The sequence below is a fragment of the Amaranthus tricolor genome, chromosome 6, assembly GCF_026212465.1.
Source record: "Amaranthus tricolor cultivar Red isolate AtriRed21 chromosome 6, ASM2621246v1, whole genome shotgun sequence".
NCBI lineage: Eukaryota > Viridiplantae > Streptophyta > Magnoliopsida > Caryophyllales > Amaranthaceae > Amaranthus > Amaranthus tricolor.
Genome location: NC_080052.1, coordinates 20,227,567 through 20,299,655, shown reverse-complemented (window position 1 = coordinate 20,299,655; position 72,089 = coordinate 20,227,567). Strand labels below are relative to the sequence as shown.

The following is a 72,089-nucleotide window of genomic DNA, read 5'->3' as shown; positions in this document are numbered from 1 at the left end:
GATCTTCTCAAGCCATTTTCATCAAAGCTTGCACCACCAAATATTTTGCCAAAAAAAAAGGTATTTAATGATTATTATTATTATTGTTATTGTTAGAGTATATAACATATCTTGGGGCCTCAACCATCAGCTTAAGCTTTTGGTTGAATTGGTTCCTTGACATGGTATCAGAGCCAATTTGACAAAAGGTCACGAGTTCGAATCTCAACCACCCCTCATTTAAAGTGGAATATTTAGTGCCAGCTATGAGGAGGGCCTGTGTTGCATCCACACTTCTAGCCCAAAGAGCTCTTGTGTGAGGGGGCGTGTTAGAGTATATAACATATCTTGGGGCCTCAACCATCAGCTTAAGCTTTTGGTTGAATTGGTTCCTTGACAATTATTATTATTATTATTATTATTATTATTATTATTGTCAATCCTTCCTTTTTATTTTACAATCTTAAAGATTAAAGTTTAATAATGCACTTAACAATTTTGTGGAGCTATTTCAAAAGAATTAATTTCATTTCTAGAACTATCAAAGCACGACAAATTCAAAAATCAAAACATCTAAGGTACGGTCTACCTTATCTTATTAGTAAGAGAGAAACTTTCGTTTTTAAATTCTTCAAGAAAATTGATTTCATGCAAAAAATAACTACTAGGGAGAAAAACGTATTCAAAGTGTGATAAACTATTACGTATACAGTTATACTTGTTAAAATTCAATTTGATTCGATTTGACTCTAAATTCGAATGGAAAATAGTGAGTTATTAATATTGTTTTTAATATTTTATAGGCCCTAGGCAAAATGAAAAAAATATGTCTTTTTTATCGAAGATCGCATCTGGTCTTCAATGTTGGATGCTTGGCAAAATAATATCGATACTTTATTTTAGTTATTAATATATATATATATATATATATATATATATATATATATATATATATAAGTATGTGTTATATATACTTCTTAATATATTGACAAAAGAACTAACAATAAATTGTCTATTTCATTAACTATAACTTTTCAGATAATATTAGGATAAACAAAATACCATGTAAATGTCAAGTTTGTCAATGGTTTATATTTATGACAACATATGATCTCCCTAAAATCAATACTCATCTTATTCTAATCTTATTCTTACTTTATAATGATATTCATTTTGTAGTGAATGTTTTGCATATTTCTTGCTTTAATAAATAGTTATCCTAAAGTAAATAATAGCACATAAAAGTACTCTTCTATTCAACTTCAATAATAGCATTGTCGTTCACAATATTTAGGATTTTTTTTTCTTCTTTTCCTGAAGTAAAAATACAGATTTTCTTTCTTTCTTTTTTTTTTTTTTTTTGTCTAACATTGTATTTATTATTCTATCATGTAGAAGAGCTTGGGTTCAACATCATCAAAGAAGCAAACACAAAGCAATACTGATGAAGAAATTGCAGGAGCCTTATTGGTTTGTATTTATAATTTTCGTTATGTTATTTATTGCTTGAATAAATTAAGAGGAAACAACTATTATGTGTACAAACCTACTATTATTTTAATTCAAATATGTCTGTCCTTGAATATTATTTTTTAAAGCTTGCTATTATCAAAAATATATTGATTTATTGGGACGATAATGTAGCGTATATTGAGAAATTATATAGATTTAGGATGCAAATACCGGGTATATCATTAATGACCTATTTATTATAAGGGGTGGAATAAAAAATACATTAAAATTTAGGTCCTGTTTGTTTTATTATTTCGAAATTTTAAGGCTTAAAAACAAGTAGTTAAATTAAAGCAAAAGTGATATAAATTAATGTTAATTAATAATTAAGACTCCTAAATTTAAGAAGTGTTGAACATCTTATAAATGTTCAGAACCACCGGTGTTTCTTATTTATACATTAGGTGTATATGAGCATTTAACAATGCAAATGAGAATACATTATCTTATTTCAAAGTGAGTTAAAACGGCACTACAACTTTGCTTAGGTTTTATAGCAAGTAAGTCTTAAATGATATAGTTTCATCATGAGATTTACATATACAATCAGTTAGGTTTTTTGATTAGTGATCACGTTAAGTTACAATCCGTGTTATATGACACCGTCTTGAGATGAGACGGCCTTAAAATAAGAAGTCTAAATGCTAAAAGTTTATATTATTGAGTTATCTAACCCAAGTATGAGGCATGTCTCATGGTGAGACCGTCTCATTTAAGAATTTGTGTTAAAATAATAATTGATCATTTAAAGATTATAAATGACTAGTTTAAAGTTATAATTAATCACTTCAAAAACTATAAGTGATTACTTTAAGGTTACAATTGATCATTTTAAAATTATAAGTGACCTTTATAACGTTATATGTAATCACTTTACAATTATAAGTGGAAATAATTTTAAGTTTACTCAAATTGTTGTATGAGATGGTCTTACTGACACACGCGTAGTTAAATAAGGTCATCTTATACATATTATGAGAATATAGACTCTTTATCTGAAGTAGCTCTTAAGATTATAAATTATTACTTTAAGATTGTAAGTATATATCAGACCGAGTCAACATGAATGATATCACCACAAATATGTCTCATTTGAGAATTTGCATTTGAGAATTTGTCTTATTTTAAAGGGACCAATTAATTTTTCTCTCTAAATAGATATTTGGAATTCAATCTTTTGTTGTTGATGTGAAAACAATATTACTACCTCCTGTTATTTACTTTTTCACGCTATTCAATGTACTTATTTAATGCTTAATATCTCTTATTTTTCATAAGAGAGTATTATAAAAAGTGGATATTAATAATTTTTGCATTAAGATGAATCAAACAAGATTTCACTTGACTATGTTTTAATTTATGATTAAGAATAAAATACAAATTAAGAGTAATAAGTAAATAGTATCAAAAAGTAAACGATGATGGAAATACTTAAGAGACAAGATCCCACATCGATAAAATATAGTGAGTTGTTGACTTGCATATATATTGGGTGGGCTAATCTTTCTACTACCATATGGTTTGGAAAACAATAAACCTTAGTGTATGTGCAAGTCAACGCTTTTGACCCGTGGGTTTGTGAGCCCGAGCCCATGGATGTCTCGTGTCCACATGAGTAGGCCATGGTGAGATTATGTGACGAATTGTCATGGTTTAATAAATGAAACATTTTCAGTGGAACGGAGGGAGTAATATTTAATAGAGGGATAGGGTTTCTTTTCATTCATGTGGCCCCTTTTTATTCATGTTGTTGATCAATATATGTATATATTTGGGATCGAAGGTCTAACAAAAATCATTAAAATAGTAAAACTTGTGAAAATTTATTTGCAGAGTAGATAATTTTAAGTGTACATGTGTTTTTGCATTTTTATTTTTATATATTTACAAAAATGTCATCATGTGCCCCAATAAATTGACGAATAAAATATGCATTTTGAAGGTTGAATAAGGATCTAGCAAAATTTGAAAATTTTTTAGAAGGCTACAATTTTAAAATTATGATATTTTTCTAACAACTTTGTATTTTTATCCATTGAATATATATTATGTAATTTAATATTAAGGTTCTAATTTTTCAGAACCATACAATCGAACATGTTGAGCATATTTAAAACCTCACTCTGTATCGTCAATTTTTAGTTTTATCATTTTGATTAGTTTTTTTAGTTTTATTATTTTGATTTTCACGTCATCTTTTTTACTTCTATATTAATATTTCTTTCTAACTTCTATTTATATTTTATGTTGTACAAGAGCTTGGCTTCCCCAGCAGCTGAGAAGCAAACAGATCAAAACAATGTAAAGGAAGAAATTTTATCAAGAAAAGTTGATAAAAACATGTTGGACTTTAATTTCTCCAAGAACTTGGTTGCTGAATCATCAAAGAACAAAAAACAAAACAATACTGAAGAAAAAATAATCAACCAATCAATATCAAGAAAAGTTGATGAAAACATGCCAGACTTAAATCTTCCTGTTGGTGAATCACCCATGAAACAAGCACTTATTGATCTAAACAAAGCTGCAGAAGATGTTGATCCAAACAGTATCCCTGATTTAAATATCCCAGTTGCTGATGACTTGCATAATCTGTGTATTGTTCAAGAGTCTAACAAGAATGAAGGAAAGAGTATTATTATAATAGATGATAGTGAGAATGATGATGATGATGATTGTAATGAGTATATTGACGATGAGAAAGATGAAGATTATGTTCCTGAAATTGAGAGAGGAACAAGAGCTTCTTATCTGAAGAAGAAAAAGAAGAAGAATGGTGGTTTAGAAGGTTCTAGAAAGGAGAAAATGGTGGTGGAAGGTTCTAGAAGGGAGAAAAAGGTGTTGGAAGGTTCTGGAAAGGAGAAAATGGTGTTGGAAGGTTCTGGAAAGGAGAAAATGATATTGGAAGGTGAAAAGGAGCAGGGTGTGAAAAAGGGTAGAAATAAACGTGGAAAGAAGAAAGCGGATGTGCAAGATAAGGCTCAGATGATAATTGAACTCTCTGATGAAGATTCATCGCAAAATCATCAGTAAGTTTATTTCTACTACAATTATTTACCAAAACTACAGCCTACTGGTTTAAATAAATTTAACATACTCTTACTGTGTTATGTGCTACCAAATTTGCCCTAATTATAAATTAGTGTTGGAATGGTAGTTATTCCATATTGGTAAATTAAAGATAGTGTACGTATCTTATAAGACATTGGAGCTCTTCTCTCGTTATGCTAAATGGTTTTGAGATGAAATCTCATTGGCTTGGGAAATGTGAGCATCTCATGCTTTTCCGATAATATATTGACATCCACAAAAAGATTAGGCATAAGTACAATCAAGAAAGTGAGTAATCACATGTCTCATTTTATTTAAATTTGATATTCACATCGAATGTCCTATTTGAAAACAGAAGTTATTGTAGTTTTTGATAAATACTTTGTTGAAAATATGTAAAAAAACAATATAAAAATGCTACTTTTGATTATAGAACATGAATACAAGATGTAACATTCTAAAAATATTTATTTACCACTAAACGTTACTTAAACTACTACTTACTATTACTAAATAGTGATACTTTTGTGAAAGTTGCATTATATTCTCATTAAACAACTAAAATTTACTCAAACCGCTATAGTGAATACGCCTTTAAATATTGTACGTGCTTTAAATCGCTTTTAATGATAAAAATGCATACTCGTTATTGATTACAGATGCATTTTAAAATTCAAAATTTCTCATAATTTGTTATGATATTTTTTTTATTGAAAATATTTTGTATTAATATATTATAAAAGGAGAGAGTATGTCTACATACAATTAAAATATTCGAAGGGAAGAGTAGTTGTGTCTAGGGATGGTCATGGGTCCAGGACCCTATTGGACTTGTCCCGGACCTGTCCCTTTTTTAAGGGTCTGGGTCGTATTTTTTGAGACTCATCGGATCCGAGTCGTATCTGGATCTAGAAAATATTTGACGGGTTCGGGTCGGTTTGGGTCCCAAGGAGACCCGGACCCGAACCCAGACCCGACCTCGAGACCCAAACCTAGACCCGCCCCTTAGACCTGGACTCGGAGCCTATACAATCAAATATATTTTTTTTACTTTTTAGTAATTTGTATTTGAATTTCATGGACTCGAACAAGTATTTGTAATACGATAATAAGTTGCTTACAAAATACAAAAAGACTCGCAAAAGATTCAATTTTGACAATCAAAGAGACTTTGTTTAAGACCCATTAAGGACTCTAGACCCGTCAGATCCGGAAGGTCTGGGTCTGGATTTGAAAATTTTGGACCCTTAGGGTTCAGATCCGGGTCTAGATCTATAAAAAAATAAAAGGGTCCGGGTCCAGGTCTGGCCAGACCCACTCCAGACCTGCCCGATGTCCATCCCTAGTTATGTCTAAACAATATGATTTCTGTTTATATTCTACTTGAAGCAAGCCCAAGACCGAAGGTTTTGAAGGAAGGAAGAATGCAGCTGGAAAACTCGATATCGCCAATCCTTCTGAGGCAAGTTCACAATAATATAAATCATCTTTGTTCAGATTAATAATGGAATATAATAAAATGACTTATACCACTCATTATTCATGTGCATTTTTTATATGTAAAGTTGCGAATAGTGTTTGTTATCAAGAGTCAATTGAAAACAACATGTTTCAGTGTTGCTCTCACCGATCATAATAAGGTTGCATACATCTAACTTTCGAACCCCACCCTAAGAGCGACTTAATAACATTAGGGCAATGAAATTTTGTTGTTCAACAAGTTGATAGTTTGTTTTAATTCATAATTAAAGAATTAATCAATATACTCATTATCAAGGATATTAAGTAATAATAGATGGATTATGTTCGACAAAATCAAGGATATTTTATAATAACACTTTTAAAAAAATGAGGTTTTTTTATATCGATTTAGAGTTTTAAACTAATTAACTATTGATATTATTTCCATTTTGTTCTCAAAAAAGATGTCAAACATACTTTAGTTCACAAATTAAGCTTTGAAAAAATGATTAGTTATAATTAGATCTAAATATTATATCATATTTAAGTTCATTTGTATGATCGTACAATTCAACGATTTAGTCCTACTGATATAATTTAATTATTTTCAACTAAAATCTCATTTAATAATGTTGAATCTAACGATCCTACCTAAAGTTTCAGAAATGAGCATTGGGACCATGGTATGGACTTGGTACCATACTCCACCAAGTACATGAAGTCATGGAATGGAAACAAGAGTTAAGAGCTAAGGAGAAAAAAATGCGGTATCTTGAAGAACTTCAAGTGTTGTTTTTTTTACTTAGATGAGCTAAGAACTTCTTATGAATAAGTTTTTTTAAGTGAAAGAGTTTGTTTGTGCCATACATCCAAATTTTGAGACACATGATACTCATTTTGTTAAAATTAATACTCCAAGCTAGGGAAATATAGATTGCATGGATGTGCAACTTTAGGAGATGCGCTAATTGGAGATAGACTTGAAAATGATGCATAAACTTAGTAATATTTTACATCTTTCCTAAATAATGTATTGAAAACTAGTTTGTATTATTCATAGGAGTATGCATCTATATAATATGACTTTATAAATTTGTTGGAACAAGATCTTCCAAAGTGATGTGAATGAATATGTTGTAATATATAGAAGACTTTTAGGAAAGTGCGCTTTTAGTGTAGGTGAAAGAATGCTTGATGAAAATAAATCTAATCTTACTCCACATACTGTTGAAGTATATGTTTGAAAAAAAGATGTGGATCAAAGAGATTGAAGATCACAAGATGCTAAAAATGACGATGATCAAATTGATAATGATCTATGTATCTTATTTTTTTTGCTATTTGCCCTTTTTCTTAGCAAGCGGAACCAGCGGGTATACGAGCATTTTTTAATATTTAGAGTATATAGACCTAGATTTGTATATACTACATACTTGGTATAGCAGTGAGACTAAAATAAATATATTATAAGTCCAATTAAATGCCTCAAAGAATTTGATGAATCATTACTTATGATTCATAAGTTTTGTTTGATGAATCATTACTTTGATTCATAAGTTTTGCTTGGTGAAACATTTTTTTGATTCGTAACTTTAATTGGTGAAACATTACTTTGATTCATAAGCTTTGCTTAGTAAAACACTTTTGTTTCAAAGGAGGTATTGTTTGATGCATAGCTCTATAAATAGAGGTTGCATGCCAAGGGACAATTCATCTCATCTCCATATCATTTCTTATTTCTCTCTTAAGAATACTCTTATTCTTGTTCTTCTTTTCATGAGATAATATTGAGAGAATAATTAACTCACAATATCATCAAAGTTCTTAATTCACCACAACACTTGTATTTACTATTGCAATTTCCTTGTGCTAGGATTTTGTTGTGTAGATTGATCTCATTGTGAATTTCATTTTATCATCCCAAGCACCTTTGTGGGAGAAATATCACAATAGGAAAGTGCATGAACGCCTTCTACTCATATCAACTTTCCGAGCGACTTCTTTGATTGTCGCAACCATATCTTCATCGTCTCCTTGGTGTTTCAACAAGAGTTCAAAGCCATATACAAAGGATTACAAATAGTGTAGATTTATCTTATAACACATATTTGTAATACATCATTATTGTAATAAGCATTACCAATATAAATCCAAACAAATATTCAACAGAAGAAATATAATTACAATACAAAGTTAAAAGTTAAGTTTACAATTAATGATGATAATGCAACATATCATATAATATTCTCCAAATATTGAAATATTCTCAAAAGATGATACTTGACGATGCAAGAGGAGCAAATTAAAACCCTAAAATTCCATAGTGCTAGACTATCAAAATAATCAAATTATGGATAGGTCTGGTCCTAACATTTATGGGGCCCTTGGCAAAACATAGACTTGGCCCTTTTCAATAGTGACAATGCAAGGAGTGTTGGGTTGGTTGTGGTCTTCAGAATTTTTCCTTTTATGATAATGATCGTAAAATTATATTTTCTTATTACGTCTTTTTTTTTTTCTGGTGATTTAAAATAATCGTAATTAAATAAGATTTTTAAAATTTTGTCCCCTTATCAAACATTTTGGCTGTCTAACTCTCTTAAGGTTAAGAGATTTTAAAGTAATAATATAAAATAATATACCCAAGAGTTTATGTCCTTAAACAGAACCATATTATCCGAGAAAAGATTTTATGAACTTGATGAAATTGAGCACAAACATGACAAAAATTCAACAAAGTTAACAAGTTCTTTAAAGTATAGAAAAAGAGGTAAAAAAAAAATAACGTATATAACTCATCAATACACATATACAAGTCCTATAAAATTGGAACCCACGTTATCTATTAGAGAAAATTAAAAAACATTGTACAATTTTCATTAGGAAAAATTACCGTGAATAATATAATTTTTTGTTAATTTCCCTACAATAATACCAACTATTGATTAATCATGAATAATACCAACTTAAATATGTGTTTTCTTAGAAAATCCCTAACATGTTAAAAATTAAACTATAGGTGATTATAAGACAACAAAAATTGGTATATTAGTTAATAAATTAAAGTTCGTATTATTCTAGGAAAATATCCCTCTAAGTTGGTATTATTCATGGTTAATCAACAGTTGATATTATTGTAGGAAAATTAACAAAATGTTATATTATTCACGGTAATTTTTCTTTTTCATTATAAGAACCAAGCTATTCTTCATTACTTTAGTTTTGATACCAATTCACATAATCGTAAACCAAAATACCTCCATGCCTTCCATCTTCTTTGGTGACCAACTTTCTTAAGTGTGAATTATCTTTTTGTCTATGCCTTATAAAAGCTTTGCATTTTCAAATTTTCATTGTCTATGCTGAAAATTGGAACTTGCCAAAAAAATTGAAGATTTTCTTAATTTATTTATCTCATTTCTAACTAATTACCCCAAAAAATAGCACAATAACAATACTCACCTCAAAGATAATACCTAAAAAAATTAAACACTTTTGATGTAGATAAAAAGCCAAAGTCAGTTTGCAAGAAGCCCTAACTCCCTTTCTCATTTTCTCCTTTAAGGCTTAGCATTAACTTTTCTGGGTCTTATTATTGCTTTCTACGGGACCCTTATTTCCCTATATTTCTACTCTAAATTCTTGGGCCCTGCATTGTTGCCCCTATGGACTACCCGGGGGGGCAGGGGCGCTGATTGACTATGGACTAAGAGTCTAAGCTCTTGAATCATTGTATATTCTCATATATTTTAAAAAAAAACTTTAAAAATTGTATATTTAAAGCCTAAACAGGCGGACGAGTTAACCCTGGGGAATTATATTTGTGTCGTTACCTATCCATTATCTTAGTGAGCGGGTATTACCCATTCAATTTTAATTTTTTTAAAAATCGTCCAAACCCGCTCATTTTTCAAGCAAGTGCATTGATGGGTATCCCTCCCATGATCGAACAACTGAACTCAAAAGACATTAAACAATGCACGAGGGGTTCATAAGATTGTGAAGTTAAAACCTTACAAGTACTACTGAACTATTAAAGTAATTAGACTATGGACTTAAGTCAGGGCTATTGGAGTTTTGTATCTTCCCATACATATTTTTACATTTATAATTTAAAAATTATATATTTAAAAATAAGTAGGCAGACGAATTTACTTGCATGTATTTTTTATGTGTCGTTACCCGCCAATTTATATTATATGTCTAAAATTTAAATTTTTTATAAATTATTGTTGTCTAAGCCCATCCGTTTTCAAATGGGATGGGTCGAGTCTAGCGAGTAACCCAACCATAAACAACACTTCCATAAAAGAAAATATGTGTCTTTTCTATGTAATTTTTTTCCGACTGATATCTAATTCATTTTAAACTTAATATATAAAAAATTAAATATGATCAATTAAATAACATAAAATAAAATATTCTGATAACTACTCTTAATAAACAATAGTAATACTTTAATATAGAGCTGTTCATGGGCGGGTTACCCGTCAGCTCCAGTCCGCCCGGCTCGAAAAACAGGAGGGCATAGAAAGCGTTTTTTTAAAAAAATTTTAGTTTAGACGGGTAGTACCCGCCCGCCAAGATAAATGGGCGGGTAGCAACACTAAAAAATACCCGCGGGTATACCCGCCCGCCTGCTTAGTTTAATATATATTAAATTTTTAATAATCAATTATATTAAGTTACCCAAAAGAAAAAAATAAAAAAGGAAGTAAGGAACCGCCTCTTTTAATGTTTTAAGTTACCCTAAAATTTCAAAACCTGCTTTTCAGTTCTTGCCTTCTTCATTTCTCCCTCAGGGGCACACGGCTTCACAGTTCTTCATTCCTCCCTCACGGCTTCACAGTTCCATTCTCCAATCTCCATTAAAGCTTCCCGGCTATTGGCGCCTGCTCCGGTAGTCCTCTAGAACTGCGGCTGTCTCATGTAGTATTTCCGTAATTCTACAACTTTATATTTTGTATTATATTTTTGATATTTATGTAATAAATACCCGCCTACCCGCGGGTCCCGCCCGCTTTAAAAATGGGCGGGTAGCGACAAAAAATTATGCCCTCAAATGCGGGCGCGGTTTTGTATATTTGTGTCCGCGGATAGATTTTATAGCAAATACCCGGTCCGCTACCCGCCCAAGCCCGCCCATGAACAGCTCTATTTTAATAGCAAGTTAGACAGATACCAACAACAATTATTATTCGAAATTACTAAACTTTTGACAGCTGCTAGTACTTCACAACTACTTCCACCAAATAGACCAACCTACACAATTTTTTTAGAGGAAATCTTTGTAAATAACAGTGATTTGTGAAGTTAACAAATCACTCTTATGTGGTAGGATTTAATAGGGTGAAAGTTTTTTGATTTAAATTTACTTCTTTTATTTTGTTTATTTTGTTTATTATTTTTTTGTTTTTTTTATAATGATTTACAAAATCACGATTATTAATTAGGAATTATTAATTTTTTTAAATCTAAATCTATCAAAAACATTAATCTTAGATCTGAAGCTTTAAAACCTGTTACAATTTATTTTCTTCACCGATAAAGACTTGGCATCTGTTTTAGTTACTCCTATTAAATTAAAGGGTGTTTGGCATATGGATTTTGAAGAAGAGAATGAGACTTTATCAAAATCTAAATTCTTATTTATCAAAGAAAATGAAATTAGAGAAGGACGATTATTTTAGTTGAAATTTTCATTTTCATTCCTTTCTTGAGAGTCCCTCACATACCAAATAAAAAAAACTTTATTATCTTATAAGTCTCACCACTCTCACAACACACCCTAACAGAAATTCCAGTTTTCATCCGGAAAATTGGTACTTCCACTCAAAATAAAGCCATAATTAATTAATCATCACATCAGATAAGTATGCCGATGACGGAGACCAACATCATTAGCAGGTGCAATATCAGAGCTATATGGATCCTCAACAATGTCGATTTCGTCGTCTTCTCTAGGTTTCTCCATTATCTTTTTTGCAGCTCTTTAATCTCTTCAAGTTTTTCTCTTGTTAAACTTTAATCCTCAATTTCCTTCGCTTATAAATCCAAATTCAAGCCCTAATTACCTTTAAAATTTAATTGAACAGGAGGTTTCCTACTGTGGAGCGCCGATGGCGTGCTGCCTGTAATTCTGGATATAAGAAGGTTGCAGTTGAAAATGGTGGTGATAAGGCAACTGTATCGAGTTTGCTTCCTACTGATTCTGAAATCTCCGAGGCGTTTTCTAACAGGAAGAAGAGGTTAATGTTCAATTATTTAGCTATTGATTATTTTTTGAGTAATTATTGTGAAGATAACTAAATCTATTTGAATAACATTTATTATGAGGTATTTTTAATGAATGTTTTAACTTTGTGTTTAGCAATTTGAATTTCATCTGAAAATGAAGGTGCTGATGAACCAGAGAAATCTTAATCTATTTATTATTGTGTTTTAACTTTGAATGTTTTAATCTATTTATTATGAGGTATTTTTAATGAATGTTTTAATCTATTTGAATGTTTAACATTTATTTGAATTATTTAGCAATTTGAATGTTTAGCAATTTGAATTATTTAACTTTGTGTTTAGAAATTTGAATGTTTTAATCTATTTATTATGAGGTATTATTGTGTTTAACATTTATTGTGTTTTAACTTTGTGTTTAACATTTATTATTGTGAAGATAACTAAATCTATTTGATAATTATTTCAAGCTTGAGTGGTTTTTGAACCAGAGAAATCTTAATCTTCAAATATTAATTGCCAATTGTATATTTGAGTGATATTTGTGAAGTTAAGCATTTGAATTGCATCTATCATCCTTTATATTGATAAATGATATTGGATACAACATTCTATCACCCTAATCCCTTTAAGGAGGCGCTTGTTTAGTTTGAAAAGGTGCGAAGTTCTTTAAGGTGCTAAAGGTCTCTAGAGCCTAGAAAAGCACCGAACGCTAGCTTTTGGGTGTGAGGGTCACAAAATCTTAGAAGAATTAATTTTAAATTTCTAAAAAGCCTTGAAAAAATAAGAAGGTAAAAAAAGAAGAGAATAGAAATAAAAAAACATAAGTGATAGGTTTTCGCATCAAGTGAGCTTTTTTGAGGCTAAGACCAAAAAACACTCTAAGATGCTCCAAGGCGCTTGCCTTTAAGAAGAGAAATATCCACTTAGTTACTTTTAGAACTAGAGTACACGCAATCCAAATTGACTTCTTTTTGACAAACTAGATATAGATAAAGGTAGTTGCCTAAATTGTAAGGTTATCCGAAGAGAGTGCATAGCCACCTAGCACAAACTCCTTATTCTAAATATTCTAAATATATATATATATATGTATATATATATATATATATATATATATATATATATATATGTATATGTATATATATATATATATATGTATATGTATATATATATATATATATATATATATATATATATATATATATATAGTATGCGAAAGGAGAGGCATGTAAATCAAGTATCAATGGAGGGAGTATTTTAATAAGCTAATTATTGGAGAATAAGAAAATGTTGTAGGGACACAACAATCACTGCCTTAGATGGAAACAGAGAATCTATGGCAATGAAACAAAAATTAGAAGTGGAGATGATTTTGAAGAAAATAAATTTAATGAAAATAGTAAGGCTAGATGGTATACCTATTAAAATATGGAGAGGCTAGGGACGATTGAGTAACTTGACTAATTCATCTATTTGGTAAGATTTGGAGGACAAACAAGATGCCCAATGACATAAGTAGTACTCAAGTGTCTGTTTACAAGAACAAAAGAGATGTCCTGATTGCTCCAAATATGAGGAATAAAACTTATGAGTCATACTATCAAGTTATGGGAAATAGTGATATAGATATGTATGAGGAGATATAGCTCCATATTATAGAACCAATTTGGATTTATGCTAGAGAGCTCTACAACGGAAACAATTCATCTTATGAGACAAATGATAGAGTACTATAGGGCATAGGCCTAAAAAAGAGACATGTTAATGATTTTTATTGACTTGAGAAAAGAATACAAGCTACCAAGAGAAGTACTTTGGTGAATGATGACAAAGAAAGATATTCCCAAGAAAGACATTAATATAGTGCAAGATATATATCGAGAAGTAAAAACAAATGTTAGGATATGTGGATGAGGAACAAAGGATTTTCCAATCACAATTGGCCTTCATCAAGGCTCAAACTTAAGCCCATTTCTTTTTTGTAGTGGTACTAGAGGAGATAACTCGATCGATCGATGTAAGGAGACGTGCCTTGGTGCATGCTGTTTGCTGATGACATTGTTTTGGTAAATGAGACTGAAGAGGTTAATGCTAAGTTAGAACAATGGAGATAAGAGTTGGAAGTCACGCGGTGTCATATGAAGTCGGAGTAAGACAAAGTACATGGAGTGTAACTTTATCACAACCGAGATAACGAGAGGCATTATAAATCTAAAAGAAAAAAAAATCGCTCGAACACAGAATGCTTCAAATACCTTAGGTTCATATTTTAGAGTAGTGTGGATGGCAAAAGTAGAGTGGCTACTGGGATATTATGTGATCGAGGTGTTTTGTTAAACCTAAAGGGCAAGTTTTATTGCATGACCATTAGACAAGCACTACTATATGGATCAAAATATTTTAATTTTGAATGGTCATAGCAGGAAGGTGGTTTTAGCAGAAATGCAAATGCTTTGATGGATGAGTGAGCATACATTGAGAGTTGAGAGTTGAGAGATAAAATTTGAAACAAAGACACTAGAAAGGTTAAGGAGTTGCAAATATTGAGGAAAATACGAAAGAGAATTGTTTAAGATGATTTGGCGATATATAAAGATGAGGTATTAGAAAAACTGTAAGGAAAATAAAAAATTGGAGCTCAGGAGACTTAAAAAGAGGGGGAGAAAGACCGAAGATGACTTGGAAGTTGGAAGACAAAAGTGGAAAATAATATAAAGGATTTAAACTTACGAGTTGAGATGGTAGAAAATCAAATTGAATAGAGATAAAGAATCTATGTGGACGACCATTGGAATAGATATATTAGCTCATGTAGCTGACCCTAATCTTTTGGGATAAGGCTTTAGCCTTGTTGGTGATGTAAATTCAAATTTTGGAATTCTCCTACAAATTCTGAAATTGATTGTGTAGATAAATGATCAAAGTAATTTCATATGTAGTCATGATATTCACTTTTCAAAGAGCCGAGTCAAAAGGGAATATGATCTTACTCTAGTATCATTATCCTTTCTATAAACACCACTTTAGCACATACTCCCTCCGTGCCTAATATTTTGCAACAATTGCTTATTTTGGCACTATTCATCAATTAGTCTTAATTTGTATATTATTACTAATCTATAAGTTAACATATATATACAAGTGGGATCTTGTTTGATTCGTCTCAATGTAAAAATTATTATTATTATCAACTTTTTATAATTTGTTATCATCTATAGATAAAGATATTAACAATTTAATCAGTGCATTGGATAGTGTAAGAAAGTAAAATGTAGCAAAATCTTAGGGATAGAGGGGGTAACTATTATAATGAGAATATGAAGAATACCCAAAGTTATTTTCTTCTTTTTCATCGGCCTTTTGTGTTTCTTAAAGAAGCAGAGGTTCCTCGAACTTCATATTCAATTAATTGAAGTTTTGAGTTTTATTTTCAAACAAACAAGAATATTTTAATTACCCAATCTAATAAGGAGGGGCATTGGGTGCACAAGGCACGAAGCGCATCGAGGTGCCCAAGGTGCACGCCTCTTATAGCGGGTTTTGTCTCACCTAGTCGTGGCGTTTTCAGTCGAGCCTAGGCCACAAGGCGCAAAGCAAGGCTCACTTTCTAAAACCAAGCCCCTTAATTCCATTTCCCCAAAGTGCAAAAATATGGTTCGGTTACGGTCGTGGTACGGATATCGCGTTCAATACATATGATTTTGCGGTCAATGCCTTGTATTTTGGTCGCAGTAAACTAAAAAACCTTTACAATATGGTGGCAATACGATGATGCGGCCTTGTTTTTGCACTATGTTCCCCTTACTCTAAGCAACCAACTTATTGTCAAATGACCCTTTAAATTCTCACCCTCTAAAATAAATGCCTTTTTTCCTATGAGCTTAATGGTAGAATTATGAAATTGGAGAACTTGTATTTTTCTCAACTACTTTGCTGTCTTCGGAAATTGATGGATATCAATTCTATACGAGTTGAAAGTTGAAACCTCTTTTTTCCCATCTAAGGTTTATGATAGTTGTATGACAAGTAAGCCGGCTAAAAATTCTTAGTATATTTTCTTCTACAAAAACAATGGAAGTTTCTTTAGACATATAAGTTCATCTCAAAAACACTTGAATATTCTACTCCTGCTTATCTACTCTCTGTTTCTTTTTTTGATAGGGTGTTTCTATGTTTGTCAGTGCAATTAATATTGTGTTTGGATGTGTCCTTGGTATTTTTTTTTTTTGTTTTGCTTGTCCAGGGGAGAAGTAAATGGTCTAGAGATTGTTCTTAAGTCCTTTCTCTACTTTTGTTTGTCTGCATTACTTTGACTGGAATGTAATCAGTTCTTAGATTTTAATGAATTTGAAAATGGCCAGTATTGTCTATCACGCTATCTTCTAAATTGTGCTTGTTGAGAGTCTCCAATTTGTTGTCTAACACAACTTCATCATGTGAAATCTACGATGGTGCGGTTTTTATGAATTGTACCATAACAGAGAGGGATCTACTCGTGGCTTTGGCATACGTGTTGTTGAGTCGGTCCAAGGATCAGATTCCTGGGTTGATGATCCCATTGTGCGTTATATTATAAGCCTTTATATTAGCCGAGAAGAAGGAGATGACTTTCTACTTTGGCCATTAATTCTTCATGTTAAGGGACCTTACTGCATCTTGGTTTTGCCATTAGTAGAGCCAAAGCATTTGGAGGCATATGAGAGATTGTATAAGAGACCTGACTGTGGAACAGCCATTGGCATGGACCCTAATGTATCATCTTTACTACTTGATCTTCCGTCCATCACAGGGTATGGTATGTTACACCTACAAAATGTTTATTATTTTCATTTAAGTATATTCCCTCTTGCATAATTATTTTATGTTCCCGATTGCATCTGGCTATAATTACATTTTTCGTTTGTGACCTTTTATGTAAATAAAGTCAGGTTCGGTTTGGTCGAGTTATTCTTTTCAAAAACTTGCGTCGTATATTTTTCTTGAATGCTTTTAATGTTCATAATTTTCAAGTAAGTCATAAAATAATCTGGTATTGGGTAGGTTGATTAAAAATGCAGTTCTTTTCTTGCATTCTGGCCAGCCTAGCTGTGTTTTTTCGTTCCTTTAATTGGATATTTCTTGTTTGAAACTGCAACAAAATTTTAATCATATTGTTGAGATGCCAATTCCCACTTGATGCCTTTTTCTTGCATGCCCTACCCTCTATCAGAAATTGGATTAAAATTCACATTAATGATCCAACCTATTGTCGGTCTTCCAATTGTCACACTAACTTATTCCTAGATCAAAATATCCGTGAAATATGATGTTTAGTGATTTTATCTTCTACCTCTCTCACTATCTTCCTTTTTGCTTCTATCCTCCTTCCTTTCTTCCTCGATTACCCTACAAATCACCATGACAAACATCAGCAACACTCCCCTTCCTCCAATCAACACAAGGAGTAGCCAACAATAGTCCTTCTCTAGCCCCTCTTACCAACTCACTTAGATTATGTGAAATTAATGGGTGAAGAGATGAATTTCTCAAATTGGTCAGTATTGCTTTTGAACTCTTTTGATGCACTTTTTTTTACTCTAATGACTAGTATTGATTTTATACTCAATTAAATTGGTTCTAAAAAACTCAAAAACTAACATTTATTGAAAAGGATTTGTTAAACTTAGTCTTTATCGTAATGAAGATGAGGCAACTCAACAAAAGTAATTGAATGGCCAACCCACAGAAAAAAATTGCAAATGTCATCACGATCACAGTAGCGATCACGATGTCGCGGATATGGCACCTCGTGGTGTTACAACTCGTTTTCTAGTCATTGCAATGTGCACTGTTAACTTGAATTAAATTAGTTTTATCATAGTAATTCAAATAGTAATTCAAACTTTTCTAAAATATATATCTAAATTAAAGCTTATAATAGACCGTTTAGAACATAGCACCCTTAAAAAGGATAAAAATGGCTAATAACAATAATAGCTTATAATGACTATTACTCAATGATTTTAAATCACGGTTCCGTAATGGGGTTTTGCGATTTGGTAACTCAAAATCCTTTATAAAGCGGCCCGTTATGTAACATTACGACCTTTTTTATTCATGGAAAACATGATTTTGGGTGTCAAAGCTTGTAGATTATGAGTTATGAAGATACTAAGATGTTGATCTTTATCGTGTAAAAGCAAATTAAATAGCCAATATAATGCAAAATTTCAACCTAGTATAACACAACAATGACAAGGCCTTAATTCCAACAAGGTAAACTCTGAGCTAAAATCAGCATGGGAAATCGAAAAACTGTTTTTCGCCCATATGGAATACTAATAATAACGTCTATAATTATTTTTTTGAAAGGTGTGAGGTGCACTGAGGCGCACGTGAGGTGTAAAAGGTTCTTGGAGACTACGCACAAAGTGGATCGGTGAAGGCGCAAGCTTTTTGTAGACGAGACACTCTTTTTCGCTAACAAGCTTTATAATCTATTAAAAAACATTGATTTTGAAAACAACATGACTTATGTATTATAGTAGCATAAAAGATGCATAACATTCAATATCATTGTGGGAAACACTAGTTAGCACAAAATCTCATAAGAAAGCATAAACTCATAATAAGAAATAAAAACTAAAAAAATGGAAAGGTAAGAAAGCAAATAGTGTTTTTGGAAGCTTGTAATGTTTGGTGACACATTATTACACAAACATTAATACTCTAAATCATAACCCTGGTCCTTATAATCATCTTCACCATCTCCTATATAGTCTTCATCTCTACCAATATTCGTTTCATCCTCATCATTCTCCACTTAAACAACATTAGAAAATGGTTGTGGAGCATGGCTACTTGCTATGTTTTTTTTCCTTTTATCAATTCTAGAGGAAGGACCCACGCTGATGTTATCGTTGAAGCTTTAGAAAAATAACTTGAATCATAAGCTACTAAAATAGACCACCACTTGGTTTTCGGAAAGCAAAGTATTTGTGATCTCGTAATTAAACAAAGACAATTATGATTATGCAAAAGATTTTCAACTAATATAAACTGTTATACCTAGGGCTTTTGTTTTGCTTGTTCTAATTGCCATTGGTGCTCAAAAAAACGCGCTGCCTTTTTGTATATTTCCAACTCGTTTGGAATTTGTCTAGAGTTTCCACATCTCTAGCCAACACTATCATGCATGCAATCAAACCCTCCATACTTCTTCACAACATAACATCTCTAAGTTATTATAATAGATGGTAGGGTTCAGAAACTAAACATTCTCATGCAAAGGCCAATGAAGTTAACATTCCATTCTTCATCAATATACTCAAAGGCCTCCGTGTAACATTCCTCTTCATTTAAAACTCTTAGAAATAGCCTCCTTAGCCTTGTGTACTTGATGGTAGGCTTCTTCTAACCATTAACCATCCTAAAATTTTCGCAAGTGGTGTCGTCATCTTAAGAGCGTAGAGAACAATCCTTCAAAAGGTGTCTTGAAAAATAAAAGATGCTATCTTTTTCCTCCAGCTGTCCTTTGGCTAGTTAGATTGTTTTCACTTTTGAAAGGAACCATCTTCCTCATTTGTCTTTTGTTTCCGAAACTGCGCAAGAGTGATGAAGGATATTATAAATATAGTAACCGCCAAGCTCTATAAATTTCTTTCATTTAAGAACCTTCTCATCATGTTTACTAGAGAAACTAAGTGATATTAATAACCATTCATGTAGATAAACTTCGTAAGTGCAATCTTTACTCTTCGTATTTTTTAAATATTTATCCTCCCAACATGAGATCAATGTTATGTAATGCACAAGGAGTCCAATAAAGATGTGATTATTGGGCCTCAAGTAATTTTCCTACAATAATAACAAAAAAACAAAAATTAGTTTTTAAATTAACCAAGTAAATGTAGAAATACACAATAACTAATTCTCTTATGGGCATTAAAATAATTCGATGCTGAAATTAAAGCTTTAAGAGTTTCAACAATGGAAAAACAAGATGGGAATAATAAGGAAAGATGAACATAAGTGTTTATGAGGTATTTTGGATACCTCTCTCAAATGTAGTTTTATTTATAAAGATTCAACAATACAATATAAATAAACCTCCCCTATCTTGAGAACAATCCTGTCAAGATCAGAAATACTAAAATAAAGAACACTCTCAAGTTTCTTACAATATAATAGCCTTCTCTCAATATATTGTGTGTTTGTGGTGTATTTTGCTCTATGAATGATGTATGCTTTTATAGGCAAGGAGTACATCATTCTAAAACCACACATTAATCACCAATAAACCACACAATAAACATCAACAATATTCATCATAATAAGCATGACAATAAACAACACAGTAAAAATAGCATTAACCAAAGGAATACAATGCCCATCAATGCAAACCGTAGCTCAAAAGTCCCAAAACAACATTCTAGGCAAGGTGCTCGAACAAGGCACTTAAGTTCAAACGAGCACTTGATGTGCTTGAACGAGCATTCCCCTCTGACCCCTTCTGTTTGTTGTTTTCGTGATGCCTCGAGCGAGCAACATTCATACCATGTCTTGCCTTTTTAAGGCATGGTTTTACCCTTTAGTTTAGCCTCATTTGCCTAACATTAAGCACCTCATCGATCGTTGTAAATCTCAAGTCATTCACATACGACACATCCTCATCGTTCCTCTTCAAAGTACAAGCTAAGGCATGTTCGATTAAGTGATTATAGTCAACGCCATTGTTAAGTGTTTTGGCACTTGCACTAACAGATGCATTATTAGTCACAACATGAATCACGTTCCCGCCATCTTCCTCCACCATATTGTTAAGCACTTTAAACAACAAAGTAGCGTCTTTCACAATTTCTGAAACCTCTGTAGATTTTATGCACATAGAACCCTTTGAAGAGTTGACAAGAAAATTCACAATGTTCTTTTGTGCAACCGAACCATGCCATTAATCAGATAAAATTGACCGACACACTTGAGCCCACTTTTTCTTATACTCACTTATTATATTCTTCATGCGTTGTACTTCCTTCTTGAGAACAGGAACTATAAGCTCATGCATGTTGGGTGGTTTCATTTAAGTGACGACATTAGAAGAATTTGTAGTTACTTGACAATCTTCATCCTTATCTTCATAGTCATCTTCTAGCTCTGAAAATATGCCTGGTTAGTGTTTGGAAAATTTGTAGTTGCATCAATTTTGAGGCAAGTTTTTATTTTACTTCTCAGATCTTTTATGGTTGCGCATGTTATTGGTGATATAATCACGGGGGATATTATGGAACCTGAGATTGTTGTTAGTGCGTCTCCATCTGTTGGTGGGCTGCTTGATTCTCTAACCGGAAGCATTGGCATATCTGGTATGTCTGCTCGAGGTAAACCTGCTCCGGCAACTGTTGCAGCTTCCCCTGCATCCCCAGCTTTAGCTGGTTCAGGCATGTCAGATGCTCAAAAAGTTGGTTCCAGGCCATTGGATAAAGATGCATTACAATCTTTCATTGGCAGCGCAATGCCGTTTGGTAGGTTAATTTTGTTTCTTTAATTATTTTTTTCAACATATATGATTGCATAGTTCTCATTAACTTGTAATTATTGTACATCATATGCACACATTTCTTATTGCAGGCACTCCATTGGATCTCAGTTACTCCAATCTTTCAGCTATAAAGCTTAATGGCTTCTCTTCCTTAGATGTGCCACCAACAGATGTGAAGCAACCAGCATGGAAACCCTATCTTTACCGAGGAAGGCAGAGAATGTTGTTCACTATTCATGAGATGATCAATGCTTCCATGTATGATCGTGATGAGATACCTGATAGCATTTCAATCTCTGCCCAAGTTAACTGTCGAGCAGAATTAGAGGGGCTGCCTGATGTTTCTTTTTCCTTAACAGGCTTGAACAATTCACATATTGAGGCTGTGTCATTCCATCCTTGTGTTCAAGTTCCAGAGCAAGGTGTTGACAAGCAAGCTCTGATGTTTTCTCCACCTTTCGGTAACTTCACTTTAATGCGTTACTTGACATTTTGCAAAATTGGACCTCCAGTTAAGGGATTTTACCAGCTATCCATGGTTTCAGAAAATGAAGGTGCATTTTTATTCAAATTAAGACTTTTAGATGGCTATAAGGCTCCACTTGCAATGGACTTTTGCACCATAACAATGCCCTTTCCTCGAAGAAGGGTGATTTCTTTTAGTGGGACACCATCTGTTGGAACTGTGTCTTCTACAGATCACTCAATCGATTGGAAAATTATATCCACTGGAAGAGGAGTGTCTGGGAAGAGTGTGGAGGCTACATTTTCGGGAACGATAAAATTTGCACGCTTACAGACGCAAAAATTCGTTGGCTCAGTCAGAATGACAACTTATGATGAAGAAAGTGATACCGAATTGGAAAATTCAAATAATGTTAACATCGAGGAGCTTCTGGAAGAGAAAATGAGAAATGATCTACCGTCAATTGATTTAGAAGAACCATTTTGTTGGCAGGCTTATGACTATGCTAAAGTGCGTAACTTACTCCTTTTAATTCTTTGAAATCTATGGTCTTAGGTTGCCTGCTATTAGTTAAAATTTCTTATTTCATTTCGAATAGTATCACTCAATTTGATTCTTTTGTTAAAAAAATAAGTTTAATTCATTGTACCAGTCAAGATTCATATCACCACCTTACCTTGAATATGGTTTGTATTATCGCAGGTTTCCTTCAAGATAATGGGGGCTTCTGTATCTGGAATTTCCATTGATGCGAAACATGTGAGCTCATATATTTTATCTCCTGCTGCTGGTTTAGACCCCTTATAACTTGTTGAATGTCCCCTTGGTGCTATGATATGTTACAGGGGTGTAATTGTGAGCATTAAAACGTGTGGAAATATAAGGACTTCTATATGCCAGACAACATGGGTTAAAACTTGTGTAATTAATATGGATGAGAGGGACTTCTTTTGCGGGGGGAGGGTAGGGGTGTTGAAAATATTGAAGGAGAGGGGAATAGATGCATACAGTTGGACATTTTTCTTTGTGGATCATTTCTGTTTGTTATTTCTACTCCATACTACCGTCGTAAATTTGGCATTCATTCCACCTTCTTGGCCTATCTTATTCCAAATGAGGATCCTATAACGCCCCCTCTTTTCTCGGCATAATGAAAAACTTCTTTTAAAACATGCCAAACTAGCATGTATGATTAATTACTAATATCTCCCAAAGCAGGGAGTTAATTCGCGTCATTGTTTATGCATGTGTTATTTGTTGGATACTGATTCTGATGGCTACTGGCCCTCTCATTGGATTGTTGGTTGACTTTCAAACTCTCTAGCCTCCTAGTTCTGGGCCCCCAGGCATTAAGATTTGAGCTATGGATCCTCTTGCTCTTGGAAACACTGTTCATATGCATGGACTTACTGTAGTGTATAGTTAATATTGACAAATCTACGTTTTAATCCTTAACTTATCGGTTAGGTTTGTCAATCAAGTTTCTGAGTTTATAATTATATTTTCTGCAGGTAAGCATCTATCCTGCTGTTAAGGCACCCGTTGAACTTTCTACTCAGGTAATCTTGGCTTTCAGTAAGATTTCTACTGCAAATTTTTTCTCACGTAAAAGCTTGTAAGTTCATAAGGTATTGTAGCATGAGCTTTCTTCTGGAAAGTGAAACCTATTCACTGCACTCTATTCAAAGCTTTGCGTAATGAAGATTTTAGATTAGTAATATGCTTTGACAATCCTTCTCTCTTTGTTATCCTATTGCTTTTCATCATGCTGTAAACCTTTTCACCATCTCACCTTTAGCTTTTACCTCCCGTTGCTGGCATTTTGGTAATATCTACCATATTCCTGTTAGGAAATTATTAAGTACTGTTAAATTATTCTAGGCTGTGCATGGTGTGTACGCATGTTTGATTGCGACATTGAGTAGGATGTGGATCGTTTGAGCCTTGAATTTTCTCTTGGTTTTCCTATTCTAGAAAATGAATTTTTTGTCTTTTTGCAATGTTCAAGCTGAGTGTCTTTGCAGATGAGATTGCTAATTCTTTTCAGTGAAAAATTAGTAAGCTACCCAGTACCCACATATAATGAACAATCTTTTAAACAAAGTGTAGCCGTGTTGGATTCTTATGAACCTTTTGTCAAAAAAATCAATTTCATTTGTCAAAGTTTCAACGTCTTATTGGTTATCCATCCAGCAAGTGAAGGGATAATTTTCCTTTCCCAAAATATCCCACTTTATAATGCAAGCACAATTACAGTGAGCACTTGGGCACCTCTTATTGTAAAATATCGGTAACTTGATCAGTTTTGGTACATATTATCATGTTTGTGCTTGGAAAGTTTTCACCCTTCATAAAATCGACTGTAATCATGTTAACCGGAAATAGACTTATAGGCTAATATGATTTATGTCTTTTATCTCAACAGGTTACTTCCGGGGTGTATATTCTGTGGAACACGTTGGGGAAATGCCCTTCTGCTGCCATGCCTGTTGCCTGAAGCCAGACATTCAACTCAATCACTCTGCCCAAGTGAATCGGGCTCGCTTAATTGAAGAACACAAATTTGTGAGTTGCTTGTGATGGAAATGTTGCCGCAATGCGGTTTTACTAATGTTTTTAATCAATACAACCAATGTTTTCAATCGAAGAATACATGAATTTACTGTCATACAAATTTGGAACTTGTTTAGTTTCCTGGTATATGCAGCTGATAAAAGATGACAAATGAGAGAGTTTGTGTCTATAACTTTTGTTAAAGAACCCGCTCGCAAATGACAATGTAGGACATTTTTTAAAGGTGCAGCTCATCATCATAGAGCGAGACATCCTTGCTTTTGTTGCAAATTGTCTCCTCCCACCTCTGTCCTGTCTCTTCTCAAAAACGTTGAAGTTGTTTGTTTACTGACTAATTCTTGTGGATAATCTTTTGAAAGCTTATGTACACAGAATAGCCTTGATCATGGATGCGAACTGGGCTAAAGGTTCGGACATTCGTACATCAATTACTTCCATTGTTGAAACATTTCACCTCTGATCCATGTAATCCATAGAGAAGGATATATCCCTATTCCCTGCCCTTCCATTCTTGAGTTTGTTTACAAATGCTGATTGATGGGTCAATTTTAGTGTAAGTGACAGAATTCATTTCATTTCATATTTGCAGCGCGAAGTAGGAAAGTATGTTGTAGGTGATAAATAACTCCAACTAAATGATGTGTTGTTGATTAACCTTTCTTTTGTGTTACATAAGTACTAGAATTTATTTATATATTTTTGTTTAAGTAGATGCTGGTATGAAATTGTTTAATTTTTTTTTTATTTTTATTGGTTAATCATAATCACATGCTCCAGGGAGAAATCCTCAATCTTTTTTTGGTAGTACATTTAATGAATTGCTTTATTTGTGGTTCCTTTAGCCAATAGTATTATTGGTTGGAGCCTCTTTCAGGTAAGGCCTGCCATCTTATATCCGTCTTCAAACTATGATGATGATTTAAGGAAATGCTTGTTTGACTAATTTATGATGCCAGTTAATTGTTCGATGGAATGATAGAGGGACTATTTGGCAAAAAAATTTCAATTTGCTCTTTGATTAATATTTTACTATTAGCTTTTTGGTGGGTTAAGTGATCAATAAATATTAATAAACGACTTTTAAAGATTAAATTTTATTTAACAAATAAATTTAAAAATCTTAAAAGTAAAACTTACTGTTTACTTAATTTTCATCGGTCAAATAGCTACTTTGATTAAATTGCTGGATTCTTTATAGCCAGAAATGTATATAATAGTATGTTTCTAAGTTTTAATTTCAATATTGATATTTAAAATTTTGGAGGTTTTAATGTCCGTTTATAGGAGTCATAATGCCCGAAGTGGGTTATTGCTGAGGGTGTGAAAAAGAAGATGATAATGATGAAAGTAAGGAAAAGTTAATTTCTCTATTTTGTTTTCAAAATTGTGCTTATAAGTTTTTTGTATTTAATTTTCTTTTTTGAAATTAACTGAACTATTAGAGAATTCTCCCAAAAAAGCGTATTATTTAAGACTTGTTGAATAAGCAAAGATGGTTTTGAGGGGACAACACGCACAGCGCAGTTGATTTTTTTCCGATTTGTTTAGTATATTTGGCATGCTATATACTTTCTATTTCTCAAATAGGTAAAATAAATAAAAGTGAGTAAAACTATTCTACTCTTTTCGTCTTAAATTAGTTGTAACATTTGCTTGTTGGGTAATGTTCATTAATTAACCTTTAATTGTATTTTATTCTTAATGTATAAGTTATATTATAGTCAATTGAGATTTTATTTGATTCGTCTCAATGTAAAAATTATTAATGTCAATATTTTATAATTTTTTATTATGTATAATTATTAATAATTGAATAAGTACATTAAATAACGTGAAAAAGCGAAATATAGAAACTAATTTGGGACATAAGGAAAAGTGGGATAAATAAGTATTTGAAATAAAAAGATAAATACACATGTGATGATTCAAAATTAAAGAAAAGGTGTTGGTCATGAGTCATGACTAAAATAAAATTAGAGTAAATTCAATAATATGTAATTAAAATGAGGTTAATTCTTTGGGACATAGAGTTTGACTATGTGAGTACTCTTGATTTTGTAACGTGGAAGATGATATGAAGTTTAAGGAATTGAGTTGGGTGAGTAAGTATTTTTTCTTTTCATTTCGTAAGTTGATGAGAAAATGAACGAGAGAAAATAAAGAGTAGAGATGAGTTAAAGTTGTGGGTCTTGTCCCAAAATGATTGTTGAAGTATTAGCAACTTGAGTGCACCATGATGGATGATCATTGATGAATGTAGGTGTGAAGGATCATAGGATATATGTATGTTGACAAGGAGCAATGCCTCAAGCATTCGTATCATCCCTATGTGAGGTGCTCAAACAAGGCTAGTGCGAAGGGGCATGTATCGAACGAGGCATTGAAGAGATCAGAGAGTGCAGGAACACACCGCTCAAACAAGCAGGTTTACCGCTCGGACGAGCAACTTCTAGCAGGGTTGTCCCTGTTTCGTTTTGTACGCGTTCTGTTGCGACTATTTGTGATGTGGGCATTTGCCCAATCATAAGCATAACATTCCTAGTAAAAATAGAAAGCCTCTATAGTCACTCCTTGAATAATTCTAACCGTAGGACCAAACACATAACCTCTCTTTTTCTTCTCTTCTTCTCTTATCTCTATTATATGAATTCTTCAAGAAGTACTTTGATTTTTTATAATACAATCAAGCTAACCACCACCGAAGATGTATCCCACATTGGGTGAACCTCGTAAACTTTGTATGTCTTTGCTTATTGCTTTATTTTAGATTGCTTTTCATCCTAGTTCATAGTTGTAAGTTGTTTCACAATTTAAAACACTCCTACCATTGTTATTGGATGTTGTAGGGATAAAGTTTCAATCTTTATACCTCAAAGTGCTTGTTATTTCATTGGTAATTGGGTAAATTCATTGCAACAAACTAAAATATAAAGTGAGATAAATTAAGAGCGACAAAAAGAAGTAATTATCAAAAGAAAGTACTTTTTCTTATTTATTTATTGAGTTACAATTACATGTAAAAAGAAATATTTTTTAAAATCGGATCAAAATTTAACCGAAAGATGTCGTTTTAAACAAATTTAGCATTACATAGTGAAAAACTTGATAACACAATTTTATTGTATCATTCGGTAAAAAAGGAAAAAGAAAAACTAATCCCTTAGAGCATTAATAATGATGATCTAATTGTGGGTCATATGATCAAACTAGAGGAAAAACAATACCAATGGTGATCTATATTGGGTGGGTTGGGGAAAAGGTTGGCCAAAGTGGTCAACATGTGACCTGTTCAGCTAAACAGTCACCCGTTTTTTTTTTTAAAAAAAATTCACCACGTGTCGCAATATGATTGGGCGATGAAAAGTGGCTGCCTGCTGCCACTGACATGTGCTCTGCCTGCCTGCCACCTACCGCGTTTTGTTTGGCTGCAAAAAAATGCCCGTTTTTTGTAATTAACGGCTATTTTTGTATTTGATTAATTTTTTTAAAAAAAAAATTATACCAACGGTCATATTTTTTCGATTTCTATAAAATGAGACCCATATTGATATTTTTTGACATAATTTTATATTTACATATTTTCTTCTTATTTTCCTACTTTTTTTGTTAAAAAATACCAAAATAATCATTTTAAAAATCCCAAAAAAGAAAATATGAATTCAAATAACCCAAATTATGGAAGAAATCCAAGTAAAAAAAAAATCAAGAAAAAAAATCTTCTAACAATCAAAGTGCTCAAATTCAGTATCAAAATCCTTCATTTAATCCTCCAAATTCTTCTTACTATATTCCTCAAAATATCCCAAATTCATCCTATTATATTCCTCAAAATACCCAAAATTTACAAACTATGTTTCACTACCATCATCAATCTCACAATGTCAACTCTAATATTGATAACTATTCAACTCCGATAAGGGGTGAAAGTTTAGACGAAAATGAGATGGAGTATGATGATGATGATGATGATGAAAATGAAGGAAATGATCAAGATGATCAATATGGTGAAGATGGAGGGAATTCTGTTCATCATGTTGATGCTAGTCTCTACACCCAACCATCATTTCAAGCTACTTTCACAATTTGGTTCACCACCGAGCTTCACTCAATTGGTTCAACCATATCAACAACATCCTAATGATGAAGCCCCTATACCTTCAAAGAAAAATTGGGATTTGATTGAAGATATTGCTGTCATATGTTCAGTCATGAACACAAGTTCAGATCCAATTGTGAGCACCAACCAAAAGATAAGAGTGAGGTGCAAAAACTTAAGGAAGCTTATGATGCAGCGAGGATGGATCGACCCTATCTGATCCCACGAAGAACCTCTGACATGCTTAAATGTCGTTGAGGTAGAGTTGCTCCAGCATGTTTGAAGTGGTCTGGAAGTTACGATGAGACTCTTAGGAGGAAGAAGAGTGGCACGAGAGACGAAGATGTGCTTAAAGAAACGCATTTAATCCATCAAAGAAAATACAATAACTTTAACTTGATTGAGCAATGGAAAATTTTAAGAAAGTATAACAAGTGGAAGCAAGTGGTAAAAAGTAATAAAAAAACGATTGTATCAACAACCAACTGGTGGTGTTAGTAGTGAAAGTAGTGGGGAAAGATCAAGGACGGAAGAAGATTCTGAAACACCAACAAGTAAATCTCAAGGAGGATCATCTACTCGCCCCGAGGGTGTGAAGAAGGCTAAGGCTCGCATGACTGGGAAAATGGCTGCAGATCAATCAATTCAAGCTTTGAGTGCATATGGAGAGAGTCTTCAACTTAATTCAGAAATAATGAAGGAGAAGACAGATTTTCAAAAACAAAAAGAAGCTAAAAAAACAACTTCAAATGTAAGAATATTGAATGAATTGGGATATCTATCAAACATTAAGCAAAAAGGAGAATCTTCAGCCATGAGAAGCTGATATGATGGTTCAACTTGAACAATACTTTCAGAATTACAATCGTCAGTAGATGGTTTAATTATTTAATGTCTTAATTATAATTTAATTATATATATTTTTTAATTTGTGTATTTATTATATGTATGCGCATTGCAATCTTTATTTGAATTTAACGAATTTTTCTTAATTATTATTAATGTCTACATTTATATTTATTAAAAAATATTAGTTTTATTAAAACAATAATTTTTTAATTAATAAAAAAAGTAGATCTATTTTAATCAAATAAAAAATTATATTAGCTTTGTACATGAAAATATTATTATAAAAAAATAAAGATAAATGTTAGATAAATTAAGAGAGAGAAATTATGGTAGGGTAGAAAAAAATAAAAAAGAGAGGATGGTTACCTTTTAAAAGAGGTCATTATTAATAAAATTAAATTGAAAAATAAACTTTTAGAAAAAAAAATTATAAAATAGTAAGATAATTTTTTTTTTTGGGTCATGAATAAGGATGCTCTTACTAGTTACTCATATATACCTAGGCATGGCCACGGGGCGGGTTACCCGGAACCGAACCGGTCCCGAACCGCTTGGAACCGGATCCGGAACCGGAACCGTTTGCAACAGGTTCCGAACCGCCCCGAACCGCGAAACCGCGAAACCGCCGGAAAAAAAGTTGCCGGAACCGTGAAACCGCCGGAAAAAACCGTCGTGAACCGGGTAAAAAACCCGCGGTTTGGAACCGGAACCGGAACCGGAACCGGTCCAACGGTTCCATGGAACCGGTTCTGGAACCGGTCCGGTTGAACCGGCTCAACGGTTCCGTGGAACCGGGACCGGTCAACCGGCCCACCGGTTCCATGGAACCGGTTTGCCAAAAGTTACTGTTTATGACCGTTGAACTAGCCGTTGCATTTTTCATTATAAATACTCATCAATTTCAATCATTTTCATTCACAACTCATCTCTTCTCCTACTCTCTCTACTTACTCTCTCTACTTAATTCTTTAATTACGCAATTATTCTCTTAATTAAATAATTAGTCTTTTAATTATTTCTTAATTTAGTTAGTTACATAATTAATTATTTATTTATTTCTTAATTCTATATTTCTATTATTACTTCAATATTATCAATCATGTCTTCATTTTTGAAAAAAGCCACAAAAAAAGTTACTAAAGTGGCAAAATCATTGGGAGGTTCCAGTTCGTCCAAAAGAAAGGCCACTTCTACTCCGTCGGTATCAACGACACCTTCCATTAGTAATTATAATTATGAACATAATTATCCGGAAGGTTACGACCCGGAGTTACATAATTATGCAGAAGAAATGGAAAGAGAAATACAAATTGATGAAGAAGAAGAACAAGAAGAGGAACCAACGACCCCAATTGGGATAAATTTATCTCGACAGTCATCAACAAGATCACATGAAGAACAAGGAGAACAACAACAACAAAGACAAGCTCGTGGTAAACGAGTCAATTTCCAAACTATCGGTTAGTTTATAATTTTATTCTTCAAATTAATTAAACTTTAAATTATTTATTTATTTAATTATAGTTTTATAATTTTAAATTATTTATTTAGATGAAGATGAACCAGTAAGACAACCTTTTCCGGCAATGCCACCTCCTAGTGGTAGAGCTGTTTCACATGTGTGGTCGTATTTCACAAAAGAACCAACCGAGAATCCAGATATTTTCTTATGCACTTGTCAAATTTGTGAAAGTCAAGAAGTAAAGCCCTTAGTTTCATACAGTTTCGCCAGAGATAAATACTTTTTAAGTTTTTTATACATACTGACATACATAATACATTGATACATTATATATTCATATTTTATAAACATTTATTTATTGTGTTTTGTGAATACGTGTTAGGTGGTGGTACGGGATCTTTTAACAAACATTTAGCAAAGAAGCATGGAATCACAAAAGAAACTCATGCAGCAAGCGGGAGCGGGACCACAAGTGGAAGCCGACAGACACAATGGGACATTCCCATCACAGGTATGCCTTTTAGATACAATCGTAATGACATGATTGATGAATTTTCTAGGTATGTAATTTGTGATGAATTGCCTTTTAACCACGGTGAAAGTAGGGCATACGAGCGTCTCAATAGAAAAACTTTGCAACCACAATATAGAGCAATCCCTAGGAGCACTCTTAAAAGACGCACAATTAAATTATACGAATCAATGCGCTATGAATTAGTTGAAATGTTTAAATCGTTTAATGGTAGGGTTAGCATAACAACTGACATTTGGTCTGCTCCCCCACATTTAGAACCTTATATGTGTGTAACAGCACACTGGATAGATCGAAATTGGATTATGCAAAAAAGAATAATTGCTTTTGAGACAATGCCAGAAAGACATACCGGTGAAAACATAAAATATAGATTAGTAGAGATATGTAGAGAATGGAACTTATTAGATAAAATATTTTGTTGTTCAACTGATAATGCAACCGCGAACATTAAATGTATAGAACTTTTGTTTTTTTGAACCTGCTTTTAGTTTAATCCTTGGGGGTAGCTTATTACACATACGTTGTTGTGCGCATATAATTAACTTATCTTGCCAAGCAGGCATAAAACAATTAAGTGATTTATTAGAACCAATTAGGGATATAGTGAAATGGCTTAAGATCGGAAAGATAAAAAGACGATATAAACAATTATGTGACCAATATCAACTTAAAAAAGTGTATTGGTCATTAGATACTCCTACACGTTGGGGCTCAACCAACGATTTATTAAGAAAGGCGATTGCTTATCGCCCAGTAATAACACAACTATATAGTGAGTGTACAGATAGTTTCATAGCTGATGACACTTGGGAATTAGCTATAGGTGTACATAACATATTAGAAGCGTATGACCACGCGACTAAGATTTTTTCTTATGTTTATGAACCGAACGTTCACTTAGTAATAAGTGAATGTATTACTATTTTTTATCATCTCCTTAAATATACACATGAAGATACTAACCCAAAATTGAGGCCGATTCTTGCAGATATGATGGAAAAATGGCAAGCATAATTTACCGATTTTCCTTATATTTATGGAATCGCAACCATTTTGGACCCACGTTTTAAAACTGAGGTCCTTACTAAAGTAATAGGATTTTATTACCAATCGTTAGATCGCCCGTCTACTGATGTACATAATTATGTAGGAACATGTAAAAAATATTTAGCAGAACTCTATGATTTTTACGCTAGTGTATATAACCCGAAACGCGATATGTCTAGGCGTGCTAGCGTTTCGGCACGTCCCTCTTACTATAATTCGGTAATAGCGAACATAATGACTCAAGATGATAGTTTTGTAGGATCATCTTCTTCTTCCTCGACCTCATATTTAGAACTAGATAGTTATCTTAAACACCACTTTGAAATAGACCAAAGTATCTATGATATTTTGGAGTGGTGGAAAGAAAAATCTGTTAAATTTCCCATTTTATCGAGAATTGCAAAGGATATCCTTGCAATTCCCGCGTCAACAATTGCGTCGGAGTCTGCTTTTAGTGCAGGTAGAAGAGTTTTGGACGAAAAGCGATCTCGTCTTGCTCCACATAGTATTCAAATATGTGTTTGCAAGAAAGATTGGGATCAAGCGGAGATTCGAACACAAGGACTAAGGAATGATGATGATCAAGACGACGATGATGATCCATGGATGATGATGGATACATCTGCATCATCGTCAGGAGGAGAGTCAGCGGAAGCATCTAATCAACCACATGATGATGACGAAGACGAATAGGATCAATCCGACAAACGACAACGATAAATCAACATTCAACAACTATAAATAAAAGGTATGACAAAGAACTACGTGGGCTTTGATTCCTTCGGGATACGTAGGCAGCTTAGTATTCATTTGGGTACTAGGTTCAAGTCCATTTTCTCCCTCTTTTTTTATTAATCATCTTTATCGACATTATCATTGATTTGTTTCTTATTAATTTATTTTTTTCATTCTTTTTAGTAAATATTTCAATAACGATGACAACTTGACATGCAATGAATTTCGCTAATAATCAAGTAATCATCAAAGGTACGTCCGCGATATTATAGTATTTTTTTATTATATAAATATTTAAAGAAAAAAAAATGGAACCGATGGTCCGACCCGCCCGTCCCGTGAGTAGGAACCGCCGGAACCGCCTCATGAACCGCCAAGGAACCGTTTGGAACCGCCCGGTACCGGAACCGGAACCGTTCGCGAAAAGTTACAAATGGAACCGGAACCGGGTGGAACCGGAACCGGATGGAATCGGAACGGAACCGGACCAACCCGGACCGTGGCCATGCCTATATATACCCACAAAAGGTCATGGTGTAAAAATTGGGTCTATAGGATACAATTGCATAATCATTGAAAGTCCCGATCTTTTTCCAATGGTTACCTCTTCACTCTTCATACATCTATCTTTCAACCTCTAATTTTCTTACTTATCCCATTTACTCAATCCTTCATTAAAATTCAGCCCTTCATCTTCTTCTCTTTCATTTGTAAAAGCTTCAACTCTATTCCTATGTTTGGCTCCAATGGAGGGCATTATATTTCCAAACAGACCAACATTACCAATTCAACAAGCAAAACCCAAACCAATTCAACAACCAAACATGCCCATAAAATTCAATTCTACAACTTTACCTTTACCTCCTAAACCTCAAAAACCTCCTCCTGCACTTGCTTTAGACTCTTTACTTCAACATCTTCTTCACCTTTCTTCCACTCCAACTACTACCCATTTCCCTAAACTCATCAAATCATCACATTCTAAAACTACCCTTTTGCATTCTCTTCCAATTTCTTCACTTCATTCCTATAATCAGCCTGTTTTTGATGGGCTTTCTTTAAATTCTGCTACCCAATTGGCAATTGAACAAGATAAGGCTGTTGTTGTTCTTCCCAAAGTTGATGATGGTTCACTTGATTTTTTATCTGATAGAAGTAAGTTATTATTGAATTCTATGTTAGAAATACCCTTATCTGATTTAAATGCTTTCTTTGACTCTGTGAAGATTGATTTGTTTGATTCTGATTTAATCAGTTTATTGAAAGGATTAGATGTTTTGGGTAATTGGGAAAAAGCTGTTTTGTTGTTTGAATGGGGTTTAATAAATATTACTTCCTCTCAAGGTGAGAAAATGGATTATCAGGTTATTGAGTTAATGGCTAGGATTTTAGGTAGGGAAACCCAACATACTATTGCAGCTAAATTGTTTGATATAATACCACTTGAAGAATACTGTTTAGATGTTCGAGCTTATACCTCTATTCTCCATGCCTATGCTCGAACGGGCAAATATGAGAAGGCGGTTTCGATATTCGATGACATGAAGAAAAAGGGTCTCCTTCCAACTTTGGTTACTTACAATGTAATGCTAGATGTCTATGGAAAGATGGGTAGGTCTTGGGATAAGGTTTTGTGCCTTCTTGATGAGATCAAAAGTAAAGGGTTTCAATTTGATGAGTTCACTTGTAGTACTGTCATTGCTGCTTGTGGTAGAGAGGGATTGTTGGATGAAGCAAGAAAGTTCTTTGCAGAATTAAAATCGACGGGTTATAAGCCGGGAACTGTGACATATAACTCTTTGCTTCAAGTGTTTGGGAAAGCCGGAGTTTATTCTGAGGCTTTGAGTGTCTTGAAAGAAATGGAGGTGAATGGTTGCCCTCCTGATTCTGTGACTTATAATGAGCTTGTCGCTACATATGTGAGGGCGGGATTTCTTGAAGAAGGAGCTGCTGTGATTGATACAATGACGCGTAAAGGGATAATGCCGAATGCAATTACATATACTACTGTAGTTGGTGCATATGGGAAAGCTGGAAAGGTTGATCAGGCTTTGGCTTTGTTCGATCGTATGAAGGCTTCTGGTTGTGTTCCTAATGTTTGTACGTACAATGCTATTCTCGGTATGCTAGGGAAGAAGTCTAGATCAGAAGAGATGATAGAGATATTGTGTGACATGAAGATTACTGGGTGCTCCCCTAATCGAATCACGTGGAACACGATGCTTGCAATGTGTGGAATTACGGGCAAGGAGAAGTATGTAACCAGGGTTTTCCAAGAGATGAAGCGCAGTGGTTTTGAGCCTGATCGAGACACGTTCAACACTTTGATCAGTGCTTATGGCCGATGTGGGTCTCGAATTGATGCTACCAAGATTTTTGAGGAGATGATGCAAGTGGGTTTTAGCCCTTGTGTCACGACCTACAATGCATTTTTAAATGTGTTAGCTAGAAAGGGCGATTGGAAAGCAGCAGAATCAATCATTCATGATATGAAAAGCAAGGGATTTAAGCCTAATGATACCTCTTATTCCTCAATGATTCAAAGCTATGCAAAAGGAGGGAACGTGAAGGGCATACAAAGACTCGAGAAAGATATATATGAAGGGCAAATATTCCCTAGCTGGATACTTCTAAGGACCCTTATTCTTGCAAACTTCAAATGTAGGGCACTTTCAGGCATGGACAGGGCATTCAAGGAACTACAGAAAAGTGGGTATAAACCCGATTTGGTCGTGTACAACTCGATGCTCTCAATTTTCGCTAGGAACAAAATGTATGACCGTGCTCATGAAATCTTACATTTGATTCAAGACAGTGGATTGCAGCCTGATCTTATAACCTACAATAGTTTGATGGATATGTATGCAAGATCCGGGGATTGTTGGAAGGCAGAAGAGGTATTAAGGAAACTGTTGAAAAGCGGTGGAAAACCCGACCTTGTGTCTTACAACACAGTGATCAAAGGGTTTTGCAGGCAAGGATTGATGCAAGAAGCAATAAAGATAATGTCAGAGATGACAACAAGAGGGATACGACCTTGCATAGTGACTTACAACACTTTCGTGGCTGGTTACGCAACGCGAGGGATGTTTTCGGAGGTTGATGAAGTTATAAGCTACATGATTCAACATGATTGTAGACCTAATGAGTTGACTTACAAGATTGTGGTAGATTCTTATTGTAAATCCAAGAGATACACAGAAGCTTTTGATTTTGTTTCTAGGATTAAGGAGAGAGATCATTCTTTTGATGATCATTCTCTGTATCGTCTTTCGTCTCGCGTTAGGCAGGATGTTCAGTTTTGATAATCATATTTATGTTTATAGTTGTTTCAGATTCATGTCTTCCATTTTGATTTATTTTGTTTAACCATTGTAATTCGGATGAGATAAATTTATGTTAGTATCATTACAGGATGAGAAATTCTTTTATGGGAATCACTGCTAGTACTAGTACTTGACTTAGCTAATGGTTGAACATTTTCTGTTGTTCTGAGACATTCACTCCTGCAAAGTCAGAATACATCCAGTTCTTTATTTGACTAGATCATCATCATAGCCTGTCACTATATACGCAATGTATTTCATTCATAGAAAATTATGATTAAGGTTTAGAGAGGGAAGAAAGGCAGCAACCCATGCTATAAATGAGGCCAAACCAATCAATGTTTTTGTAGTCAAATAACAACATTCCATTATGTAGCCCACCTTATAAAATAAAGAATAATTATAAGAAACTACCTAATACATAGGTCTATTTGCAAAAAACTACCTTATGTATTTTTTTTTGCAAAAACTAACTTATGTGATATAATTTTCTGCAAATGACTACCATTTAACGGAAAACGTTAGTTGACCGTTAAGTTTGAGGGTTTGACTAATTTGAGAGGTTAAGTTATCTATGTGTCAATATCTCATTGGTCCTTGTATTTTAAAATAATTAAAAATTAAAACACATAAATTAAAAAAAATATAAAAGCTATTTAACACCATTTTTACCCATTTCTTGACATGTAAACCGAAAAATTTAACGTTATTTTTACCCATCATAACGATGATTTTTCAAAAAACGGACGTCGCAATTACCTTTATTAGATAACTCTTTCGAAAATCTGATCAAAAAAGTACTTATTTTTGAAAAAGTTACCCATAAAGAAAATTGCGACGTCTATTTTTTGAAAAAAATCGTTATGATAGGTAAAAATGACGTCAAATATCTTTTATTTTTATTTTGTTAGTTTATGTGTTTTAATTTTAATTATTTAAAAATACGAGACCAATGAGATACTGTCACATGGACAACTTAACCTCTCGAATTGGTCAAAACCTCAAACTTAACATTCAATTAACGCTTCCCGTTAATTGGTAGTCATTTGCAGAGAAATATATCACATTAGGTAGTTTTTGCAAAAAAAAATGTATAAGATAGTTTTTTGCAAATAGACCTATAAATTAGGTAGTTTTTCATAATTTTTCCTAAAATAAAAATATGAAAATAGGTTTGGAACGAACTTAAAACGGATTTTGAATTGTATAATAAGTCGGGTCTAGAGTGGGTTTGGCGGGTCTTAAACAAGTTTAGAGAGAGAGTTTAGATCGGGTCTATGACTAAGGACCCCAGACCCAGACCAAACCCATTTATTTTTTATAAATGCGAAATCAGACCTGAATACTTAGACCCTTAAAAAAAACTGAATTAAGAGCAGGTCCAATAGAATCCTGGAACCATGACCACACCTAGGGGTGTTCAAAATCGTATAACGGATCAGTTCAGATCCGAAAATCCGAATAGTGAAAATCACTATAAGTTACGGTCCGAATCCGGTTTAATTCGGATGGGATACCGGATATCCGGTTTTCAAATTTCTCTTTTTTTTATTTTTCGGTTTTTTCCACGTAAGTATTTAAGCTCACTTCACTTTCTTTTTTTAAAACCAAATATCGGATTCTCTGAATCGGATATTTTTAAATGCCTCAAACCATACCTGCTCCATATCTTCTTTCCTATCCGAAAAATCTCTATCTCACATTTGGCCAATTGCTGTGACTGGTGACTGGTGCCTGGTGCCCGGTGCAGACAGATAAGAAAATTTGTGTTTGTAAAGTGGGAGTAAACAGAATGAAACAGAAAACATGGGAGTTTTATCAGTGGCTCAAAAGCCAAACCCAGAAGGAATACTGATTCATACTCCCTCTTATAATCACCATCACCAAAACCTAGATCTCTCCTCTTCTGGATTATCTCTCCTCAAGGTTCATTCTGATTAAATCTTTTCTGGGTTTTTATTAATTATAATTGTCCAGTTTAACAATTATCTTTCTTTTGAGTTTTGCAGGTGCAGAAAACTAGTGTAAAGTGTAGCATTTTTGCTAGTAAACAAAGCAGTTATGTCAGAGGCCAATTTCATAGCAACTCTTTCTTTAAATATGATTCTTTTTTTGCTCACAAGAGAATTCAAACAGGTGAGACTACATATAACATACTTGTGTTGTTGCCCTTATTTTGGAATTCACAAAAATGTAACATTCAATTTGGGTTCTCTTTGTGACATAGTAAAATCTTACGATTGTATAACAAGGGTAATTTATGTACATCCGACCCTCTAAATGGGGTCATTTAATGATATTGGGGCAATGAAATATTGTTTGTAACATTAGTTAAGTAATGATTTGTAGTATGATAAAGAACAAGCTTTTGTTGATCAAAAGGGTATCTTTTAATTTCTCAATGTAACCATAAAAGCCATGGATAATAGACTAAAACTAGACAAAATGAAATTTTCATGACACTGTTCAGTATGACCTTTTTAGGTTGAGGCAAGGGATTAACTTAACTCATTTCATCACTGAGGGTGTGTTTGGATGGAAGAAAATAGGAGAGGAAAGAATGAAATTTGGAGGAAGAAAGAATTTCTTGTTTGAATAACAAAATAAAATGAAAGGGATTTGGAGGGAAGGAAATTGGACGAATTTAATGGATATTTTTTATTAAGGCTTTCATCTCTTTAAAGTTGGAAAGATTTGAAGAGAAAACTCTCATCTCCCTTCCTTTCTCTTACATTCCCTCCTATACAAACAAGAACAATTTCTCTTCTATTTCTCTTCCCTTCCTTTACCTTTCCTTTCTTCCCTTTCCCTCCCTTTCTTTTCTCTCTAAAATTATTATCCAAACATAGTGTAAGTAATTGTTATGAACTTGAGTTAACTCATACCTTTTTACAAGGGTTTTCAAATTCTTACCATTTGGAAATCAATACTCTTTGTACACTTTGCAATACATTGAATCTTTAGTACACACTGAATAGTCTAATTCCAACAGACTCTTACACTTCTGTAATGTTTGATAAAGTATACATGAGCTTGATAGACTATTCTACGTGTGGGAGACTAATTTTGGACTTTGGTGCATGCTATCTATCTTTGTTTCCTTTCATGAAGGAGCTGTGATTTCACCATCTTGTATATATCCGTTGACTGAAGAAAACGTGGAGAAAGTACTCGATGAGGTACGCCCTGGCCTCATGGCCGATGGAGGGAATGTGGCGTTGCACGAAATCGATGGTCTAGTTGTGGTGCTGAAGCTACAAGGAGCATGTGGGTCTTGCCCAAGTTCAGCCATGACTTTGAAGATGGGAATTGAAACTCGTCTACGTGACAAGATCCCCGAAATTCTAGAAGTCGAGCAGATAGTAGACACTGAGACAGGTCTCGAGCTCAACGAGGAAAATGTTGAAAAGGTGAGCATTCAACTCTCAAATCCAATCACCCAACTGCAGAAAAATGCAGAGTTTTGTTTATGAAGATTTTGTTTTTACAGGTACTTGCTGAGATTAGGCCATACTTATCAGGCACTGGAGGCGGAGTGCTTGAGCTCGACAAAATCGACGATTATGTTGTTAGAGTGCGGTTGAGTGGCCCTGCCGCTGGTGTCATGACAGTACGCGTTGCTCTTACACAGAAGTTAAGAGAAAAAATCCCTTCGATTGCAGCTGTCCAGCTGATAGACTAAAATTCCAAGCACAAAACAAAATTTTGTTTGAGCCATGGCCAAAGCTGTTCTTTTTCAAAACATTGCTTAGGTTTACAAAACAAACCATTATCTAATACAACAAATTTGATGTTGTTGATACATTTCGGGTTCATGATTAACCACAAAGATTTTAGTAATAAGATTTGTCGTACGAGGAAATATGTATGTCAATAAATCATGTTTGCAATTCTTATTAATGTGTTTACTACTAATAGTTAATCAGAAATAATTTCTTTGTTAGTTTTGATAATAAGGGTAAAATTACGTACATCTGACCCTCCAAATCCCTTTTAAGGTTGGAGGCCAGGAATGAAATAAAAATCAAATTAGTTTTAGGGAGCCTCAGCAGAGTTAAAAGCAACTCATATAGTCAAACTCACAAAATAACACTCTGCTTCCATGATCAATATTTACATTAAAATGTGACCCGACTCTTGACCCGTTGGGTCGACTCGCCCTGTTGAAACACCTCTAGCAAGACATCGTTCATATACAATTATATACGTTAAGTTGATGTACTGATGGGTTGATTGGCTACATCTGATGATACAAATAGCTCTACATGATCATTTAAAAACCATCCTCATCCTCCCTTAGTTTAAAGAAGCTTCTAAGAACAGCTGAAATTGCTCCGAAAATCATGAACCAGACAATGAGGTTAATTCCACCACCGATTCCAACAGCAACGCCTGGTCCTGGGGCAAAGCTTGAAAACGGGGACCAACCCCATCTACCATAGAATGGGGAACCGAAGCCAAACCCGTATCCACCAACAAGCGGTGGAGCTACGGGCGGATTCACATAAATATTCGTCCTACAGTGAAGAACAACTTATAATTAACCAAAAACAATCATATCCTCCAACTAAAAAGAATAAACAATATAAATTATCCTTCTCTATTGCTTTCCAATATATTAATTTCTTTCTTGGGACATTATTAAAGTTTTATCTCCAAAGAACTATTCCCTTCATTCATCACAGTTATGTTATGGTAGATTAAGGGAGTAACATGATAATAACAACAATGCTAAAGCCTTCGTGTGCAAATTAAATGGAGTTCCTTTTCAGATTGATCAAGGGACATAACCAAGCATGAATGAATGGAGAAGAAGAATATATGTAGGTGATCATTGTAATCAATCTATTAGTTGTAGATTAGTATTAGATAGGGTTGAATAAAGTAAAAATTTTTAGCGGCTATTCCTCATGCCACTGTCACATGATTCATTAATCTCCTTGTCAATCGCCAATTAAAAAAAGAATTATGATCAATTTGGGCTATTTTAGAAACATTCTAAGCGAATCGCGAATTCAAAAAGCGAATTAACCGATGAATTATGTTACACTGCCTCACGCTAATATGTTTTGGACTATTCACATCCCTTAGAAATGTGCCTACATCAAACATTGAAATTCATGACCTCAACTACAAATAATCAATCAAACTCGACATTTTCTTGTGTGATAAAGATCATTGAAACCTCTGATTCACCCAAAACAACAGGTAATTCTATCAAATAGAGTTCCTTAATTTGCAGATTGATCAAGGCATAAACACCATAGTGTAAAAACAACGCCACAGTGCACAGTATCGGCCGTGAACAAACGAACTAATATTTCCCGTGTTGTAAAGGTTAAAAAACCGCATCACTGTTCCGTTACCGCGATCGTTACCACATTTTTACACTGATAAACACCATACATATTGTTAATGTTAATGGTGACTTGAGTACACAATCAAGTCATGCATTATGTGAGTACATAGAGATGGTATCTCTTGAGAGGATTAATGTGTGATTAAGTGTATAACTTAATGTGGAGTTTAAGATGATGATCAATGCATAAAATAAATGGTTTATTGATGAATGGACTTAAACATGGGTGTAATGAAGATGATAATAAAGCATGATGAATGACACTTAATGAGGAATTGAAAAGCCAAGAAAAAGTCTACACGAAGTAAACTAGTTCGGAACAAAACAGAATAGGCAGCCCATGTGGTGCTCGAACGAGCACCTTGATCAGAGGGGGTTACTGACCTGCTGCTGTAGCTGGCTCGAACAAGCAGTTAGTCCAGTGGCTTTGGATGCGGTTTTCTGACGTTTTGTTTTCAAGCTATTGTTATTGCTACATTAAGTTATGACTCTTAAATTGTAAAGCATTAAGTATCTAGTCTCTATAAATAGAGAACTCATGTGCTCATGAAAATACCACCACAAAACACCAAGTCTAAACACAATCTCTTCTCTCTTGTAATTCTCCATAGTTGAGAGTTCTTTGAACTCCTTTTTGATAATATAAGTGAGATACTACACACCGGAAGACGTAGCCTAATTTGGGTGAACCTCGTTAAATCTTTGCGTCATTCTTTTGCATTTGTTTTAATTTCTTTAAATATTGTCATAGTCATTGAAATTACAATTGGTTCTTCAAGTTACTTCGAACCTTGTGATCTTGGTAACATTAGAGGTTAAGTTTTATACTTAGACTCTAATCAAGCAATTATTTCACATATAAACATGAAATCAAGACTAGACTATATGAAAACTCGCACAGCTTAAGCATACTCTATTTTTTTCACAAATCATCGGAAACATCAAACAGCCCCATACCATTTCTCCTCATCTTTGAACTAGAACAACCCTCACAAGTAAATTCCAATTTTAATTGTCCCAAATAACATTAACAACAAATAGTCAGGGGCATATGTGAATGGATGCTAATAAAACAACACCAACAAAAATCTAAAACTAAAAATTTTTGCAATTTCATAAAATTAAATTTATATTAACAAGTTACTTCCAATTAGAGATCAGTAACCCCATGGGCATGCCCCCACATACTCAGCTCTTAACATTACTTGAATGCATCAACAAAGAGGGTTCTAGATTACCTTGAATTAAGTCCAGGAGAAGAAGCACGAGGAACCGAAGAGCGAAAAGCTTGACCACCAACACGACCAGAAGATTTGGCAGCTGAAGCATCATCAACTGAGCCCAGAGTCAACACTCCAGCAGCTAATGTCACCATTGCTAGCTTTGCCAGCTTCTTCTCAACTTTCCTGACCCCTCAAACAAAAATGAAAATTTCAGTTCAAGAAAATCATGACAACATCAAACTAAACAAAACCGAAAATCAGAAACCAACAAAATTGGGGGAAAATCACTTTAATTCCCAAAGGAAACAGCAAATAACTGAATAAGTAAGTACTATTCAAGAACTATTGACAAAAAAGGTTAAATCTTTGTTGTTACCTGGAAGAATCAGTTTGATTTTGGTGATCATTAGGTGGGTATCTGCAGGAAATACTGAAAAATTGAGCTTGTTTTCTGGGTTTGGGATTGTGGATTTGGACATGAACAGGTAATGGGTTAGCGAAGAAGCTGTTGTGCAAAGCTCCTATCATCATTCTCAGCTGACAGCTTCTACTTTGATTTCTCAGAAACAGAAAGGTGGTGGCAACGGGCAGTTAACACTACACACTTACGCTTGAACCCTTGACAGGTTGAACTGTTTTAAGTTTCTGCTTGTATTCAATCGACAAGAAATGAAGAAAACTTGAAATTTTATATGATAAATTTCGGTACCCATTTCTAGTATGTATTGATTTTTGTTAAATTATTTTATGGAAAAATTATCACCAATAATATAATTTTTTTTTTATTTTTTTAGAATAATACTAATTTTTGATTAGGTAAGAATAATATCAACTTAGGATTTGTTTCTCTAGAAAATCTTTAATATGTTAAAAATTAAATTATAGGTGATTATATGACAAAAAAATGGTGAATTAGTTAATAAACTAAAGCTGATATCATTCTAAGAAAAAACCCTTCTGAGTTGGTATTATTCACGATTCATCAAAAGTTGGTATTATTGTAGGAAATTAACGAAATGTTGTATTGTCATGGTGGTTTTTCCTTATTTTATTGTTTGACTACCTTTTATATGTAGAATTTTTTAAATAACTTTTAATTTATTTTATTCTTTTATCTCCCTAACTTCTCTCTAAAAATATGTTATTAGTAAAAAAATTAAACACTGAAAATAAGGACAGTGAATGCAATCTCGAAAATGTCGTGGTAAGCATTGATTTTAAATTTTGTAGTTAAATTTCGTACATTATTTGCAAAAGTTTACAATTCATGCATTTACTTTTAAATTTAAATTTTTATATTTATTTTTTAATTATTTTTTTTATTATATGCTAGAAAATTATGTTTTTGGTGGTGACGATGTGGATTATTCAACCAGATTTAATTAAGAAGAGGCAATTCAAATTGCATGCAGCATGGGCAGAGTTGATATCGATTTTCATTTCACTAATGCATTTTATAGACAAAAAGAGAGTCATTCCACAATTCGTACACATCTAAGTTGTAATTAGGTTTAATGGTTAGTTGAATGACCTAGATAATGCGGCTTGACTATAATCCAAAATTAGGACATGTAATTGTCTAAGGCTATTCATGTCATCCTCTATATATAAAAAGTTTGCAAAGGAAGAATGTTATTCTTCATGTTATTTAACCTTAGTATAAGACGCGTCTCTCAGTAAGACAGTCTCATACAACAATTTGAGATAAATATATACTTCTAATAAAGTAAAAATCTGAATTGATAGCGTTTTAAGGAGCCATAAGGCAAAAATAAAAAGAAAAGACACAAGAAAGACGGCCAAAAGAAGGAAGTTGGTTTCTTTATCTTTAAAATTTATGTAACAATAACAGTAGCTTCCTGCCACAAAAAAAGACTGGAAAATAAGAAAACACAATTCTATCCACAACACTCTGGTTAACAACAAATGTGAAAGGGCTTCATCTCATAACCTTCATGCAATGTGCAGGCAAAAATTTTGGCTGTTTTAGGAGACATTTTTATGTCATAAAAAAATCATATGTTCTCCTTAATTTTTCTTGCACAAAATTCTGCACAACATGTACTAAGGGCCTTTTTACTTTAGACCCTGCCCTTCATTTTATCACTCAATTAGCAAACGTTTTCGTCATTAGCTACAAAACCTCCCTGTTGAGGGGGATTTCATTTCTCGTTCTCTCATTCACAAATCAGGTTGTCGTTTATCAAACGGTGTAGTTTTGTTGGATGGTGTCAATGTCGAGACCTTTGAGCTTTACCACCGACTCAACGTGTCCTTTGAGTGTGTGCAACTCACGAAGCCTACATCATAAGTAGAAAAATGTCGTCTAAATTTCAGGTACGATGACAAAAAGAACGAAAATCTTCATATTAGATATATAAATTCAGCATGTGAAGTATGTATCAATTCATACCTTGCAACTTCAGCACGCCTTTTGGCTTGCTCAGCAATCTCGGAGAGTTCCCTGTAGCTGTTCTTATCGTTGAAGAGGGGTGCAGAAGATTCGGGTGCTTGAAGCCCGTGTAGAGTTCTTTGAGCAAGGGCCCATTGAGCTTCCCTCTCTTCTTTTCCATAATCTTTCTTGGTGGTAAATGCAGTCTGTGTTGAACAACATAATCATAATTTAGTCATCAAAGACTTAAATTGACTGTATTTTCATTTTCAAGAAAATGTTAATCCCTTAGTCCTTTTGGCTTATCCCATTAAGGTTGTACGTTAATCCTTTACTTAAGTTCACAACTTCTTGTGAGAGACGGTTTCTTTGGGTGACCATCTCTAATTGGGTCGACGCATATAGTGAGTTACTCAATGGGCATTCAGGATATTAAGATATTGTAAGTAGTGCAAGTTTACTCGGTGGGCATTAAAGATATTGTAAGTAGACATTTAAGATATTGTAAGTAGGCATTAAGAATACTATAAGTAGACATTTAAGATATTGTAAGTAGGCATTAAGGATACTATAAGTAGACATTTAAAAATGATGTAAGCAGGCATTAAGAATATTGTAAGTGGGCATTAAAGACGCGGTAAGTAGGCATTAAACTTTAATGGGCGGGGTCTGATAGGCGTCTCTCAGGAGACCAACTGCGTTAAGTTATGTTCTGTTTATATCTCGCATTTATAATTTAAGAATGAATAGAAGTAGTGATCATACCTTGCTCTCAAACAAGTTGAGCCATGCCTTTCCACTCAAGATGTATCGGATGGCAAACTTGATTATGTCAAGTGGGAAGTAGAAAACAATGTTGTAAAGCCAAACAACACCAGCCCATCCCCATCCACATCCTTTGATCTCGGCAAAAGACCAGTCAGCATATACTGCAATTAGAGTTGCCACCTGATCCACGGAAAAATACAACCATTAGCCATCACCATGTAGAAACATACGTCTATTGTAAATTAGATGAAGGAAGAAGACGACTAAATAGCATCTCTTACCAGCTGAGCGATCAAGAAAGCAGTCATTAGCAGCATACCAGGACGCTCAACAAATGACCAGCTGCGAGACCTGGTGACGAAAATGAGGGCCTGACTAATAATACTGACTTGGAGATATAGAGCAGCCATCATTTCATAACGACTGTCTCTTAACGATCTTACACCAAATTTATCCTACAAGATGAAGAGCACAACATTTAGTATTATAAGATATATAAATGATGGAAGTAAATTCAACCATAAAATTACGTACAGAAAAGAAGTCAGTTTCCTTCATTGCCCAGAAGAAAATGACAGTCATTAAGGCGAGGTAACTTCCGATGACAACTCCAGTTGCAAAGATTTCCTTAAGCTTCCAACTGTCGGGAATTGGAGATGGTTTAACTCGATCCTTTGATATAGTCATGATGGTTCCTAAAGGAGTGAAAGGGAAGATTTTTGTCAAGCTCAATAACAAAAGATTCTCCAAGGAAGACATTGTTAAATTACAATGAAAAATGTCTTACCATCATTTAAAATGGCAATAATAAGAACCATAAATGGGGAGAAATCGTATTGCCAAATCAAAGCGATAAGCAAAAATCCAAGCTGCATAATTAAAATTTTCAAATATTGGTTAATCTGAACATAGTTGAATCACAGGCGGTAAAATTCTAAACAATTGTTCACCATTTACGTACCACAATACGAATAGTGATGGAGACTGCATAGATCTGCATGTCCAAGGAATTAAAAATAGATACATTAGATAACATATACAACTGTTAGAAAGGGGGTTTAGAGGAGCATATCTGATAAAATTAATAATTTGACTTACAGTGTAGTTCTTCATCCTCTGGAAGATCGCCCTACTGGTTAGCACAGCACTGATGATGACACTGAGACCAGGTTCGGTGAGAACAATATCAGAAGCACTTCTTGCAGCATCGGTTGCATCATCAACTGCAATACCAATGTCGGCTTTCTTCAATGCAGGAGCATCATTGACACCATCTCCTGTCATACCAACTATGTGCTTCTTCTCTTGCAGCTTCTTGACAATTTCGTATTTATGTTCTGTAGCATTAAAAAAAAGTCAAAAAAAGAGGTTTAGAGATGAATGATGAAGGTGTTCAACGAGCCGGGCAGGTCAAAGACCGTTTAAATCCGACCCAATTTGACCCGTTCTTTAAAAGTTCATAAAATAGTTTTTTTTATTCTACTTTAGAGCCTGTTGGGTCAACCCACCTACGTATATAATAATATCATATGAACATATAAAAAAAATGGTTAATTTTTTTCTGCAACAAATTCCTTTAATTATCCAACCTGGCCCGACCCGACCCTTTACAGCAAGGCCCATTAATGACCCGACCCACTAATGACCCGTTGAAATGCGACCCGCCCCGTTGAACACCTATTGATAATGTTCCTTGAAATGCAGTTTTAGACAGCGTAAAATTTCTCACCTGGGAAAACTCCGGCAAAACCATCAGCTTTCTCAATCAATTCATCAACGGGAAGGGCACCAAGGGATGAGTCTTTGTCTTGGCCAAGCAAAGCAGCAGATGGGTACATGTTTGTTCCCATACCAAGTCTTCTACCTGTTTCCTTAGCAATGGCAAGTTGATCACCTGTAATATTGAACAAAGAAAGCTTTAGTAAACAACTAAAATTAACATAATGGTAAAAGTGATGGCTACGCCTACACTTCAAGAGAAGTTATATAATAATTTTCTTTCAAGTAACCAACTCAACCAAAAGTTTAAGCTTATGATTGAGGCCCCAGGATATATTATATACTCTAATACGCCCCCTCACACGAGAACCAATTGGGCTATAAGTGTAAATGTGCATAGGCGCTGAATATTTCACTTTAAATGAGGGGTGGTGGAGATTCGAATCCGTGACCTCTGTCACGTTAGCTCTAATACCATGTCAAGGAACCAACTCAACCAAAAGCTTAAAGCTTATGGTTGAAGCCCCAAAATATGTTATATACTCTTAACATTTTCTTACCAGTGATCATCTTAACATTGACACCAAGATTAAGGGCCTTGCGGATGGTTTCAGCACTGTCGTGCCTTGGAGGATCAAAAAGTGGTAACAAACCAACAAACTGCCAAGGTCCACCAGGAGACTCTTTGTTCTTTTCTGGCACTTCCTGCAGATTGAAATGAATTTACATGCCTTGTTCATGAGAAGCAAACAGATAACTTGAACAAAAATCTTTTTATTTTCCGAACCTGTCTTGCAACACCCAATGAACGGAGACCACGTTCAGCAAACTTCTCAATCACATTATGAACCTTCTTTCTAACATCTTCCTTACAGTTACACAAGTCAAGCATCTATACAAAGAAAAGAGGAAAAACAAAGTAAGATTTATAGCCAAAATAGGTCAAAAGGTACAATCTCAAATCTAAAAGTATGTTTACCTGCTCAGGTGCACCTTTACTAGCTCTATGCCAGTTTCCATTGGAATCAATGTAAGTCAAAGCAGTCCTTTTGTCCACGGGGTTGAATGGGAAAAAGTGTACCTCCCTAATTCCAGCTCTAGCCTGCGGATCAACATTTAAATTCCAAATAAGACGACTTCAAAACTTGAGACATTTGAGCAGGGTCAGGCATTTTCTAGGGCCTATAGTTAGAAAGGGCCCTAATATCTGAAGATTCAGACACTTAAAAATTTACAATTTATGATTAGTTCTTTTATCAATTTAGAAGTATATGACACGCATACATTTATAATAATAATTATAATATAGGATCTATCTTTGTTATTTTTCCAAATATCCTTTTTAAGTCCATAATCGATTCTTTATAGAAAGGGTTCATTTTCTTCTAGTTTGCCTAGGGCCCACAAACCGCCAAGAACGGCACTGTTGATTTGAGACAATTATTACAAAATTTTACGAGAAACCTAAATATAGGCAATACCTCTTTGGGGTCAGCGAGCATTCCAACCATGGCAGCATCAATTGCATCTTGGTTCTCAACACGTGAGGCCCTTGCAGCAAGGAGAAGGACATGCTCCTTGTCAACACCTTTGCAGAACACCTCAATCAAGTTCTTGTCAACACTCAATTTGTTGAGAGTTAAGGTACCAGTCTTATCACTGCAGAGCACATCCATACCAGCCATTTCCTCAATGGCAGTCATTCTCTTTGTAATAGCTCCTTGTTGTGACAACCTGTGGGACCCAATAGCCATAGTAACTGACAAAACTGTAGGCATGGCGATTGGGATACCTCCGATTAAGAGAACCAAAAGATTGTTGATTCCATGTCTATATCTACGGTGCTGAATTGGGTACATGACGATGATTTCAACCAGCATACCCACCGCAATGGAAATGATACAGAAGTTACCAATGGCAGTAAGAACCTTCTGGAAATGACCAACTTGGTTGGTGCTGTCGACAAGATGGGCTGCCTTCCCGAAAAAGGTGTGCACACCGGTGGCAATCACAACGGCTTGAAGCTCACCTTGTTTGCATGTTGAACCGGAAAAAACTTCATCACCAGGATTCTTGGTTACAGGAAGTGATTCTCCAGTAAGGGCAGACTGATCAACCTTTAAGGGATCACCTTCAAGAAGACGCGCATCAGCAGGGACAATGTCACCAAGTTTGATGCTGATGATGTCTCCGGGTACCAAAAATGCAGCATCATGTTCACTCCATCGTCCATCCCTAAGAAGCTATACTCCAAACAAAAGACGTAAAAGGTCAATTAAAAAACATGCGTCACTAGGTAAAAGCATGAAACGCGTAAATGGAAATAGCAAGATTTTTTCTTGTATCTTACCTTACACTTTGGTGCGAGATTAGCCATAAGCGCAGCAGCAGCATTTCCAGCATTGTTTTCCTCTATAAAGGAGATTGTAGAGTTGATAACCAACAGACAAACAATACCGACAAAGTCTTGCCAATCTGGTGGCTTTCCATCTCCATTAGCAAGTGCAATAGCCATGATTGCTGCCATTTCCATGACCCAGGACAAGGGATTCCACATGAATCCCAGAAACTTCAGGATTTTGCTTTCCTGTAAAATTCACAACAGAAATGATCTCAGTAGAAAATTCCATAAAAGCGACTTTTGGAAGCTTAAGGGTCACAAAAATCTAACCTTCTTCTCTTCTAACTTGTTGGGACCAAAAATTTGGAGCCTGTCCGCTCCTTCCTGGGATGTTAAACCTTCTCGAGAACATTTCAGCTGCTCAAAGACTTCCTCAATAGGAATGTTTTCCTGTAGCAAAGAATTTTAAACTTCAATCTTCAGTTCCTTATTAATAGGTTGAATAGAAAAGTAATAGAATAAGGCAAGCATACAATGTTCCTCTTATCATGTTCTTTGGAACATTAATAGCCTGCAACGAAATCCACAATCCCACATTCCCACTTATATGCACGATAAGTTTTTGCTTTTGCGAGTCAACATATGATTAATGTATGAACAAACGACAAACAATGATTACGACTAGGGGCCGGGCTCCCTTTTGCGACTAAAGGAGTTGAGCAAAACCACTAGACATTATAAAGTAATCTAAATCATTGAGAAACCAAAATAAATACACATTGAAGTTGTTTAATTGTTGTCTGTTGAACATTACAAGTGAAAATATTTCAAACAACAACTTTTATGACCTGATTTTGGAAAAAGGACATACTACCTAAACATGAAGAAAGCCTTTAAACTTAAATTAAACAATCAAAATTAATCAATTTTTATTGAATAACCCAACATTGTGTTCAATCAAACTAATTATATAAACTGTTTGTTTGATTTTCTGGGCTGTTATGTGTACATTTCAACTTCATAGTGATGAACTCCCTCAATGTGGACTCCAATCAAAAGGTCTTATATAATGTTATCATAAATTAATAACTCTCATCAACATTAAAATGAACTTATTGGTTGTTGTTTATTTGAAAAACACTAGTTCAAAATGGCAAGAGCAATCAAAAAACCACTACTCATTGCATAGTGCTCTCCCTATTCCTAAAAGATTGCAATAACATAGCATGGCTTGCAATATCAAGAAAATGGTCAAAATAATTATATTATGTGAATAAAATTAAAAGTTAGGGAAAATGAGAAAAAAGTGTGAATTAAGATTAAAAAAAAAGGTAAATCATTGCACAAAATAGAAACATAACAATGTTAAAAAATACCAAAATATTAAACAAAATTCAAAAGTCAAAAATCAATAAAAAAAAAATTGTTAAATTTGTTAATGGTCTTGTAAACAAGTCATACGAAAGGATAATCGACTATACATAAAGTGCATAGAGCTCTATCTTAAAATTAATCGGTAATTTAAGAAAGAGAACCAATAAGAAACCAGCCTGGATAAACGTGAATGCCAGACAAAAAAAAGAGAGAGAAGCAAGTAGTAAGTGGTGCGGTAGGCTGTCTCCACTCACTCGCTGTAATGGGCCCGTGAATATTACGCGCTTTTATTTATTTTGATGTTTGACATTCTGATTCCCAAGACAGCTTCAATATTTAATGACACCCTCTCAGGTTTGTAATTTTATTTCATTTTCTTACTCAATTAAAAACTAAATTGGGAGTTGGGAGTTGGGACCCACCCCAAGAGAAAAAAAAAAAATTGATTTTCATGTTCTCCGTTATTCAGTTAGGTTTTGTCAGTTCTTGTGCTGATTAAGTGCCGTAAAACGATCTGATTCTGCACTCTTTAGAGTACCACGGAAGGTACTTGTCACCCTTTTTATCTTTGAGCGTCATTTTTCATTTTTAGGGAGTAGAGTAGTTAAAAATGTTTAGTCTTTTCTATCTAAATTTAGGAATGACCAATTTCTATACTTATTTTTATTTTTTAGACTAATTACTCTATCTATCCCATTGAATATGGGGCATCCAACACTTATGCAACTATTAAAAAAATTATAAGGCAACTTTATACGTACTGATAAGATTAAAAGTAGGAAAAAGTAAAAAAATATGTAGATAAAAATTAAAAATATAGTGCAGATAGAGATTTTACATTTAAAAAGAGACATACCAAAATACAAATATTAGCAAATTCATAACGATGTTGATTTATTAATTTTTAACAGTAAAATAGTGTTAAATTACTCATGTTGTTAATTGTTACCCACATGTGGTAATCTACCACTGAAGGAAGATAAGAGTATACATCACTTTATAAACTATAAGAGTAGCGTCTCATATTATTTATTGGTTTCAGTGGTTAATCTCATTTGGATTTATAAATCGATTATCTCTTTTTGTCCTTATTTGGGTTGCTTAGACCTATTTTCTACAAATTTTATTATGGTATCAAAACTAATCTTTACACTAGGTAAAGGAACTCTAATTAGCCATTTATTCTTCATGAATGATGTAAAGAAATTATTTGTTTTACAAATAATTTTATACTCCTATTACAATGTGAGATCAAAATTAAGATATCAAAATTAAGAGGACATTAAAAATAAAAATTACAACAAAATGAATAAACAAAGAAGTTATTCATTAACAAGTAATTTATTTATTTTAATATATTCAATTGAAGGCATTTCTAATAATTTTATCCGCCACTTTTTGTTATTAGATGAGTATAAGCTCAAATTGGTTCTAATATGTTAAAGAAATAATCTTATCTTGTATATGATTTATTTATTTTTCTAAAAAAATTGAAAAAACATATTCCAATTAGATAAAAGGGTAGACCATATGAATGGAGGTTAGCTTAATAATCCACCTTCCACAAAAAGCCTAATATCTAACTTCATAATGATGGAATTTTCTCCTCATACTTAATCTCAACTCAACGAGACACACACAACGTGATCACAAGCTTAGGAAGAAGCCAAACTAGACCGTAATGGCTCTTTCTATCTCCAATGGACAAAGATATTTTCACATTACAAATACATAAATTATTATTTAAATAAACCTTTACATCACTTTATTTGTCTTCATCAAAGCTCTTTAACGATATTATACCAAGTGATATATTTTTTTAAATATACTAAATTCCCATTTGTCTCACAAAAGAAACAAAACTTAAAAGCACTAGTGTCAACTAAATCAACAATTTGATTTCACAACTTGTTATAAATTAATAGATTTATAATAGTAATAATCATTTTCATTCGGTTAATTTATAAAATACTAATATTTTATCTATTTATACTTAATCAAGTTATATTGTCTAATATACAACAAACTGTTTTATCAAACATCTTATTTAAAAAGTTGATTGTTAGAGTATATAGTATATTCTAAGACCTCAACTATCAACTCGTGTGGGTGAACATATTAGAGTATAAAACATATTCTCAAGTCTCAACTAAGAGTTTAAGCTGATAATTAAGACTCCATAATACGTTATTGACACGAACTTTGGCCTATAAGCATTTGTATTGGTTTAAGATTAGACAACAATCATTGGTGGAAATGGTAGAGTTGAAATTCCAAGGCAAAAACTACGTAAAGATAAGTTTCATGTTCCGTAAACCTAAACAGTTAACTGCTTGTTTGGTGCCCCGTGAGAGTAGTTAAATAGATAGCACCCTCTTTTTGACTCTCCCAATATATGCCTGTTTGATCTCCGTGCCTTCCCTTCTAAAGTGGATCAGATAAAAATATTTCCAATTCAACCAAACAGAGGATTTAATTAAAGAAGAGATTATTTATAATATTTTAAAATAAAAAAGGAAAAATAAAAGAAAATGAACTAGAAAAAAAAAAGAAGCATATCACGTGAAATATAATTAAGAGGGGATAGTGGAGTAGATCCTAGACAGTGAATGAGTGAAATGGAAAACATCACTTTTTATCCCCAATTGGTTTTCATGGAAAAGTTCACACCCAAATAACCAAAAGGTATCACAAAATATTGTGTGGCATGACACTTTTTTCTCCATTTTCCATTTGGATCACACAAAATAAATCCATTTATTCAAAACTTTATTTCTAATAATTATATTATTAAAAAATAATTGATTTTTATCAATCACTAATGATAAATAAGATTTATTCATTCTCCCTAATTAATTAGTATATACTAAAAAATACTTAAGATACAAGAAAACCGAAATTTAAAGAACATGTCCTTAAATATATTTTTCACTAATTTTTCTCTTTTAAGGCATCTACAATCAATTGTCACCTAATAATTTTCTTCTTGGGTACAAACCTAAAAGATAGATGAGATGAGGAAAGGATGGCTAAGAGAAAGACAATGATAATCGAACCCAAAATTAATATTCAATTTGTGTCCCCTAATAACTTTCATAAAGAATTTGATGGTTAAAATTTTTTCGTTTCACTTTTATGACAAAGTTTTAATTCTGACCGGTTAAACTTTTAATTCCCTTTTCCATCAATAAATAATAATCTATTGTTGGGCTAACTAAGAACACATCCATTAAAAGTTAGACTTTATACAATTAGTAGTTAGTAAATGCTTTAAATTTTGAATTATGGTAACCATAATCCAAAAAAGTCAATCATCGATATTCTCGGGAATAATTGACTCCCATAAATGAGAAAATCATAATTATATAGAGTATAATATATTGTGAGATTCACTTCTACATGTGTTTATAAATAATTTTTTTTCCTTATGTTTCCAATATGAATTATTAACATTATTCAAAGTAGGCAATAAAACGAATTGACTCTAAAACAATAAAATCGTTAATATAGAATCTTGATAATATGAATTCATAAATCAACCTTGGAGATGATCCCCCATAAAAAAAAATTCACTCTTATTCTCCTTAGTTGTATTTTTTTTGTAAAAATATAGTTATTTATTTAATTTGTCTTAATACAATTTTTAATGAATTAGTATATTGACAAATGTTGATAACTAAATGAGACTTTTTTTTTTATTATTGTATAGATTGAGGAAATAAAAAATTAGGTGAAATTTAATCTGTTTTTAATACTGTCTACAAAATCAATACTTACTTGATCTCTAACTAATACAATCAAAACAAAACTTAATTTTCAAATACTTAATTTTAGAGTGATGTAATTGTTGTCCTTTGAGACATTACCCAAACAACCGGTCTCTTGAGAGCTCTGTCTATGTAAGAGGTGTCTCTCAAGTTCAGCCTATTAAAGCTTAATGTCTATCTTTATTCTACATTTTCTTTTATAGACCAACCTAATTAGGCCATCTCTCACAAGAATTTGTGTTACCAAAAGGAGTATCTAAATTCGTCAACCTCTAATGCATGCTACAATTTTTCACAAATTAAGGATGTAACAAATTAAGAAATTAAATCTAACTGAAAATAAATATGATCTCTTAATTATATTTAATTCAAACAATAATAATAAATCAAGGTGAAGATCCATTACGGGTGAGGATGATCAATACATCTAATAAAAAGATATGATTTTTGTTATATTTTAAGATTGTTTACAAGAATCTAAATTCACTACAAGAAATTTAATTTTTTATGACATTATATTTAATGGCATTAAAAAATATCATTGATTTATATTTTTAGTGTAATAATAATTGTTTTTTATTTTAAGTTTTACTGTAAAGTGATTTAAGGATAGGTCTCTAGTGACATATGTAATTGATAGTATAGTCTATAGTAGCATTTGTAAGCAATGTCACTAAATCTTATGTCGCAAAAAATTTAGTGTAATTTTTTATGATACTACTAAAGGTTAAATTTAAAATAGCGACATTTAAATTAAATGTTGCTAAATATATTTCAGTAAAAACAAATTATGTTATAGGAATTATCCATAACTAACAATCTAACATAATTAAGAAAAGAATAAAATTGCTTGGTTAATCATCTACACTTATAATTATTCAATTCAATTAATATATAAAATTAATTAAATATTTTTAAACAACAATTAAAATAAATAAGTAAAAGAAAAAGTCATTGGAACCAACGGTAGCAAGTAAATAGGAATCTTTTGCTGAAGCAACGTTATACTTTTTGCAAAAAAATAGGTAAGAAATTAAACAAAAAATAGTAATTTCCCTAAAAAAAAACCTGAATAATAGAGTGAAAGTACTTTTATCAGCTGTATTTTGACTATTTCTGTAAAATTCTTTTTGAAGCAGTATCATCTACTCCTAAAGGTCTATACTGGAGTATTTTCTGTAAAGAATCTTTAAATCAAATTAAATTAAATTAATTAATCCCCACCGATGCTAAAAATCACATTTTCGGCTCACTTATTTCGGTCAGTTCAAAAATCAGTTCTTATGTACACATAGATCATTATGTAATTCTAAATTTATTTTGAAGTCAGATAAGTCACGATTGATTATGCCATTCAAATATCAAATTGTTGAGTCTGTTTTCAAAATGGTCTTTGAAGAAATGCAAGATGATCAACGGCACAAAGCACATAAACATAAACATAAAAATATTAAGTTTATTAATAAAATAAATATATTTACTATAAATAAAGCGCAAGATACAAATTTAGCTCGGAATTTTTCAATGACGGTTCTGTCATACCTCTCACAACATAAACATTCATTTCTCTGAATAAGACTGATCGATGGAAATTGAAAAAGAAAAAAAAAAAAAAAAGAAAGCACATAAGTCAAAACTCAAAACATCACAAATAAAAGTTTTTATCAACCACTAAAACTAGCAACATACTTAACACAAAAATAATTAAATGAAAATTAAAGAAGGAAAAAAGCGGATTAAATCAGAAATTAAGAATTGAGAGGAAGAATTACCAGATCAACAGCTTCATTTTTTATATCTTCAAGATTGATAGCCTTTGACATGGCTAAAAAAAAGACAGAGGAAAAACAGAGAGAAACAGAGAATACCTATGAAATGAATTAAAAGGAAGGCGAGAAACTAAGCTTTTATAGAAGAAAAATAGAGTGGGTAGCCATTCAATGAACTTTCTTTTTTTATTATGGTTAGATGAGAGAGATAAAAAAGAGATATGAGTTAAAGGGGTGAAGGGACTTTGCTCAGTTTAGGTCCCTTTTTATACCGAAAAAAACCACATTTAAAAAAAAAGTTTTTTTTTTAACTAAAGATAACATTTTAATCAAAAATTTTTAAATAAGATTGTTTATGAAGACACCAATTTTATTAGATTGGCTCATATATATTTTCATTTATTAAAGTGATTAATTATAATTTTAAATTGATCACTCTAAATGATCAATTATATGAATATATCTTGAGATGGTCTCATACAAAACGAACTGTATTTTAACAATTTAATTTAATACTTTTTCACGGTGAGATTAATTTAAAAGAGAATTTGTCAAATATAATAGTCCATTTTTTTTAATTAATAATTAAGTTTTATTATAAATATTTTATTTATTTGGGCTTTTCGAATAATTTTTAATGGGTTTTCACAATAATGAAAGGTGAAATAAATAACCGGTTACATGTGGGTTGTGGCCTTGTGGGTGCATGGAATGAGCTTGTATTGGGGCTCGCACCTTCTCCTCTCACGCCGTCCCCAATTGATAATTGTATCAAGAAAAGGTCATTTTTGATTTTTTTTTAATTAATTAATTTCTTTCTTTGGCTTTACAATTATTTTACAATAATTGTTCATTTTCATAAATTAATTTAATTCTTTCTTGAGATTTACTATTAAATTATTATGTACTTGATTCTTTCCTTCAATTTTGATATTTGCTATACTTTTAAAATTTTACTCTATTTATTGGATTATTTATTACTCTCACTATTTAAACAATTATAATTGAAAAAGAACAACATGTTCAACAATATTGCTTCAAAAATAATGTTTATCATGTGATAAATTCTAGGTAGGGAGTATATTACTTCTTTCATTTGTTCTTTTAAGAATTTGGGGTGTTTTATTTGTTGTTTTCATTAAAAATATTTTTATTTATATCATAAACTTTGGATACAAATAACATTCTCCATCCTCGTTTATTTAATAAGGCTTATAATCCCCACATATCTTTCAGTAATTTTAACATTTTTATATTACTTACGATATGCTGCATGTTTCCCACTAACTACATAAAAATATTTTAAAATTAGTTGTGGTCTCTATATTTTTTTCCGCTAGCTTTCTTTTAAGGAAAAAGTGTGGAAAAGTACCTAATAAAAAATATTTTTTCCAAAAAAATACCTAACAAAATTTTTTCTTTCCAAAAAATACCAATTAACGTTTTTCTTCAGTTGACCGTCAAATATAACGGTTGACTGGTCAAAAGCAACAAATTTTCTTCTTCATTATCATAATCTTTTCCAATTCAATTTCTTCACCGTCTTCTTCCTCTACTTTTTACTCAAAATCAAAGTTAAATTGGAAAAGAAATTGAAGATGAGGAAAAAGAATTTTCGATTTTGACGAGTCAACCACGTCACTTGGTACTCTTTGGAAAAGAAAAAATTCTGTAAGGTATTTTTTGGCTAAACTTTTTTTATTAGGTACTTTTTGAAAAAAAAATTTATTACGTACTTTTTGACAATTTTCCCTTCTTTTAATATGTTTAATGTTTATGGTCCCCACTTTTACTCCATCAAATTAATTATTCAATAAAAAAAGTATTCATTATCTAAAAAATTTTATTTTTCTTAATTCCTGTAAACTTTCTTATAGGAACTTCATTAAGAAATGAAGGGAGTATTAAAAATTGTCTTTATTTGATTTATCATTTACTTATTATGATTACTTTATTATTTTTTACTCTCAATATTTGTATAATTATTTTTTAGTCAGTCTTGCGATCGTCTCTGTAACACTCCTAAACTTCCAACCCCTTAAACGGAACCAAAAATCGTGAAGGACAAGAGGAAATTCGGGTGTTACATAAAAAGAAAAGGAAAACAATTTAAATATATGTTAATGACTAGCTAAAAGGGGTGAGTGAGTGGCGATTTCGTCAGCATCTCCTCTAGAAGTTGAGGGTGTGACCAAGGTAAGTAAATAAGATAACACAACTAAAACAATCCAAGGCCTCAATGCCTTCCAAAATATGTCATGATGGAATGAATCATCGTTGGCTCCTCAAATCATCCACTCCAATACGGATCGTGATTCCAGTGTTAACGCATCGGTTTTGACGGCTACAAAAGAAGTAATTTTACGGGCATATATTCAAAACTACGCAGCGGAACTATGAATCATACAAGGTGTCTCATGGTTTCATACAAAAGAATTATACAACCCAAACTTAACAAATAATATATGAACTACAACGTCAGGCTAATCGTATAGTAATTGCTCTAATCGTACTCCACTCTTTTCCCAATGCTAAGCAATAGAAGCTCCTATACCTGTTATGCCAAGCTATGATCCTCCTGTTGCTCAACATAATGACCATAGTCAATGTGTCATAGCAGGAACATCATAGCATAGGAAGTCATGAACAACAACAACAACAAACACATACACGTCAGTAGTCAATAACTTATAACAATTAGAGTCACTGAACAAAACGACAGAAAACGATATAGAGTAGCAATAACGAATCTACTCATCCTACTAAACACCTCCATTTACTCATGATTTTCACTTTCAAACTACTAATCCTTCGAAGTATATTCAAAGGTAGTGGATCTTTTCTCTATTCATGACATAGTGACACGGCCAAGGGCGTTATCGGCCACCCCGCGCCTATGGCAAAGTATGAGCTCATACCCCCTTCAGCTGACCCTCTCAGGTCCTACCTTCGGAAAAAATAACGCACTGGGGTACCAATCCAGTGAAGAAGCCACCATATTGGGGTTTGCAAGGCCCGCATGGTAACACCTCGGTCAAGGGGGGGTATAGGCCACCTAGCACCCAATGACAAAAGTATGTTCATACCCCTCTCACGGTGATCCTGTCAGATCTCACCTCGGGGACTATTAAATCAACCGGACATAATCCAGTTGAGTCACGCTGACTAATCATAATCAAGGCTCAATGAAATCACTTTGATACCACACACAACCATAGTGCGTTCTCTACTATTTAGGAGTTTGTTCTCATAGTCTCCTAATGCTTTCATTCTACTTGTCTATACCACTATTATGATTATTCGATAACAGAGTTTACTTTCTAGTGCTCTATAATTCTAATACGATGCATATAATCATGAAATATTGATAATGCCTTGAAACGATGAATATGATAATTAATTACTGTGTGTACATACCTGTAAGCGTCACTGCACGACCAAAAGTCACAAAGTCACCCAACTAACGTCCCACCTTCCTCTTATGAAGTGGGCACCTATATAAGTTAGGAGTTGAACTAATAAGTCCCTTTATCTACTTGTCATACCGACTAAGTGCTAAAGTAACCACTATTACTCATTCGATGTGAGTTTTCGATTACTCTAACACACACATGACTCATTCAACACTAATCATTTTCATTAACTTAACAACAACATAAGTCTTTCCATCAATTTAAGAGAAAAAGGATCATGTGAATCGTTCCTTTACATCAACCAAATTTGAGTTATATCGATCCACGTTACTTTAAGATAACATATCAATTCACACTTAAATCTTACAATGTTAATGTAGTGCTAATGACGAATCTTAAGTTTATGACATCGCAATATCATTTATTATATTCTCCAAGGTTATGAAGAACTAAAATCAAGACATCATAACAAGTAACTTTAATAATTCTCAACAAGTTGACACTATGTTCATAGCCGTACTAATATTATTTATTTACAACTTCGATAACCTAACAAGAGCACTTGTAATCAACATTAATAATTTCTTTTACTTCAACAAGGCCAATTAAAATAATACTTTAAACTCTAAGTAATAAATATGTTCAATTCATCAAACACACTTTTACCCACAAAAATATTCAATGAAAATAATACAAAGTTCAACACTTCTCATTCCTATTTCTAAAACCTAATTCACAAGTACATTCAAATCATCAATCCAATTCTCTCCCATAACAAGATTCGATAACAATCATACAAAGTTCAAAACTTCTCATTCGTATTTCTAAAACCTAATTCATAAGTACATTCAAATCATCAATTCAATTCTCACCCATGACAAGATTCAATAGCAATCATACAAAGTTCAATACTTTTCTCATAACAATCATACAAAGTTCAATAACAATCAAATAGGGAAAGAGGAGATAGCTCACCAAGATAAAACTAGTAAGGAAAGTGAAGAGGAGAATGAAGCTTATGAGGTGGTGGAAAAGCCCAGAATCGGCTGGAGGGAAGCTCAGACCGGCTACTTGCTGGCGGTGCTGCAGATAGCTGGTCCCTGACTCGCGGCTGTGGTCATTGTTGGTGGGTAACAGCCGGCTGCCATTGTGCACGTGGTGGAGGAAGAGAAAAAAAAAAGGCTGGTGGTGGTGAGTGTGCCGGCAACTGCTAGTAGGGAAGGGAATGAAACGTGGGGAGTGAGGGAGAAAGAGAGAAAAAGAGAAGAGAGGTGAATGGGAACTCAGGGAAGGGTTTGGTTTCACTTAAAAATAAAGCCCTAACTCATTTAATTATTTTATTTATTTATTTTCTAGCTTAATTTTCTCACAAGGCCCGACTAAGAAAACTTACATTCGTTTTGTTCATACATTTTAATAAAACAATAATTTTAATTCGAACCTCTTTGGTTTAGTAATCGCAAATCTATTTTTAATATATTTAAATTCGTATGTGAATGAAATTTATTAAGACTAACTCAAGCTAATTTAATATATTTATAAAATATCCAAAAGTGATTATAATAATAATTATTATTAATGACGTCATAAAAATGATGGGGTGTTACAGTCTCATGTTGAGACCAATAGCCCAACCGGCCCAATTATATTTTTTTCACAATACGGGATCAGTAATTAATCAATTTAAGGTCTTAATTGATACCTATAAGGTTAAAGTTGATTTCTTTTATAAGTTATAACTGATCATTTAATTGATCACTTTATATATAAGTGATAACTTTAATGTCTGAATTGATCACTTTAACGTCGAAATTGAAGACTCTAAAATAACTGACTCATTTATTGTTATAAAACTTGAAAGTAGAAATTTATCATTTTAATGTCAAAATTGATCACTCATCAAAAATGAAATTTTTTATTGATTTTTTAAAAGTTATAACTGATAATTTAATTGATCACTTTATATATAACTGATCGCGTTAAGGTCTGAATTGATCACTTCAACTTCAAAATCGAAGACTTTAAAGTAATTGATTCATTTAAGGTTATAAACTTGTATGTAAACATTTATCACTTTAATGTCAAAATTGATCACATTTAGGTTAAAATTTAAATTTTTAAGGTCAAAATTGATACATGTATGGTAAAAAATTGAACTTTTATTCTTTAATTTCTTGAATTTGGGTTATTTTTTTATTTTTGGCATTTGGGCCGGCCCATATGGACGGTCTCGACGTGTGACCGTCTCTCGCGAGTTTTAGCTTTCATTATTTCACATCGTCATTCGTTTAAGATGACCCAATTCAAGATATTGAGGAACAGGGAAGAAAACAAAAGGGTGTAAAATACCAAACCTTAAGTGCTAATACTCTTTCAGTTTTAGGCCTCAGAACAGAAGTTTAAAATGGCCCTTAAAAACTTAAAGCGTAATAAATTATATGTTACTTCTTTTGTTTTGTATTGTTAATATTTTAACAATTTTATTAAAAAAAACGAATAACTTATATTACATAGCAAAAAATTATAAATTATACATAATTTTAGGCTCTAAAAACTTTGGGGCTCTGAGTGAAAGCCTACTTTACCCTTACTAATTCACGGCCATGCTAATAAGCCTATAAATATTACCCAAAACAAAAGAATCTTTTGGCCGGAGAAGATTAAGTGTAGTAATTCTTATTATATACTGCATTGAAACTATGTGAACTTTTTAGACATTGTGTTAAGGTACAAGTTAACAAGCCACTATATGGAATGGATGTTTTTAATTGAAATAGGATGGATTATATGAAAAAAAATTATTATGTTCATCTCTTTAAAATTTCATCGCATATGCTTTTCATGTAATTATAAACCAAAATGTTGCTTGTTTGTGTATGCTACTCAACATTAGACTTCAATCATGAATAAAATATGGGAACATATAAACAACATTCTAAAGGGGCTTTTAGTATGGTATGATACTTGTAAATTTTTGATAGTTTTTTATGTTCTTGATGCCATGAGCCATCATACAATGACAGTCGTGCTCCTTCTCATGTTTCTTCCGATACTAAAGCACTTCTTGTACATCAATTTCATTATCTTTTTGGTTGGTTGAATACATAACAATCTCTCGAGTAAGTTGCAATGACATGCACCCTTGATTTTATTAAAATAAAAAATCTAAGGTCAAATTAGTGCAAGAAAAGATTAAATGGTCAGTGTCACCTTAGTTTCCAAAATGTATACGCCATATGTGCCTCGAGCTCAAGCTCGACTGAAAATGCCTCGGCTAGTTGAGGAAAAGTCTACTATAAAAGGTATACTCTTTTAGCGCTTCAATGCATTTTGCGCCTTATTCTTCAAGTGCGTCTCCTTATTGGGTTGGGTAATTATCTTATGCTTGTTTCTTTGAAAAAAAAGTACAAGTCAAAAGCCATATTTACTTGAATATGAAATTGGAGAAACCTTCGCTTTTTTAAGAAAAACAAAAAATGGCAAATTAAGAAGCAGAAGAAAATAACTTTGAGTATTCTGCATATTTTCCTTATAATAGGTTTGTGCTACAATGGTGTTTATTACAACAAGGATAATGAATGTTTTTAAACTTGTTGCTATTAAAAGATGAATGACGAGTTGTTTCGAGTATTATATATGTTTTAAAAGTGATTTTTAAGCAATTTAGTAAAAACATGCGTCTTGACTTTAAAAAACTTGCACCTTTGTCCTGCGTTCTACGCCTTCGCCCTATGAAATAGACCTTTCATAGAAATTTTTACCTGCATTCCAACAGAGATAAGATTCGATTCTCATATTAGTTATGTCAATATATAAATAATTTAGTATTAGTTAAATTAGTATATTATTATTATTATTATTATTATTATTATTATTATTATTATTATTATTATTATTATTATTATTATTATTATTATTATTATATTACATCAGTTGTATTAGTATTGTATTTTTCGTATTAGTATTTTATTAATTAGTTTAATACTAGTCGTATTAGTTTTATTTTAGTTGTATTAGTTTAGTATAATCGGTCGTATTAGTATGTTTTAGTCGTATTTGTTCAGTACTAGTCGTATTTATAAAAATAGTCATATTATTATATTATGAGTTTAGTACTAGTTGTATTAGATATATTTTAGCGTATTAGTTTAATATTAATCATCTTAGTATATTATTTGTCGTATTAGTCGTATTTGTGTAGTATTCATCATATCACATCACATCAGCCTTAGTCATATTTGTATGATTTATATAACAAGTATTAATATTCGTTGTATTGGTATTTTATTAGTATAATATTGGTCGTATTAGTATTTAATTAGTTGCATTAATATAATTAGCATAGTATTAGTTGTATTAGTATACTATTAGCATAATATTAGTCGTATTAATTTTAGTTTAGTCTTATTAATTAATATTATTCACAATAATATATTTATTAATCATATTTGTGGAGTTTAGTCATATAACTCATGTTTATTTAATATTAGTTGTATTTGTATGATATTAGTCAAATTAGTGTAGCATTAGGTGTATTAGTTTCAAATTAATCGTATAAGTATATTATTAGTATAATTTTCCTCATATTAGCATTTATTAATATAATAATACTCGTATTTGTATTGTATTAGTCGTATTAATTTTATTTAGTCGTATTAATTTAGTATTAGTTATATCAACATATTATTAATCATATTAGTATGTTATAGTTGTATTCTTTAGTATTAGTCGTATTTGTAATAGTTATATATATAATTGGTATAATATTAGTCCTACTAAAATATTATTAGTATAACATTAGTTACATTTGCATAATATTTGTCATATTACTGTAATATTAGTATAATGTTAGTGGTAATAGTATTATATTAGTATATTATTAGTATTATATAAGCCGTAATAGTTTAGTATTAGTCGTATATTTATAGTATTAGTTGTATAAGTGTAGTATTAGTTATCTGAGTGTATTATTAGTTTTATTAGTGTAGTGTCAAGCGTATCGATATAATAATAGTAGTGGCATTAAAATATTATTAGTAAAATATCAGTTGTATTTTTTTAATATTTTTCACATCTATATATTATTAGTGTAATATTAGTTGTATTAGTATTGTATTAGTCGTATTAGTATATTATTAACTTAACATTATTCGTTTTAGCATATTATTATTATGATATTGATTGTATTACTTTAGTATTAGTCGTAGTTATATAGTATTAGTCGTTTTTGTGTAGTATTAGTCCTATTAAAATCAGCGAGCTTAACCTGCCCAGGCATTGAACCTTTTAAAGCCTTTCTGTCGAAGCTCGTCTATGTTTCGAGCCGGGTTTGGAGGGCAGCTCGCTAATGTTTACTCTATACTAAACATAATAAATATAAGGGACGTATGTGGATTATAAATAGACCTGTTAACTTTTTATTTAATTTAAAGACAACAAATTAATTTTAACCCAATTACCTATTAGGTCAATCCAACTTTGATCAAATAAAAAATGGTCCAGCCTGAAATGCCTTGACCCCTAAAATTGTCTGATAAAAAATAATCACACAGTGAAATCCAACCGATCAACTATTAACCATGGCTAGTTATACAACAACTGAACTAGCATACTTGACAAGTCTACTTTCTTTGATATGAAAAAGGTCAAATACTCCCTCCTCTGTACACAATAATGGATTACGGCACAACGATTAAGAATGCCGTGGAGAACTAAATTGAGTTGATAAAATAAAAATTAAGACACATTAAGAGAAAACATGTGAACGAAAATAAAAGAAATTGCTAAGTATATTACCTAAAATAGAAATGTTATAAAGTAAAAATCGAGTAAAAATGAACAAATGGCAAACTGACATAAAGTGGGAATAATAAGGCAAAAGGCAAGTCTTAGGGATGAACGGATGGTCATGGGTCAGATCTAGGTCAGGTATAATAGAACTCAGACCTAAAACTATTAATTTTTCGTAGACCAGTACTCAAATCCAAACCTTTAGGGTTTGAAAATGTTAGACCCGGACCCATACCTGCTAGTGCTGATGAATCTAGGTATCCTAAATGGGTTTTGAATGAATTATTCTTACTTAAACTTTTTTGCATTTAATGATTTCATTAGTATTAAAATTAGTCTATTAGTTGTATATGTGCCTAAATTGAGTCAAAAAATATAAAAATTTAAATTGATTTTAGGTTGTATAATAAGTCGGTTCTAAAGCAGGTTTGACAGGTTTGGGACGAGTTTAGCAAGTTTGGATCTTAAATTGCATCTGAAAGAGAGTCAAAGTCGAGTCTGAGTTTGAAGACCCTAAGCCTAAGCTCATGTTCTTTTTTTTTCTTGGACACGTAATCAAACCTAAATATATTAAGTCACAAAAAATTGGCACCGAACCTAAAAATAGGGCGGATCTGAGGTGGATTTAATAGAATTTTGTACCAAGTCAAGTCTAGTATCAAATTGTATGAAGCTAGATTCCAGACAAACTGAGACACCGGAAAATGACTTGGATGACTCACAAATATAAAATATTGACAGCATTTTGTGTTTGAAACCCTCCTCTCCTCCCAAATGGTGGGACCCACAAAACACTTGTCAATAAGTAGCCAATAATATACCTCTTATGATCTCAGTTGAATAATGACCATTATATGTGGCCTTCCTAATACTATTATTACATTATTCATTCCCCCAAGTCCCAACCTTATTGTAACATGAAAGTAACATAATGCATTACTTATTATTACTATTTTATACTATTCATTATATTAAAAATATTAATTATTGATCAACTGAGATTTAATAATAATGATTATGTATTTGTAGTATATTAGATTGAAAGGTCGTTGTGTTGGGTTTCAAACAAAGGGTTGTCTTGCCCTCTATATATATGGAAAAAGCTTTTTAGAACATCATGGGGTACTAAAAAAGAGAGGTATCACGTAACGTTATATTTTTCACATTATGTGAGAATTGTGTTTGTTATAACTCTAACTTTTTAACAAAGTGTTAAAAGAAATTTTTAAATCAATAGTATCACGAAATTATTTGTGAAATGTCATGTTATTTATTATCAATATTATTAAGCTCAAATGGACAGTCGTTGAAGGATTCACAAGTTAACATATAATCTAATGTTTTTTGGATATTAATGTTTCGGCGGTTTAAATTTCAAAAGTACAATGCTATTTTGTGAAATTTTTTAAGATTTGCTATCATTGGCTTTTTACAAAAGCTTGTGCCTACCATGTAAAATATCACAAATACTTATTTTTATTACTTATTAAAAATGTTAGATTTATCTTTTAATGTAAGATAAGATTATTTATCTTTTAATATATTTAAGTTAGTAATAATGAAACGGAAGTAGTAAACATGTCATCCTCATCATGTTGTCACTTGGATTAAGAATTTTTACTGTAATTTCTTTACTATCTTTGAATTCTTTTGGGGGAATGACTAACCTAATTAGTGGAGAGAGACACAAAGTATAACTCTTATGATCCTATGATATCTTCCAACTTTTAAGCATGAAGCCGCATCTAAGTTACTTATCTTTGCTTAGTTGAAATATAAACTAGACTTATTTTTCTTTATATGAACTTATTTTTATATTATTAATTGTTAGTAAAAATTATAAATCTTTAATTGATTTTACTACAATAATTCCAACTTTTGATTAACCATGAATAATCTCAATTTTACGGTCACTTGAAACATTATTGTCCAAATGGTGACTAGCTTTTATAGGTTAATTGCTAAAAAAAGGAAAACAAAATTAAAATTCAAAAAATAAAATTAAAAGCTTAAATCAAGACATAAATTTTTACTTGATTTTTCTATTTTAATTTTTCGAAATTTTGTAATTTTTTTATAACTAAATTTTGTTGTCTTTTTTATTTTTTGTAAAATGACTTGTTTTATAGGTCATAGGTTACCATAGTCCATTCTTAGTAAACACCCCTTGTAGTTGAGATTATTCATGTTTAATCAAAAACTGAGATTATTGTAGTTTACTGTTTTTTTTATGGACTATGTTGAGTTATTATGTGGTTCTAAAATAATGTAGTCTTCCTCTATAAAAGGATAAATCATTCATAGAACAAATCACCACAACAATCATACAATCTTGTGAGAGGGCTATTTCTTTGTAAGAAATTTGAGAGTATTCTTCATTGAATCAGTATTATGATCTTGAAAGGATTGTTCTCAAAGTAAGGGAGGTTTATTTATATTGTATTATTTAATTTATATAAATAAAACTAGATATGAGGGAGAGGCATCAAAGATAACTCATAAACACAAAAAACACTTTGTGTTTATCTTTTCTTATAATTGTCATCAAATAGGGACTGAAAACGACGATGTATTATAGTTCGAACAATATGTTTCAAACTCCAATATTGCCAAGATCGAGTGTATGAGGTTTTGTGACAAACAAATTACGTTATCAATGATATCGATGTTTGTAGGAGAAAATAATGCAATAAAAAATGACATAAAGATTTAACGAGGTTCACCCAACTAAGGCTAGGTCCTCCGGTGTGTAGTATCTCTTATATTATCAAAAGGAGTTCAAAGAACTCTCAAATATGGAGAATTACAATAGAGAAGAGATATAGGCTAGTGTTTAGCTTGGGGTGTATTTTTTGTGGATGTGTATGATGTGTGAGTATGAGAGCTCTATATATAGTACTAGGTACATGAATGTCAATAGCTCATTTGAATATAGTATTAATATAGAGTAATAAATAATATGAAATAACTCCAAAAACTTGAAAGGTCGAAAATCAGCATTCCATGCACATCAGAGGATCCGCTCGACCGAAACAGGGAGCTCGCTCGGTCGAGCGAGCATTAGTTGCATTCTGGATCATTCTGTCTGACCGCTCGACCGACCAATAAGGCTCGCTCGGTCGAGCGGGTAGGTCGAGCGACCATTCTGCTTCTTCTGTCAGAATTCTGATCGAGCTACTAAAAACAAGTCCTTTCTACTTCTTCATTAATCTTCATTAACACCAATAATTCCCATGAATACTCTCCACATAATTACACCCTTTTGGATTCCACAAACCAAGAGTTACACACATGAATACACATTTTAATTGTGCACTCAAGTCACACATACCATTCATAACAGGGACCAAGACCTCTAATCAGTTGAACCAACAAAAATTGCTTTAGTAGGCATTTGGTCGATAGTTTGGCGACCCAAATTAATATACTCGATTGACTTGATCACAAAAACGAATAGTTATTTGTAGTAACATTCATATAAAATCAAATAAGTTCAGACAAATATAAATATAAATAAGTTATAAAATAAACCTTAGCCATAATTCTTGGAGTAGCCATGTTAACTCCTTATATTGAAAGATAACTCAACTAGATATTCCTTTTTGGTAGTAGGTCTAGCAAGTTGCTACAACTATAAACAAAGGTTTCAACTAAAAAATGATCCAAATGGAGAAAATTGTTGCAATAGCCAATAGATAGGAGTAGGAAAGGCCTTGTAAAATCAGAATATTGACTTGGAAGAAAGAATTATGAGAATTTTGTCCTTGTGTATTTATATACTATTTCTACACCTTGTTCACTAGTATCATATTCCATTCCTAAACAATTTTTTTAAATTTCCTGTTCTAGAAGGTGGGTTATGATTTACTCACACTGTGCCCATGTACCTCTTGTTTAATTTCCATTATTTTTTATTTAAAATTAGTGAAAAGTAGAACTGAATTATAAAATAAGTCAAAAATATAAGTGAATAATAAAAATGAGAGGTTAAGATTGTGACGAAAAAAATAAGTTAATGGGTAAAATTAAAAGAAGAAGTGAAATCATTATAAAGAAAATGTAAAATTTAATTGGATAGACTAAAATTAAAAGTATTATGTAAAATGGACCAAAATACATGTGAAAGTGTTGGAGGATAGGCTTGCCTTTTGATGTCATATCTAATTCATTCAACATCTAATCAATGTAAATAGCTTTCTTTCATTTGTATATACTTCTGCATGGCGTTTTTTTTTTTTTTTTTTGAAATTATGATTAAGTGATTCTAAAAAATTTACAACTCCGAGCCTTGAATTAGTGTACGAAAGATAATTAAGATGTTTTTTAAGAGAAAAAAAATACACATTTGGTAACAATAAAGAGAGAGAATAATTTATTTTCCAAGGATTATAATATGTACTTCACATGATACAGTTTAATTACTATAATTAGAGTAAACGTTGTCAAAGTAAGAGCTAAATCACCCATACTTTTGGTGACTTGGGTTACATTGTAGCTCATTCCTTTCCATGCGCTACAATATAATTTGTTTTTAGTGGGATATATTTAGCGATATTTAATTTAAATGTCACAATTTTAAATTTTTAGTAGTATATATAGTAAATTTAGTGATATTTGCTAGACCCTTTAGCAATATAATAAAAAATCATACTAAAACTTTTCGCGACATAAGAACTAGTGACATTTCTCATAAAAACCACTATAAACTACAGTAACAATTATATATGTCACTAAAGGCCAAATAAAGTGTCGCTTAATCACTTCATAGTGCAACTTAAAATATAAACCAACAATTATTATACTAAAAGTATAAATCAATGGCATTTTTTTAATGCCACTAAATTTAATGTCGCAAAAAGTTAAATTTATCGTAGTGATGTATCATTGATGAACAAGGTGATATACAAAGAAAATGGAGTAGACATTGTGATGAAGCATCAAAAGAAGCCAAATGGTGGCCTAACAGGGCTAACACAGGGTGCTTGAACAAGGCACCATAGTTTTGGAACAAGCACCTAGGGTTAGAGGCTTTCTGATGCGACTTTTCGTATTGCTTTTTGTATGGGACACACCATGTCCTTTTACCAGGGATCTTTTACTGATTTAATGGACATATAAAGGGCCTAAATTAGTATAGCCTAAGATGGATCTCCTATATATTCTTGTAAAATCTCCATCAAAGAGAGAAATAAGGTAATTCGAGAGCCTAAGACCTAAGAAGGGACACCATTAATGTTGTTTTGCGTGCTTTGTTAATTTAAAGTTTTGATCTTTTTGCTTATGTGTTTATACTTTGATTTTCTACCTTAATCTACACCTTTTCTCAC

The 72,089-nt window shown here is 32.6% G+C and overlaps 5 protein-coding genes across 6 annotated transcripts; 3 read left to right on the top strand and 2 right to left on the bottom strand.

Moving 5' to 3' along the window:
* Window positions 1-11,678: 11,678 nt before the first annotated feature.
* Window positions 11,679-26,309, top strand: LOC130814775 (AP-5 complex subunit mu). Of its 2 annotated transcripts, none has more exons than XM_057680966.1 (8): window positions 11,679-11,967; window positions 12,099-12,251; window positions 16,916-17,030; window positions 21,451-21,740; window positions 21,847-22,733; window positions 22,926-22,982; window positions 23,735-23,782; window positions 24,649-26,309. In XM_057680966.1, exons 1-8 carry the CDS (start codon window positions 11,943-11,945, stop codon window positions 24,718-24,720), a joined length of 1,647 nt encoding a protein of 548 aa, XP_057536949.1. In that variant the 5' UTR covers window positions 11,679-11,942; the 3' UTR covers window positions 24,721-26,309. The 2 variants fall into 2 exon arrangements, with proteins under 2 accessions (XP_057536949.1, XP_057536948.1); XM_057680965.1 differs by having other exon boundaries at window positions 16,722-17,030; window positions 24,649-26,303.
* A 7,771-nt stretch (window positions 26,310-34,080) lies between these two features.
* On the top strand, window positions 34,081-36,937 carry LOC130815293 (pentatricopeptide repeat-containing protein At2g18940, chloroplastic). Its single transcript, XM_057681709.1, has one exon. It carries the CDS (start codon window positions 34,268-34,270, stop codon window positions 36,824-36,826), a length of 2,559 nt encoding a protein of 852 aa, XP_057537692.1. The 5' UTR covers window positions 34,081-34,267; the 3' UTR covers window positions 36,827-36,937.
* A 1,530-nt stretch (window positions 36,938-38,467) lies between these two features.
* On the top strand, window positions 38,468-40,709 carry LOC130815404 (nifU-like protein 3, chloroplastic). The gene is made up of 4 exons (XM_057681866.1): window positions 38,468-38,773; window positions 38,857-38,983; window positions 39,959-40,257; window positions 40,338-40,709. Exons 1-4 carry the CDS (start codon window positions 38,654-38,656, stop codon window positions 40,527-40,529), a joined length of 738 nt encoding a protein of 245 aa, XP_057537849.1. The 5' UTR covers window positions 38,468-38,653; the 3' UTR covers window positions 40,530-40,709.
* Window positions 40,710-40,759: 50 nt separating this feature from the next.
* On the bottom strand, window positions 40,760-44,123 carry LOC130815405 (uncharacterized). Its single transcript, XM_057681868.1, has 3 exons — window positions 43,806-44,123; window positions 43,445-43,612; window positions 40,760-41,364 (listed from the first exon to the last, which is right to left on the bottom strand). Exons 1-3 carry the CDS (start codon window positions 43,958-43,960, stop codon window positions 41,121-41,123), a joined length of 567 nt encoding a protein of 188 aa, XP_057537851.1. The 5' UTR covers window positions 43,961-44,123; the 3' UTR covers window positions 40,760-41,120.
* Window positions 44,124-45,223: 1,100 nt separating this feature from the next.
* On the bottom strand, window positions 45,224-57,818 carry LOC130815403 (plasma membrane ATPase 4). Its single transcript, XM_057681865.1, has 16 exons — window positions 57,563-57,818; window positions 50,980-51,099; window positions 50,659-50,895; window positions 49,790-50,551; window positions 49,288-49,410; window positions 49,096-49,200; window positions 48,869-49,013; window positions 48,319-48,483; window positions 47,688-47,926; window positions 47,551-47,583; window positions 47,377-47,458; window positions 47,124-47,284; window positions 46,871-47,044; window positions 46,587-46,769; window positions 45,843-46,027; window positions 45,224-45,729 (listed from the first exon to the last, which is right to left on the bottom strand). The coding sequence occupies exons 1-16, from the start codon at window positions 57,611-57,613 to the stop codon at window positions 45,633-45,635; spliced, it is 2,862 nt and encodes a 953-aa protein (XP_057537848.1). The 5' UTR covers window positions 57,614-57,818; the 3' UTR covers window positions 45,224-45,632.
* Window positions 57,819-72,089: the final 14,271 nt, after the last annotated feature.

Excerpts from the sequence above, each read along its gene's own strand:
- LOC130815293 (XM_057681709.1), top strand. The coding sequence starts at position 34,268 with ATGGAGGGCATTATATTTCCAAACAGACCAACATTACCAATTCAACAA.
- LOC130815405 (XM_057681868.1), bottom strand. The coding sequence starts at position 43,960 with ATGATGATAGGAGCTTTGCACAACAGCTTCTTCGCTAACCCATTACCT. Across the intron at positions 43,613-43,805 it reads AATCAAACTGATTCTTCCAG|GAAAGTTGAGAAGAAGCTGG; the intron begins GTAACAACAAAG and ends TTGAGGGGTCAG. Across the intron at positions 41,365-43,444 it reads TCTCCTGGACTTAATTCAAG|GACGAATATTTATGTGAATC; the intron begins GTAATCTAGAAC and ends TCTTCACTGTAG.
- LOC130814775 (XM_057680965.1), top strand. The coding sequence starts at position 11,879 with ATGCCGATGACGGAGACCAACATCATTAGCAGGTGCAATATCAGAGCT. Across the intron at positions 12,252-16,721 it reads TTTTCTAACAGGAAGAAGAG|AGAGGGATCTACTCGTGGCT; the intron begins GTTAATGTTCAA and ends GTACCATAACAG. Across the intron at positions 17,031-21,450 it reads GATCTTCCGTCCATCACAGG|ATCTTTTATGGTTGCGCATG; the intron begins GTATGGTATGTT and ends TTTACTTCTCAG.
- LOC130815403 (XM_057681865.1), bottom strand. The coding sequence starts at position 57,613 with ATGTCAAAGGCTATCAATCTTGAAGATATAAAAAATGAAGCTGTTGAT. Across the intron at positions 51,100-57,562 it reads AAAATGAAGCTGTTGATCTG|GAAAACATTCCTATTGAGGA; the intron begins GTAATTCTTCCT and ends TCTTTGCTACAG. Across the intron at positions 47,459-47,550 it reads CCATCACTATTCGTATTGTG|CTTGGATTTTTGCTTATCGC; the intron begins GTACGTAAATGG and ends TTAATTATGCAG.
- LOC130815404 (XM_057681866.1), top strand. The coding sequence starts at position 38,654 with ATGGGAGTTTTATCAGTGGCTCAAAAGCCAAACCCAGAAGGAATACTG. Across the intron at positions 38,774-38,856 it reads CTGGATTATCTCTCCTCAAG|GTGCAGAAAACTAGTGTAAA; the intron begins GTTCATTCTGAT and ends TGAGTTTTGCAG. Across the intron at positions 40,258-40,337 it reads ACGAGGAAAATGTTGAAAAG|GTACTTGCTGAGATTAGGCC; the intron begins GTGAGCATTCAA and ends TTGTTTTTACAG.